This window comes from Vigna angularis, chromosome 11 (assembly GCF_016808095.1).
Source record: "Vigna angularis cultivar LongXiaoDou No.4 chromosome 11, ASM1680809v1, whole genome shotgun sequence".
NCBI classification, from domain to species: Eukaryota; Viridiplantae; Streptophyta; class Magnoliopsida; order Fabales; family Fabaceae; genus Vigna; species Vigna angularis.
In genome coordinates, this window is record NC_068980.1 from 11,985,555 (window position 1) to 12,046,733 (window position 61,179).

The 61,179-nt window shown below is 32.2% G+C and overlaps 6 protein-coding genes, 1 long non-coding RNA gene and 1 pseudogene across 15 annotated transcripts; 6 read left to right on the forward strand and 2 right to left on the reverse strand.

The window, feature by feature from the left end:
• Nucleotides 1-969: 969 nt before the first annotated feature.
• On the forward strand, nucleotides 970-1,467 carry LOC108332808 (uncharacterized). Its single transcript, XM_017568110.1, has one exon. It carries the CDS (start codon nucleotides 970-972, stop codon nucleotides 1,465-1,467), a length of 498 nt encoding a protein of 165 aa, XP_017423599.1.
• Nucleotides 1,468-13,664: 12,197 nt separating this feature from the next.
• Nucleotides 13,665-14,366, forward strand: LOC108333593 (uncharacterized). The gene has a single exon (XM_017569063.2). The coding sequence runs from the start codon at nucleotides 13,738-13,740 to the stop codon at nucleotides 14,008-14,010; it is 273 nt and encodes a 90-aa protein (XP_017424552.1). The 5' UTR covers nucleotides 13,665-13,737; the 3' UTR covers nucleotides 14,011-14,366.
• Nucleotides 14,367-17,255: 2,889 nt separating this feature from the next.
• On the forward strand, nucleotides 17,256-17,766 carry LOC108332395 (uncharacterized). The gene has a single exon (XM_017567646.2). It carries the CDS (start codon nucleotides 17,320-17,322, stop codon nucleotides 17,584-17,586), a length of 267 nt encoding a protein of 88 aa, XP_017423135.1. The 5' UTR covers nucleotides 17,256-17,319; the 3' UTR covers nucleotides 17,587-17,766.
• On the reverse strand, nucleotides 17,269-22,561 carry LOC108332394 (probable disease resistance protein At4g27220). 2 transcript variants are annotated; one of them, XM_052870316.1, is made up of 3 exons: nucleotides 22,314-22,561; nucleotides 22,077-22,197; nucleotides 17,269-21,496 (listed from the first exon to the last, which is right to left on the reverse strand). In XM_052870316.1, exon 3 carries the CDS (start codon nucleotides 21,485-21,487, stop codon nucleotides 18,506-18,508), a length of 2,982 nt encoding a protein of 993 aa, XP_052726276.1. In that variant the 5' UTR covers nucleotides 21,488-21,496; nucleotides 22,077-22,197; nucleotides 22,314-22,561; the 3' UTR covers nucleotides 17,269-18,505. The 2 variants fall into 2 exon arrangements, with proteins under 2 accessions (XP_052726276.1, XP_017423134.1); XM_017567645.2 differs by having other exon boundaries at nucleotides 22,077-22,561.
• On the forward strand, nucleotides 19,164-34,621 carry LOC128194694 (uncharacterized). 4 transcript variants are annotated; one of them, XR_008246016.1, is made up of 5 exons: nucleotides 19,164-19,288; nucleotides 24,064-25,309; nucleotides 33,548-34,101; nucleotides 34,210-34,284; nucleotides 34,400-34,621. It is a non-coding gene; the product is annotated as an uncharacterized LOC128194694 (long non-coding RNA). The 4 variants fall into 4 exon arrangements; XR_008246015.1 differs by having other exon boundaries at nucleotides 33,548-33,618; nucleotides 33,878-34,101; nucleotides 34,210-34,621; XR_008246014.1 differs by having other exon boundaries at nucleotides 24,064-25,100; nucleotides 25,180-25,309; nucleotides 34,210-34,621.
• A 3,893-nt stretch (nucleotides 34,622-38,514) lies between these two features.
• LOC108332420 (vesicle-associated protein 4-1) lies at nucleotides 38,515-48,815 on the forward strand. 5 transcript variants are annotated; one of them, XR_008246017.1, is made up of 9 exons: nucleotides 38,515-38,937; nucleotides 39,340-39,448; nucleotides 39,540-39,579; nucleotides 39,972-40,006; nucleotides 40,115-40,214; nucleotides 40,311-40,450; nucleotides 45,744-46,118; nucleotides 46,211-46,281; nucleotides 46,483-46,552. XR_008246017.1 is itself a non-coding variant. In XM_017567679.2 (7 exons), exons 1-7 carry the CDS (start codon nucleotides 45,908-45,910, stop codon nucleotides 48,506-48,508), a joined length of 741 nt encoding a protein of 246 aa, XP_017423168.1. In that variant the 5' UTR covers nucleotides 45,728-45,907; the 3' UTR covers nucleotides 48,509-48,815. The 5 variants fall into 5 exon arrangements, 1 of the variants encoding a protein (XP_017423168.1); XR_008246019.1 differs by having other exon boundaries at nucleotides 38,517-38,937; nucleotides 39,917-40,006; nucleotides 40,111-40,214; XR_008246020.1 differs by having other exon boundaries at nucleotides 38,517-38,937; nucleotides 39,917-40,006.
• Nucleotides 48,816-49,076: 261 nt separating this feature from the next.
• On the reverse strand, nucleotides 49,077-52,381 carry LOC108333715 (uncharacterized). The gene is made up of 2 exons (XM_017569190.2): nucleotides 51,756-52,381; nucleotides 49,077-49,628 (listed from the first exon to the last, which is right to left on the reverse strand). The coding sequence occupies exons 1-2, from the start codon at nucleotides 52,203-52,205 to the stop codon at nucleotides 49,269-49,271; spliced, it is 810 nt and encodes a 269-aa protein (XP_017424679.1). The 5' UTR covers nucleotides 52,206-52,381; the 3' UTR covers nucleotides 49,077-49,268.
• A 3,348-nt stretch (nucleotides 52,382-55,729) lies between these two features.
• LOC128194643 (uncharacterized) lies at nucleotides 55,730-56,483 on the forward strand (annotated as a pseudogene).
• Nucleotides 56,484-61,179: the final 4,696 nt, after the last annotated feature.

Genomic DNA, 61,179 nt, shown 5'->3' on the forward strand with positions numbered 1-61,179 from the left:
ATTAATTAGATGAGTGCTTCTGCTACAAGAGTTTGATGTGGAAATTCGTGATAAGAAAGGAAGTGAAAATTTAATTGTTGATCACTTATCTCGGTTGGTTAATAGTGAAGTTACAAGCAAGGAAGCAGAAATTTGGGAATCCTTCTCGGATGAAACACTCATGTATATTCAACAAAGGCCGTGGTATGCTGATATGGCTAATTTCAAAGCTGCAGGAGTAATCCCAGATGATCTCAATTGGCAACAAAGAAAAAAAAATTTACATGATGCCAAATAGTTTATTTGGGATGATCCTTACTTGTTCAAAATTGGGGCAGATAACCTTCTAAGGCGCTGTGTGACTAAGGAAGAGGTGGAAGGAATTTTATGGCATTTTCATGACTCACCTTATGGGGGCATTTTAGTGGAGAGAAAACAGCTGCAAAAGTGCTCCAGTCAGGATTTTATTGGCCTACTCTATCTAAAGATGCTCACAATCATGCCAGAAACTGTGATAAGTGTCAAAGGACAGGTAATATCTCCAAACGGCATGAGATGCCATTGCAAATCATATTAGAAGTAGAAGTTTTTGATTGTTGGGGCATAGATTTTGTTGGACCTTTTCCACCCTCTTTCAATAATGAGTATATCCTGGTGGCTATGGATTATGTGAGCAAATGGGTGGAGGCCCTGGCCTATCCCAAGAATGATTCCAAAACTGTCATCAAATTTTTGAAAAGGCAAATTTTCTCCCGGTTTGGAATACCCAAGGTACTTATCAGTGATGGAGGATCTCATTTTTGCAATTTTCAGTTGGCAAAGGTACTCAAGCATTATGGTGTGACAAGGTAGCTACACCATATCATCCACAAACAAATGGGCAAGCTGAGGTTTCCAAGAGGGAGATAAAAAGAATTTTAGAAAAGACAGTGGCTTTATCAAGAAAAGATTGGTCTCAAAAGTTGGATGATGCCCTTTGGGCATACTGCAATGAAAACAGCTATTGGATTATCTCCTTTTCAAATGGTTTATGGAAAGGCATGCCACCTTCCAATGGAGATGGAACATCGGGCTCTGTGGGCTTTAAAATTCTTGAATTATGATTCTTGTGACACTGCCGAAAAAAGGAGAAGGCAAATTATTGAGCTTAAAGATATGCGGTTGCACGCCTATGATTCTTCAAAGAATTACAAAGAAAAGGTGAAATTTTATCATGACAAGAAGCTGGTAAAAAAAGTCTTCAATCCAGGACAGCAGGTACTGATGTTCAATTCACGACTGAAACTTTTCCCTGGAAAGTTGAAGTCCAAGTGGTCTGGTCCATTTATGATCAAGAATGTTCTTCCACATGGAGCAATTGAGTTAACAGATCTAGCATCTAAAGATCCACAAAGAAGTTGGGTTGTCAATGGACAACGTCTCAAGCATTATTTGGGTGGTGAGGTGGAACGCCTTTCCACAGTCATGGAGTTGGTTGATCCAGATTGAATCTATTGGGTCAAGCTAGTGACGTTAAAGAAGCGCTTACTAGGAAGCAACCCAGCTTTCTAAACTTTTCCTTGCTTTTATTTTATTTTTTTATTTTGTTTATTGTTGAACTCTTTTAATATTCCCGTTTTTATTATTTTTTCTATAGTGATATACTCTGCTCTATCTTATTACAATGGTTTAGTTCTTCTGATGTTATGTTTTGATGAGAGTTACTTTTTTATGCTTATTGTTTGAATTAAGGTTGAGATGATGCATGATGTGAAAACACACAGGTGGTTGATTCTAACATGTGAAACAGCTGCTTGAGGTAAAACTTGATTGAGATACTGAGCAGGATGTTTTTCTGAATTCTGGAACTAGAGAGTTTACCTGTGTAAGTTTTGGGCTTCAGAGTTGTTGTGAATAATTGCTATTATTCTGGAAGCATAAATGATTTTGCCCAAATTTTCTGTGATTGAACTACTTGCTTGCAGGTTTCATATGATCAAGGTCATCTGTTGTTTTCCCTTATTCTTTTAGCCTTCATAAATTTTTCCAATGAAAAGAAAACCAATTGCTCTACCCTTTGAACCTTAAGCCTTAAGCATGTTTTGAAAACCCTGTTTTAAATTCTTTACCTTGAGTTGAGTTGTAAGTACTTGTGAGGTATTGAAAAAGGTTCAAACCCCACTTTTCTAAGGAGTGAGCAATTGAAAAGCGACATAAAAAGAAAAGGAAAAAAAATCAAAAGGAAAGAAAATGAAAGGAAAAAGGAAAAATAAAAAGAATAAAAAATAGAGCTCACTGCAAGGGAAAAAGGTTGGGAAAGATCTTCTTGAAAAGAGAACCTGTGAGTAATTGATAAATTCATAAATGTCTCTCTTAACTCAAGGAATTTTGCTGACCAGAAAAAACCAATTTCCTTCTTAGCTCAGCCAAGCTAAAAGCCATGAAAAGCCCTTGTGAAAAGCAAAATTAATTTGTGTGACAGTGTGATAGCAGAGTGAAAAAGGCACCAACACTATACACCTGTAAGGGAGTGAGATACTTTTGAGTACTTAAGTGAAACACTTTCCTTGGTGAGGAATAGTTCTTTGAATTTCTTATTACATCTCTGCTTGGTTGATTGATTGCTGTTAAGGATAACATATGTTGAACTGTTTGAGTATCACTTTAAGTTATTTGAGAGAAAGCATCTGTGCATCTTAACTGATATTCCTATGATGAGCTGATTTAAGTAATTACTTGTCTTAGAAAAAGATTTTGAAAAACTGCTGAACCATTGTGATTTTTTTTTAGAGCTAAGTTACATTTTGTTTTGCTTGAGGACAAGCAAAGTTCTAAGTTTGGGGTTGTGATAACGGTTTAAAATTTCGTTATCTGTTATATAATTTTGATACTAAATACATTCTTTTTGACTTAGAAACTTGCTTGGACTCATGTTTTTTCATTAAGTTGTGTGAATGAGAGAGTTGAGGTTGAATTTGATGATTTTATGACTAATTTCCTTTGTTTTGATAGAAAATGAGTTAATACAGGAAGCAGAGACGAAGTGCTAAGGATATAGAGCTTAGAAAGGCCTAGAAAAGAACCAGAAGAGGGAACCGCACGAAGCTTGGGTGACCTACAGGAGGCTTGAGCGTGGAAAAATCGACGTCTGCCGCCCGGGCGCCCAAGGCCGCCTGAGCGTCGGACCCCCGAAGGCTGGGCGAAATTTGAGGCTCAAGCGCTACGGAAATCGACGTCCACTGCCTGGGCGCCCTAAATGGGGCGCTTGAGCTTCGCGCATTACTGATCCGGCCTAGTCTTTGCTCTATTTCGACTCTTTTGGACCAGGCCCTGTTTCTACTCTGTTCCAACTCTTTTTAAAGGACCCTGACGCTCTAGGTTTGGTATCTTTCGCTGGAGCAACACAACAACACACTCTTTTACTCTCTGAAGTCGGATCTGGAGGCGGAAGCTTCCTCTTCTACTCTTAGGGTTTTACTATCTCATGTTTTTCCATTCTACATCTAGTTTCTCCATGTCTATGGGCAACTAAACTCTATTTGTTGTTGGGAAATGATGTAACCTTGTGAACTCTCATGTATTTGAATTGATTCTTAATCATATATGTTTTATTCATTAATTGTTAGGGAATTCATCTGTTTTAATACTTGCTCTATTTAACTCATTTAGTTGTATGATTTATGAATTGCATGTGCCGAGAGGTTCCTTACAATTCAGGTTCTTGTTGAATTCTCCCAAGGGTAATATTTCTCAAGGATGAGGGTATGAGTACTTGGTCGTCTTAAGCTCTTGATCTTCAGACTTAATTTTCTAGGAACGCTAAGAATTGCATGAACTAGGAATTAAGGCAGGCTTATTGCGCCAAGGGATTGGGTTCTAAGTACTTTAGTGAGTGACATTAACATTAATGTATAAAGAGGAATTCTTATATACATAAGAGGAAACTTGGTGAAATCTAACCCCAACAACATATTCATCTCAAATTAAACAACATTCGTTCATCTCTGTGTTACTCTACTATTGATCAATTTGCATTCATATTTTATTTTATGTTTTTGCATCGCAAACCAATGATCTCGTTTATTTTAAGTCTTAATTAATTAATTTATTACACGACTGTTTAGTACCGAGAGTCCTCTGGGATACGATACTTGGTCTTACCATTTTATATTACTTGTGTAATTTGGTACATTTGTCAATCCATTAACAATGCCATCATATGTTTGCACATTGTGGATACGACACTTAACTAATGTGATGCGCAAATTGATGTTACTACTATATGTTGTGCTATGTTATGGATGTAGGTGAGTCACTAACACATTTTATTTTATTTTAGTTGAATTTCTTTAATATTTTGTGGATGGGGTAATTGATCATTGTTAATGTGGAATGTGAATGAATTAAACTTGATATAAATATGCGTGGGTATACCAATTGGATTAAGTATTTGTTGTTTTCTTTTTGCAACGATTTGATGATATCTTGTTTTTCATTCCTAATTTTAGTGTAAATGTTGAAGGTGTTGGCCATGTTTGCAGGTTAACATGGTTTCATATTTATATTTTAAGTGTATGCCCCTTATATCTGGCCATTCTTTTCCAGAGGGTATACCTTGTAGTCTAGCCATTATCTACCTTCACCTTTGCCTAAAGACATTTCTCTTCCTTATGTTATATATTGCCATGGAAATAGGTAAGTCAACTTTTAGGAATATTGCTATCATGCTAGGACAAAGGATCTGGAGAGACATTTTGACCCTTGAAAATATTAAATATAAGGATCAAAAGGAATTTTGCTTTTATTCAGTATGAATAGCAGAAAGATGCTACTAGAGCTTTAGATGCGACCAACCTGAGGTTTCTAACATGTTTTTAATTCACTGATATGGTTCTTTTTTGTGTATGAAATCCTGACACCAAAGGCATGGTTCAAAGAATTTCATTGGGCAAAGACTGTTGATGGCAAATGGTGAATCCTGTATTGACTTAGATTTTCTTCTTTCTCTCTTGCTTTGTTGAAGACTGTTGAAGCAGAACGAATATTAGTTGATCATATTGCTCATCTTAAGCCATCTGAAGGTGGTTCTAAGGTTAGTCACCAAAGGTGGTTCTAAGATTAGTCGCCAAAGGTTTCACTCAAAAGGATGACATTGACTACAAAGAGATCTTCTCTCCTGTTTCTAAGAAGGACTCTTTGAGAATTGTTTTGGCTTTGGTGGTTCATTATGATTTAGAGTTTCACCAAATGAATGTAAAGACTGCTTTTCTGAATGGTGACTTAGAAGAGGAAGTTTATATGGACCAACCAGAAGGTTTCACAATAACAGGAAAAGAAAATTTGGTGTGTAAATTGAAGAAATCAATATATGGACTGAAACAAGTTTCCCGACAATGGTATCTAAAATTTAATGATACCATAACTTCATATGGTTTTGTAGAGAATACCGTTGACCGGTGTATATATATATAAAGATCAGTGGGAGTAAGTTTGTTATATTGGTTCTATATGTTGACGACATTCTTCTTGCTGCTAATAATATTGGTATGTTACATGATGTAAAGAAGTTTCTCTCTAGCAACTTTGAAATGAGAGATATGAAATGAGGCATCTTATGTGATAGGAATAGAAATATTTCGTAATAGATCACAAGGATTGTTAAGTTTGTCTCAAAAAGGCTATATTAACAAAGTGTTCGAGAGATTCAGAATGGAAAAATGCTCTCCTGAAGTAGTTCCAATTCAAAAGGGGGAAGAGTTTAGTCAAATGCAATGTCCCAAGAATAATTTGAAACGAAAGGCCATGGAGTCCATTCCTTATGCGTCAGTGGTTGGGAGTTTGATGTATGCTCAAACTTGTACTCGGCCAGATATCATTTTTGTTGTTGGAATGTTGGGCCGATATCAAAGTAATCCCGTAATGGATCACTGGAAAGCTGCAAAAGAAAGTTCTTATGTACTTACAAGGTACCAAAGAATACATGCTCACCTACAGAAGGTCAGATCATCTTGAGGTGATTGGCTACTCAGATTCTGACTATGCTGGATGTGTGGATTCAAGAAAATCCACCTTTGGGTATGTTTATCTATTAGCTGAAGGAGCAATTTCTTGGAAAAGTGCAAAACAAACAGTCATTGCTACTTCCACCATGGAGGTTGAATTTGTGGCATGCTTTGAGGCTACGGTTCATGCTTTGTGGTTGCATAACTTTGTATCGAGGCTTGGCATTATTGACAATATTGCTAGGCCGATAAGGATTTGTTGTTATAATTTCGCAGCCGTCTTCTTCTCTAAAAATGACAAGTACTCAACGGGTGTTAAACACATGGATTTGAAGTACTTGTCGGTCAAAGAAGAAGTGCAGAAACATAGAGTGTTGATTGAGCATATTGGTACTAATTTGATGATAACAGATCTGTTAACTAAAGGACTACCGCCCAAAACTTTTATGGGCCATGTTGAAAGTATGGGCATTATGGATAAGTTAATATTAACATGATGATGTTATCTATCTATATGGACATGTATAGTTATAAGCTTGTACTGTCATGACACTTGTAATTAAAGTTATGTTTCTCTTTATTCTATTGTTATCCACATTAAGCTATATACATGTATTATTGATTGTGGTAACATGTTATATCTCTTTTAGAGACATAAAAGTTATAAGATTGATTAAAGTTATGTTGAGTTGGTTTGATTATGTGATACATGGAAGGAATCTTGTCGTTCATGACTTTTGTCCGCCATGATCCAATCATTTCAATTCATATAAAGATGATGACTTGATAATTCTAATGAATGGTGCACACTTAAAGTTTAGTTTTAGATATTCAAGTCATCACATGAACCAAGTGGGAGAGTGTTAAATTATATTAATTTAATAATTGGTTCATGTAATTTAAAGAATAACTTTGATGTAAAGATTCTAATGTGATGATTATTAGAATATAAATGTATTAAAGTTATAAGAATTATTTTAGAGTTATTAAAATTAATTCCTCTCTTCTCACTTCAATAGAGGGTATTTTGGTATTTTATTAAAGTTGGTAAAATATCATAAAAGAGGAAAAATGTTTTACTTCGGTTGACACGTTAAGTTTCTGAGAAGTGAAAGAGAAAAAGTAACGTTCTCAAAAAGAAAAAGAAATTGTGACTTTCACAGAGAAAAATATCCTTGATAATTTCTATATCATCAAGAAAGCATCAAAGAGAAGCAAGAGAAGGGAGAACAATTAATAGAAAAGAACTATACAATGGATCAAGGTAAGTTCTTTTCTACTATGTATGTGAAAGTAGTGATAATCATGAAATTTCAAGATCCTGTATGTTTTCATTTAATTGAAATTATAGAAATTGCTTACAAATCTAGTCAACTTCGACATATAATCATAAACGTGCTAATTAATTACGTTCTTACCTCAAGCATTTATTTATAGATTTTGTGGTGAATTTTTTATTAAGATTGTCCTAATTACGACCAAAATGTAAATAATCATATTTTAATTTTAAATCGATTGATTTTAGAGTTGATCTATTTTTGTATGGTTTAGACTATTCGATATGATGAAGTGTCATTTGGTTTGTTAGATAACCACCTAGACTATCTTGTCATCTTATTCAAATGTTCGATCTGACCAGCTATGGGCCGGTTTGTTAAATAATCATTCTGTCTTAGCGACTTGTAATTGAAATGTTTTGATTAATTATCCGAACGTGTAATTTAGCATCGGCTTAATAGTTGACCGTCCGAAATATAGTTGACGGAATATAGTATAATAAATTTTAAAATATATATTTTTTAAAAATTGATATTTGAAAATAAGCTAAAAATAATGATAAAATGTACCATGAATTTATGCATTTATTGATTGAAAATTTCTTTATATAGATATGTACTTATGATAATTCTTTTGGGATCTAGATGGAGTTGATTAACAAATCATAAATCAGCAATTTATGGGGGTGTCATTAAATAAGCATACTTTTGTTGATACCAAACGTGCTTTCATTTTTAATTAAATGAGAGTCAAATTCAATGCCGTATCCTATCTCAGTTGTCACCTACAATACTTTATTTTAATCAATTAAAGAAAAAGGACAACAAAATTTTGTGTCTCCATCTCGTGTGTCACAAATTAACGTGGTCTTTCTTTCCCCAAAGATACACACCTTACTTTTGTCTTAACTCCATTTTTTCCAATTAAGAAATTATTATTTAGTAGAGAAAACATTTTTATTATTTTATTCAGCAAAAAACATAAGATATTAAAAAAGTTAATGTTGTTCAACCATGTACGTAAACATATTTATGCACAACAAGAAAATTTATTATGTATTTATGTTTATAACATAAATAATACTTGATGGAACAAATATTATTGAGATGAATTAAAAAATAATAATAGATAAATCTCCATATCATTACTAACACAAAAGTTTTCACACACGAAATTATGTTTATCACGTAAACAACAAATCATAAAAATGCACAATAATTTTGTAAATAATTAAGTAATATTTACTAAAAAAGAAACATAGAAAAGAATTTTTTACATCTTAATCTTACAACTTAGACTATGTCTAATACTTACATGTCATAGGTGGATTTACGTTACTTTACAGGTTTGACATAAATTTACCATTTAGGAAAAATGAATTATGGTTTATTCTTGACTCCTACGACCCTTACCATTTTGTTTGAAAAGCATGTTTTTATATTATTTGATTTTAGAAAATAATTAAAGATGTTAATTAATTTAGGAAAATTTCACTGGTCTTGTCATATTTTATTTAATGCATTTCTGGTTCAATGAATTTTTACAGTGTAAAAGACATGTACACATTTTTCTGTACATGTTGTCTTCCCATGAATTCTTATGGTATATGAATTTTCACCATTAAATTTCATCCTCACATCGTCTATATGCGAAATTTCTAACTATTACACCTACCACTAGATTTCATGAGATCCTAATTAAATATATTTTTGTACGTCCTAATTCCGTTTTAAATTACTTTAATTTTATGTGAATAATTAAATAAATAATTTTAAATGACAATAAAAAATTTATTATCTTCTTCTAATAATATCAATTGAAATATATATTCATACAAATAAAAAATTTCAAATTTATTAATTTTATTTAAAATTTTAAAATTTATAACAATGATCATCTACTATTAATAATTATATATATAGAGATTGGGTTTAGATATATACGAAATATGATTAATAATTATATAGGATGTTTTTATCATGTACCTTCAAAGCTTTCATCCTAAGCTTCTAGTTTTTATAAATTTCTTCATAATTAGTGAGGTTGTTGTGTATTAAAAGATTTTAGTAGAAGAAATTAAGTGATGTTGAATGAATGAGCGTTGAATATATATACTCCAGTTTTCACTCTTGTCCGTGTATCACATTTCATTTCTTCCTCTCCTTCCTTCAGAGGGATTGAGAGAGATCTTTTGAAAGTTTGTTCATATTCGAGGTAGCTAGAGTGTTAGTGTTGTGTTGGTGGTTGACATAGAGAGTACTTTTTAAGATTCTTGCGTCAAACAGGTACATGAATTTATATAAAATTTTCATCTTATAGTTGAATGTGAAAATCCAATCGAGTATTAAAATCCAAATTTTTCTTTATCAAATTTCGATATGCGATGAAATGCAAATTGAATGTCAATCTCCGAATAAAAGCAAATTGAATTTGAAAAAAAAAAATATACATCAGATATGAAAATTCGAAAGAAAGAAAATCGATTTGAAAATCGATTTTTCCTCTATCAAGTATCAAAATCAAAATCCGTGCATGTCGGATCTCCATATCCAATTTTTTGTCCCTGTCAGAATTTTAAAATATGTTGTATGATTCACACCACTAATCTACTCAGTATGTATAATAAATAATATTATATAAATTTAGCATAAATTATCACAAAAAAACCCTAGCCTTATGCTAAGTTTTAAATTTCGTGATCATTCCTAATTTATATATTATTATTTTGGTGTTTTAATTTTTTAAGTTTATTACATTATTTTATTGATTTAATAATTTAATTTTAAATATTTAATTTATTTTCTATTAGTTTTTCATTTTCTTAAAGTTTCTTTTATAAAATAAATTGTATGACTTTTTAAAATTTATTAAAATAAAATTAATATGTAAAATTGATATGAAAATTTTAATTGACTTTTTAGGTAGTTTTAAATAAATATTAAATATTAAAAAAAATCAAACATTAAATTCTATAAAATTATAAAAAATTTAAATAAATATTAAATAATTACAAACAATTAATTTTAACTCAAAATAAATTTAATTAATTAAATATTTATATAATTATAAAATTCTAATATTTCATTAAAAAAAGTTTAAAAAAATATCAAAATTACAGAAAAATAAAAAACTATAAAACAAATAAAATATTAAATAATTCAAAACAAAAAATTTAATCCATTTAATTAATTCATAATATATTATTACAAATAAAAACTATAAATTCTGTAAAATTTAAAAAATTTAAAATAAATATTAATATTCACAAACTAAATTATTTAATTCAAAATAAATATAATTGATTAAAATATTTATATAAATAGTTAATTAATTAAAATAAAAAAATTTAACTAAAATAAAAAGGAAAAAACTAGAAAAGAAAGAAGAGAGAAATTAAAATCCTTAGATAAACAACAATTTTTGAGGAAAGAGAAAGTTGTTAAAAGATGAAAGTTATTAAAAGAATCTGGTCAAAGTTCCAAAGATTTTTTTAAATATTTGGAGGTCCAGGATGAAACTCTCTAATTTAGATAGTACCATAAAGTAATTCTGGTCGATCCAGGACCAGCAAAGTTTGGGCTTGTAAGAAATGAACCAAAGGATTCGGATCTAATTAATTCTGAGCCTATTCTTTTTCCAACCTTTTATATATATATATATATATATAATTTGGAACTACGGTTAAAATTAGAGAAATCACATAATTATTGAAAAAGGGTGTGAGCTTGGATATAAGGACATACCCAAACTTGCATTAATACAAAAGAATATTTATGTAAGTTCATCCTTTAAACGAATTAAACAACATATAATATTTTATATAATATTTAATAAATACAATGTTTAATATTATTGAATTATTAATTTTACTTATAATGTTTATAAAACATATTAAATTAAATTTGTTGTAATTGTTATAGAAGTTAATACTTTTTCCTTATATATATATATATATATTAAAAAATATATTATTTTATCATTTTGAAAAGAAAAAATATTTTAAAATAGGAAAGTTAAATTATGCATGAATAGTTTTCTATTGAAATTCAAAAACCATTTTTCTACATAAGAAGTTAATTGAAGACATCCTTTTAACACATGCTATTTATTTAGATTTTAAAGTGAGATCAATTAACGGTGAATAGTACATGACTTTAAGATTAAAAACTTTAGACAAAATTAAATTAGTTTTAATAACATATTACAATTATTATTTAAACTTCTTTAATATAAATATATAATATATGAAGTGGCATTAATACGAAAGTTATTCACATAAATTAGTAATGGTTAGAGATCAATCGAACTAGCCTTTCAATCCGATTCTCACAACAACAACAAGTTCTTGTATTTCTTTTCTTCTTATACCAAACACTAATTTCAAATTTAGTGCTTAATTTCAGTGTCCCAAATTCATGCTTTTATGAGAGTTTTTTTTTTAAAAAAAAAATCTATTTTTTTTATTTTATGAAAAACAGTAAATAATTTTTATAAAACCTACTCTATTTAAAAAATTGAGTAACTAACTACATATCTTTTTATCACCTTCTGTTATCTTTTATTTGACAATTTTGTCCTTCAAAGTATATCCTTTTTGTTAATTGTTTATCAAATATACAGCTGTGTAAATTTTTACTATGATTTCTAAATATAGCTGTGTAAACTGTTTATCAAATATGATAAATATTTAATTTCTTCACTTAAAACAATGTAAACGTATATTTTTTTAATTTTGAAATTATTTTTTAGAATTATCTATTTTCTAAAGTTATGTTAATATACAGACGGCGCCGCATATTTATTTATGTCAGTTCGAAATATTACGTTGTTTTGAGAAAGTAGAGAATAACGGCACTTTGCAAAGGCTGTTTACGAAAACAACTAGTTCGTTTTGTTGTTTTTGTTCTGTCGGCACTTATGATCCAAATCCGTGCGATGAAGCAAGCCACCTGAATCTTCTTTATGCTCCAACTCATAAATATTTATTTATTATTTAAATTTTAATAATACAAAAAATATTTACTTTTTTATTCTCATTCATATATATATATATATATATATATATATATATATATAATATTTATATTGACCCTATACCAAATATTTCTAGATCCGTCACAAAGAGGTCAAGTGGGACGTATTTTGTGTTGAGCTTGATTAACTTTTCCAAATATGGGTCAATTTTATTATTTTAAAAAATATATAGGATTAAAAATCACAACTAATAATGGTTGGGTGAGTTTATGATAATTTTTAAAAGAATAAAAATTTATCACTATTTATTTTTTATCTACAAGACTTAAAATTAATTCTTATTTAAAAATGTCTCTTTATTAGTTAAATCAACAGAAGTTTATATACTTGCGGTATTAAAAGATAAGTTTTGTTCCTAAATTTGAAGATCCAAATATTAAATTGTTATTTTTGAAAATTTTATTTAAATTTTTAATATGTTAAATGAGTAATTGGTAAGGAAATCTCAGAAATTTAGTTTTCTAATGTTCGTTTGTCTTTTTCGTTTTCCCTGTTTTCTGATTTCCTCCATTTTTGACTCTGCCAAAGGTTTTCGGCTCAAATACAAGCGAAACGGTAACATACGGATTTTGAGCTTAAGTTTGGCTGCAATCAAAACCAGAAGAATAATTATACTATATTCTTCATCTTATTTAGAAATCAATATTATTTTCCAACTAAATTGTAATATTCCTTTTTTTTTTCTACCACGTTTTATTCCTGTAATTTTGTTTCAATGGAAGTCTTTAACATGCTCCTTTAAAGTACTAAATATTAAAAAACAAGTTAACTGACTAAAATATAAAAATAAAAATCAGAGCGTTGGACTAAAATTGGATTGTTTTAAATATAATTATTAGAATTAAATAGTAACAAGTGACACAAACACTAATAAGTCATATTGATTACGATGACAAAACACTAATCTATTTTAGGCTCATTCATTTTTGTTAGTAAAAAATAAATACAGTTAGACTAGTTCGGAACTGAAAAAACATATCAGAATTCGTCCTATTACAAGATGAGATGGTGTGTTGATTTCCTACTCTCTTTTTTTCTTTCTTTTTTAATTTTTTTAGATCTTTTATTTTTAAAATTTGTTCATGTATATACTTATAAATAAAATATTAAAAATATATTTAATCAATATAAATAATTTTAAAATTTTTAATTGATTAATTAATAATTTTAATTAGATAGCCGTAATAATAACATGAGAAACTGATTAATAAATAATAGAAAAAGGAAATGGTTGGTGTGAAGAATCCTAGGGTGAAATTCACTACAGTACAAAACTTGGTATCGAAATACATTCACTGACCGAGTTTCCAAGACTTGGTGCAAAACACTTGGAGCGCACCTTGTTTTGGTTTCACCTGTGGTTTCATAGATATATTTAAGGATCCTTCTCTTCTCATACCAGGTTCAACAAACAAAAACCAAACCAGAGCAATTTCAGGTTGTCTCATTCCAATTAAGAATCACCATGAGTGCATCAACCAAAGCATGGGTGGTGGCTTCAAGCATTGGAGCAGTGGAAGCCTTGAAAGATCAACTTGGTGTTTGCAGATGGAACTTTGCTCTCAGGTCATTGCAGCAACATGCCAAGAACAACATCAGATCCTATGGTAAACCCACGAAATTCTCCTCTGCTGCATCTTCTGCTTCGGTTCCCACTAAGATCAACAGAACCAAAGAAGACTCCATGAACAAAGTCATGGAATTCAATTGCTGGGGTCCCACTACTACCAGATTCTAGATCTGCATAGTTCAATCCCGTTATGCATCATTCTGTATCTACTTTCAACCTTCTTCTCCTCCTCTGCAGAAACTACTTACCTCATTCATCCAATCGTAGCTACTAAAATGGATACCAAGAAAAATTTAGCTGTATTTTCTACTACCCTATGGCTAGAGGATCCTGGATTCGTGTTAAAGTTTGTAACTTTTTTTGTAGTTTACCCCGAAATATTTCCCAATAGACGCCAGACTAATCTGCATCATCATCTACCTTCTTACTATCTCATAAAGGCACCTTCTACAATTATTATAATATGAACATTTTGAAGAGACAACTGAATATTTATAAATAAAAATATATTTTAAAATTCAAAATGTAATTTTATATCGAAACTTTTCTTAACTTTATTTTTCTTGTTATTTGTTTTTAAAATTTGTCCTTATTGTTTTATGACATTGCTTGTAAAGTATTTAGCTTTTTAGTGTTTGTATTAATAGGTAGATTTTTTTTTTCTTAATACCAATTTTAGTTTCTAATTTTGTTACATTTGTTCAAAGTGATTCTTCTATTTTTGAGTTGTTCAGAGTGATCATATATTTTGTGATACTATGTTTTGTAAAGATAGTTTAAATTGGGTCCTTTTTGTTAAGGGTGTTAAAAACGTTAACAGTGTAATATCCACTTTAGTCAACAGTGAATGACCTGTCCAGATATTCATTACGTGGCAAACTCAGGTCAATTGATATGTAAATGTTAAAACTTAAAGTTATTGACGTGGAAAAGTTAAAGTTAAGGTTAAAACAAATTACAATTAGAACATTCCAAAAACACAAAATCACATATTCCAAAAACTCCAAAAGTGCAAGATAGAATACAATTACAAATAATCCCAAAATGTGAAATCAGAATACAAACCCTAATTCAAAAACCCTAACCCCAAATCACATTAACAATCTGGAGAGGAGAAACAAGACATAAGAAATTTCTAAATCAGAACTCTCAATCCCAACCGAAAACCTTAAAATCCCCAAATCACAATATCACAAAGAATTTCAACCATTGTGTCACCAACCTGTAGAGAAAATAAAACAAAAACTCAATCCAAGAAAGGAAATCCAACATCGCGAGATCGAAATTCCAAAAATATAACTCTAATTTGGAATTGTAATACGAACAGAACCATAACAAAACTAGAATAAGAAGAAGGAAAAAAGAAAGGTTCCTTACAATACCAACACAGAAAGAAGAGAAGACAGAGGATGATATCTCCTTATTTAACAAGGAACCCTAGTTGCTGGATTTGTTAAAAAAAAGTCCCAAAGTTAAAAGTCAAGAATTTCTAAAAATCTAATTAAAGTAAAAGATAAAGTAACCTTTTTTTTAAACTAAGAAAAGAGAAATTAATTAGATAACGAAAGTTATTATATAATAAAATTTGGACAAGTGATTTATTCATTGTTGATTAAGTTAAACATTATGTCACCGTGAGATAAAAAAATACAAAATTAATATTAATCTGATTTTTTTTTTTAATTATTAGTGAGAGACGGATTCAAAATGAATATAATATTGTATGAATTAAGAAAATACAATTATATTTCTTTTAGAGATACGTATTTAAATTATATACATTACGATTACATTAGTAAGACATCGTAAAATTTTATAATTTCACAGACTGAAAAGATATTTTTATATATTTAAATGAAAATTATAAAATAATTTTTTTCTTAAAGAATGGTGGCAACAATTCTAGATTAAGAAAACTAAAATATATTTTTTTTCTGTAGAATATATCTTTGGAAAAATGAAAAGAAAATGAAAACAGTTATATATTATAAAAACTAAAATAATATTTTATTTATGATGTATTATGCCCTTAGATTGTTAAGTGAAGTGTTGTGTAAATTGCTATTTCATTTCGAAATATACAACTGTATAGTAGGTTACCTACAACGATCGATCAATAACCCAGTCGACTACTGATAACAGACAACATAAGCGATTGTTATCTAACGATCGTCTATTGATTGATCTGCCTCCCTTGACATCAACCGTCGTAAGCGATCGTTATCTAGCGATCGTCTATTGATTGATCTAAAGGGCGATCGATCAGTTTCGGTCCAAATGGACATCTTAATCCTGAGAGAGCGGTTAAACATATCCGGTTATAGTGCCACAAATCACGGAGTCAACTGACCCAGTATCTAGCACGACTTAACGGTTATACTCTCCAGAACCAGATCCTCAACCAACCGAAATTTAAGGTAAACGGTTTATTATTACTAGGATAAATATGCAAAGTAAAGGAGAAAAAAGGTACGTTTTTTCCCTAAAGAGAAAATTAAGAAAGAAAGTAATATCTTCTTTGAGTAAACTGAAAACAGTTAGATTGATCATTTTCTGACTTGAGCGTCGGAGTGCCTTTGCAGGTACCCAGCCCATCTTCTCCCAAAGAGCTTTCTATAGGAAGGAGACGCGACGACCGCAGTATCTGGGGAAGGAGCGGAGGTGATTCATTGAGTACATATCTCGGTCTACGGAATTTTACTGAAACATTTTTTAAACATGATGTATCATGCCCTTAGATAGTTTACTATTTTTTTACTTAAATTACAGAGTTTAAACACAAGTACAATTAAAAATATGTTTTATAACAAAAGTAAAAATAGTTCCATTGTCACCGTATTTTATTTTAAAGTTAACACGAAATCGCTGTAAAAGAATTATGCCATAAGTTCCAAGATTATCAATACTAAATTATTACATTCTTTAAATGAAAGTGCCGGGAAAGATCCAAATGAAAATAATTCATAAATGTACGAAACTCAATTACAAACTCTAAAAATGTAAAAGATTATTTAATACATTATAAATAACTTAAAATATATTGATTTACAGAAATATTTATATATATATATATATATATATATTTCTTTTTTTGACGTCTACTTTCTTCGAAAGAATCGAAGAAAAGGTAGAACCACGGATTCTTTCCCGCACGTTGTGTAATGTAACTTATGAATAAGCGTTTCATATTTTTATTGTTATTTAAGACAAACAGCGACTTACCATGAATCTTTTAGGAGACAAGACAACGTGTGGATTTTTTTAAGTGGTAGGATTCAGCTGAAAACAGGGGGCACAGCGCCCCTGGTTTTGCTTTTCTCCAATTCCTTCCACCCCGATTAAGCCTGTGGTTTGGCATTAACCACCTTCCTGAAAATCACTCAATCACCCAAATATATATAGAAACAAACAAACCACTCAATCAACACATCCAAAAAGCACATACCAATTTTTCATCAAAAAGCCATAGCAGTTATCATGAGTGCAGCAACCAGAGCTTGGATTGTTGCATCCAGCATTGGGGCAGTGGAGGCCTTGAAGGATCAACTGGGGGTGTGCAGGTGGAATTATGCCTTGAGATCACTCCAGCAGCATGCCAAGAGCAACATCGGATCATTCACTCAGACCAAGAGCTTGTCCTCTGCAACTTCTGCTGCTGTTGCCCACAAGGTCAATAGGACCGAGGAATCCATGGGGAAAGTCATGGACTTGGGTTGTTGGGGTCCCAATACTATAAGGTTCTAGAGTGGAAAGTGAATGCCACACCTGCATTGTGCTACGAGTTTCATCCTATACTGCATTGTAGCCTTTCTGATGTCATTCTGTTATATGCTCTCTTTGATTCATACAAAATTTTGTCTATGAAATGGTGTACATATATGATATCCTATGAAATGAAAATTGAGATCTAATTTTCAGCTTCTATGTGCTTTGTTTCCATTTTATATTATGTGGGTATATGGATCTGTGAATTTTTTACAGAGGGCAAATCATAGAACATCAATGTCCTAATCGTGGAAAGTTAGAGAGAGGAATCGACCTGATCTGTGTTCTGATTCGCGCTTGTGCTTAAGTAATTGGAAACAATCAGAAAAAAAGCGACAGTAGAGAGGGTCCTTTTTATCAACAATGTTTTCATGTTAATTTGGTCAAATTACTGCCTTCCGCTTAAAATAAACCATGGATGGCAATAACTAAGAAAATCTAATCAGATCAGTCAATCTAATTCACCTTGTTTGCTGTCTTTAATTCAAAAGAGGATGTTTTGGATGGAGTGAGTAAAATTTAGAAAAGTCTGTTATTCCCTAAGCTAAAGACTTATCAATGAAAGAAAAACAATTTAGTTTCACTTTATTCACAGAGATATGGCTATGATGTCAAACTATGCTATGTGATAATAACATGGAACTCAATACGAGATGGTAAACTCTTACATTAACATTGGACATGAGTCTGTATAATCATTTGACTCTACAGTTGTCTTAAAAGTCTTCTCTCTAAGGGTTTGAGAAATTAGCTAGTGTAATCAATTCATCATACACAGTCATCATATTCCCAATATTTACATTTCAATCAACAAATTTTCAATTAGATTTCATTTCAGTTACCCAACCCAGTCATTATACTTCCAATATATACATATCAATATAGAGTAAGGCCAGAGTTAGAAAGAATCGTACAAAATCTGAACTGGGGTGGCGGTCTCTGGGAACCTCGCAAGTTTTGGACATTTAAAGATTCTAAAGTTTTTGAGAGACTCGCACTCCATTTGTGCACTACTTATGCTTTTGAGTTCTGGTAGGTGCTTCAATGATAATGACACTAACTTTGAATGTGTGACTACAATAGTATCTCTGTTAGTCACATAAGATTTTTTACCACCAAAGCTTTCATAATCTATTCCATCAACTGAGATTATTTCTTCCATTGATTTGCAGTTATGAACAGTTATCTCTTCTAAGTTCGGTAGATAAGCTAGCAATCTAGGTGTGAGAAGCTTCTTGATAAGGGGACAACGATAGATGAAAAAGTACTTCAGACAAGTATAAGCTCTTCCTGGTGGAAAGGTTTGAGCTGCAACTTCACCTTCCTTACATAGACCATGCAAATTTTTTAGGCTATAGAGTTCCAATGATTCTAAGCTGTGGAGAGAGGTGCAACATGAGGAAGAGCAAGATAAAGAAAACATGTACTCTGGTCCATCACAGTCTGCAATCTCACAGCGCTTTAAAGAGGTGGCATTTTTCAATGACATAACATCACATAAGCTCCGAATGTCATGACATCTTTCAACCTTCAAGCGTTGAATGTCTAAAGGGAGCATAAGGGGTGATTCTCCTGTTCTGATTTTGCAATTTGAAATTATCACATCCTTCCTAAAGCAAACCTCGGCAAAACAACACCACGGAGAGTTACCAAGAGACTCTTCAGTGTCTAACAGAAGAAGGTAACTTCTAGGTCCATATATGTTCATTGTTTTCACATAGGAATTGAAATGGTGCATGTTGTACAAGTTAGCTGCAAAAGTTTCCAACTTTCTCAGGCATGATGTATACTCTACTTTCACTTTTATCTTTCTTGACCACCAGTGGAGAATAAGAAATTGGAGACTAGTCAATTTTGCTACTTCTTTTCCTGATGACACCAAGTCTTTTGCATAAAGATTAAGCCATTTGAGGTTTACTAACATTTCCAAACCTTGAGGCATTTCTGTGATTGCAGTAAAAGATAGGTCCAACCTTAGTAAGGCCTGAAGCTTTGCCAGTGAAGGCATGTGCTTCAATCGCTTACAAGATGTTAGTAACAAAGCAGTGAGGGTACTCAAGTCAGACACAGATTTTGGCAAAACCTCAATATCTGTGAAAGACAAATCAAGAACTTCAAGAGCTGCCATGTGAACAAAAAACGAATCAGAGATCCTTGTCAAGGATTCATTGTGCTTCAAAATCAAGGTTCTAAGTTTAGGACACCTAGGTGATATCTTTGTTGGAATTTCATGTATCCAATTACACATCAAGGAAACCTTCTCTAGGTCCTCACTCCATTCTACTTCATCAGGAATCTTAGTCAATTGTAATCCAGCCTTCACCAGGAAATTGTTGTTCACCTTTATAACATTAATAGCCATTGCCCTCACCAAATCATGCATTTTCACCAATTGACTACCCACATAATACCCTTCTACATTGTTCATTGGTTCCACATGTTGGCATCCCCTTTTCATCATGCTAATAGCTATATGACTGCTAGCATCCTGTAGCCCCATGCATTTCTTTCCACCAACAAAATTTTCCACTTTCCCCAGAAGACAAATGTTCTCAAGCTTATTCACTATGCTGTTCCCTTCATCAAACATGGCCTCCAAACTTTTCATTCCATTCACCAGCCCCTCATCAACAAAACTCTCTATCAAAACATCCCTGTCTATTTCAAAATCTTCAGGATACAATGCACAGCATAAGAAGCACTGCTGTACCATTTTATCATTCAAGTGATCATAGCTAAATCTCAACACCCGGAGCACCTCCATTTCCATTTCCTCGTGCTTTGCTTCTGTGTTTCTTAGTTCTTCCAGTGCGTGCCGCCACTCACAAATCTCTTCCACTCCCCTCATGCTCCTAGCCAATGTAATAATTGCAAGGGGTAAACCAGCACATTTCTTTGCAACAGATCTTGCAACCTGTTTTACTTCTGGAGAAAGAGTTGTCTGTTGTCCAAGGTTGTCTACAAATAAGGTCCATGCTTCTTCCATCGAAAGAGGCTCCACTTTGACACTGCTTTTACAATTCATCCTTCGACACACATCTAAGGAACGACTTGTCAAAACCAGTTTTAGCCCATCTGCTCGCACAGGAATTCCCACTCTCTCTAGAGGAAAATGGTTCCACACATCATCTAGAAAAAGAACACATCTTTTCCTTCTCACCAAGGCCCGTGATAATCTTGCTGCTCTCTTCCTTTCATCACTTTCTTTGGAAATATCTATCCCAACTATTTTTGCCACATCGCACTGCAATTTATGAATGCTAAATGACTTTGAGATAGTCACCCAAAACACACTTTCAAAGTTGGTGACTGCTGTTAAAAGCATATTATGTATGTGCATTAGCACACTTGTTTTTCCCACTCCTCCCATGCCATACACACCAATCATCAACACACCATCGTTCATCAACCAGTCCCATATCTTACGAACATTTTTCTGAAACATTGCACCTGCTAATTCTGTTGTCAACAATGCACATCCTCTTGATTCCTGTGCACTGCCCACAATTCCTTCAGGGAACCTACCACGCTCCACGAGATCTGTAACTTGTCCTGTTAATTTCCTTACTTGTACAATTAGCTTTAGATGCCTAAACATTCCACAATCTCTCAATTCCTGAACCATGCCATGCACTTCAGTTTTCTTTCTTTTAACATTTCTCAACCAATTTTCAACTTCTCGTTTCCTTTTCTTTCCATGCTCTAGCTCTTCAATTTCTAGCTCTTTGTTTATGTCATGTTCCAGGCAGCATAGCTCTTCTAGTTTCATCTCGAGCATCTGTACATTGTCATTGAAGCCGTTGAATCCGCTGAGAATATCCAAGATTAGAGAATATATTTCACTGGTTTTCACCAAGCCTTCTACGATTCTAGTGGCCATAACATGCTCCTGCCGCAAACAGAAACAGAAAAGGAAGGGGAAAAAAATCAAGCAGTTGGTAGCCATAGAAAGTTGTAAAAGGAAAATAAGAAAAAGATAATAAAAATGTTCTAATTCGAAGGCTATTCATTCAGGAAACCAACTACTGCTATGCAAAAACAATGTTTGTAAATTGTAATGGTTGAATTCTGCAGTCTGCCGAGTGCGCTTGTAGAATACCATTTATCTTCCAGATTTAAGGAAACTCGTTGAATTTATTAATTAACAAGTTCATGTTCCTTGTTTCTGCTAATTTCTCTTGAAAGGAACTATGTCTGGTATAAGATTATTCATGTAACATCATATAAGGGTATGATCTCTTGACAAAACTGAATTATGGAGAACCAAAAAAGCATGTTATCATATTTCAAGGTAAAACATTCGAATAACCATCATACCAACAAAATACAGTTGCAAAAGAAAACAAGCAACTTTTACTGGTGTGCATCCAGCAAGAAAAAAGAAACTGAATTTACTCAATTAAGGGCCAGGAATTAAAATAATTAAACAAAAAAGTGATAAACAGTGGAACTAAGAAGCTGATTTTTACCTGAATACAACAAGATTTGAATTCTTAGAAAGAATACATAGTTCAGGTAACACACAAAGAGCTTTTTGATCCAGGGATCCTTATTCTGCGAACGAATGATAACACAATGATATATGTGCATCTGAACCAACACGACCAACCAAACATGGCGTAAGAATCATGGAAAAAATATGAGCATGCAAGAATGGTAGAATTCAGTTTTTGCCAAGAAACAGAAGAAGAAAAATTATGCCACACCACTGGTGTTCCAAAGTCTTTGCCGTGACTGCATGGTATTGTCTTTGAAAAGACAGCACGTAGAAAAAACAAGTGCTGGTAATAATCACCATTAGAGTTGTTCAAAACTAAATTAATAAAATAATAAAAGAAAATTATATTCCAGGGTGATTCCTAATCTATACGACATGAATCAAATCTATACAGAGGATTAACACAGTCCGTCAAAAATTTAAAAAGTAATGAATTGGTGATTCTTTTTATATATTATTCATCTTTTTCATTTTTATTTTCACTGATATAACTGAATCAAAATCACGCGTAAACGCTAGTCACCATTGACTAGACCAAGATGTTGTTTATTCTCAGTATATTGTTTAAGTTTTGTAATTCTGGAAGATTCATTCTTTCTGCAGTGAGTCAAATGTATGAAATTTTGTTCAGAGTCTTGCCGTTAGTTTTGACCCTGGTTTGGTGAAAGTAATTTAATATGTTATTCTATCAATTTTGTCTGACATGGGAGAGAGTGCTACTAGTCTTGCCTAAAACTGTTTGCATTCTTCGTTTAATCAAACTACTAATAATGGATAACCATATCAAAGTACCTTCTATAAAATTAGACCATTGACTACATGAGCTTAGAGATGAATTTCGCATATTCAAGTCACAATTTAAATTTGCAATAGATGTTGGATTTTGAATTTTAGAAAATATAAAAAACATGTTATATAAAAGAGTTCATGATTTATTTTATATTATATATTAAATAAATGGATAAAAAGGTAAAATAAATTATATGTACATTCTAATAACAAAATAAATATAAAAAAAATTAAAAAATAAAATAAATAGATAAAAAAGTAAAATAACTTCTAGACACATGTGCAGCAAAATAAATATATATATATAAAAAATTAAAAAATAAAATAAATAGATTAAAAAAATAAAATAACTTTCATACATAACAAAAAAATAAAAATGAATAAAATAAAAATGTAAAATGTAAAAATGTAAAATAAATTAATTAATTAATTAATTTTTAAGACATTTGTCAACCAAATAAAATGAATATTAAAATAAATTTGTTAGTATTTTATTTTATTATTTTACTAAAAAACTAATTTTTAGGATATTTATCAATAAGATAAAATAAATACTAAAATATATTTGCTAATATTTTATTACTATATTATAATAGATTTGAGATAGATCAAAATTTGGTGAGATATAATTTTATAAGTTTTCTTAAAGAATTTAAAGAAAGCTCATAAAATAACAATTTCAAAAGTTACGCACAATATTAAATGTAATTCATAAAAATTCAAAGAAAAAAAAACTCTTCAGACTCTAAGCATGTGTTCGTTTCTATGGATGGTATTGTAGATAGCGAAAAGCGAAGACGAAAATGAGGGTGATGTTGTGTTCACTTTCGCCGATTTGTGACGACGGAATTGAGTGGATTTGCGGGATATGTGATTTTTGTATCACTCGCATATATGAGATGATTTGCGGTGATTGTAAAGCAAATGTCATGTTTGTCCTTAGTAGATATGATAATACCAGCAGAGGCAGCAGAGAAAAAAAAGATATTCGATTCTTACATGTGATAATCGATTCCAGGCAGAGTTAATATATAATAATGCACATAGTTAATCTAAGACATTGCTTCATACATCACGAGTATGTTACTGTGGTTGGGTAGCTTTGGTGGCTTATCTGTTCAGTAGTGCATTTTCTTCACTTTGACAGGCCAACTTTGTTGCTTTGGCAGGCTAGCAATGCAGAGATTCGATTATCTGCTTCTCTGGTTTGACACAACTACACAAAAGCCTTCACAGCCAACACAGGAAAGATTCCTGGCAATACAGTGTTTGGTTTGAATTTCAAAACAGCCTTGAAAACCGTAGACCATTTATTAAAATGAGCCTTGGTTGATGTATGTTTGGTTTGTGTGTTAAGTGCAAGTTGGTTCGTGTATTATTTGAGCTGAATATATCTCGAGTGGATTTATCCTTCATCATTCATGAGCTATTGATTGCGGTTGAGAAGTGTCCGTTGTTGTGTGCTGAGTGCATTGAAGAGCGGAGGTGCATCAGATTGATCAGGTTAGTAAATGTAGTTGTAAGGTATGTTAAATATTTTCAGGTTGGAGGCATGGATGTAGCGTTTTCATATAGACCAGGAATGGAGAGTGGTGTTGAAGATGCGTTGAAGATGGGCAAGGAAAGGTTGAAGCAGGAAGAGGCGTTGAAGATGGAGAAGCCAAGGTTGAAGACAAAGTTCTGTATTCGGTTCCAAAAGCTGTATCTGGTTCCATTTCTCAGAAGAAAAATAATGAATGTAGTGTATTCGGTTACGGGAGTGCGTATTCGGTTACGGTGTAGAGTGAGAGGAAAGTTGGGTGGTGTATTTGATTCTTCTTCGTTTATTCGGTTCCAGCTTATTGGGTGAGCGTGGTGTAGAGCTGGATTCGGTTACGAGCTGCCTTATTCGGCTCCAACAAGCTTCATCGTTCTTCGATGCTTCATTCATTCCGTCATTTGATTGTTAACATGGTTGATGTTGCGCGTTGTGGGCGTGAAGAACATTGATGGACATGTAGAGGTCCATGGAGCAGTGCATGTAGGAGGCCGATAATTCATCCGGCCATGGGAGTGGTAGGAGTTCGGTGTATGTCATGACCCCTAACGTTTTGATTGTGTTGCAGGTTTTACGAAGGATAACTAGGGGCTTGGTTTGCTGGTGAAGGTGTTGAAGACTGTCGTGGTCGTTGGTGGAGGTGTTGTCAAAGAAGACGACGGTGTGAAGGTGGTGGACATTCATGAGGTGACCATGAAGGTGTTTGTTGGTCTTGAAACCTTGTTAACAATATGTTATAATGTTGCAGGTTATGACATGCAGTGGAGTTGGAGATTGAGAGGAGTTTGATGCATTCGTGGATTTGGTGATTCATTATGTGGTGGTGATTGGATTTTGAAACCAAGTTGCAAAAAATCAATCAAAAGTGTTCAAGATAGGTGAGCGTTTTATGGTTGCTTGAAAATGAAGAAGTTTATGCTTAGTTGTTTGTGTTTTAAATTTGTATGTGTGTTAATTGGATGTTTAATAAATTAGTACGTGTCACTTGCATGTTGAACAAGTTCAAAATTTTTTGTGAAAGTATTGAAAAAGTTGTGGTCATCTAATTGGTGTGTAGAAGCTGGTTGACACTGCATTGGAGTTGTTTTGGAATATTTTTAATCAATCTTACTTCAAATCCTAACAAGTCTTGCAAAGATATGTGTTATAGTTTGTTTATTTATTTTTTTAATCAATATATGAATGCATGAATGTAGTATGTAGTAGTATTATGAAACCAGTAATAGTGTTTATAATTACTTATGATATTTTGCTATTTAAAATAGTGTTTATATTTGTTTAAGTAAATATAGATGGAAGAAGAAATAGATTTATCATATTTAGACCGTGAAGATATAGATGATGATGTGGTTGGTGTAGACTTCAATATAGTCTCAACGATACGTCAACAATTACAAATAATCACTTCACTGGCTGCACTAACAATGTTATGCATTGTTGGACGTGCGTTGAGTATCTTGAATATGTACTCCAGTGATTCGAGTAGTGTAAGCAATTTCCTACCAGACAGAGACCGTCGTAGGGAGCAATTAATGTCATACCTTGTGCATACTAATCGGTGCCGCGACATTATTAGGATGGGTCCAGAGGCATTTATTAATCTTTGTGCGAGACTAAGAACAACTTGGTTAGTTAACGACGCCATTCGGTCGACAGTGGAGGAACAAGTTGCTCAATTTCTTCATATAATTGGCCATAATGTTAAGAATCGAAGTGTCACAGTTTTCTTTCATCGATCTGGGTCGGCAGTTAGCAAATACTTTCACAATGTGTTGGATGCTATTTTAACCTTGGAATCAGAATTCTTAATTCAACCCTCAGGAAATGAGGTTCATCCATATGTGAACAACAACAATCGATTTTACCCGTACTTTAAGGTACTCATTAGAACATATTTGAAGATGTTATTTTATCAAAGGATGATAAATATGATGACTTGTTAATTCTATGTTTAGGGGCCATAGACGGTACTCATGTTCGTGTAAAGGTGTCAAGATCAGATGCTCTGAGATTTCGAGGAAGAAAAGATTGGCCAACTTAAAATGTGTTTGCGGCATGTGATTTTGATATGAAATTCACATACATTCTAGCTGGGTGGGAAGGCACTGCATCTGATTCAAGAATTTTAAAAAATTCTCTTGACCGAGATGATCTGTTGGTTATCCCCCAAGGTGAGTGTGTATGTTGTGATCTTGAAGATTTAATTCATTAGTCACTAAATACCTTTATGTGTACAACATTGAAGGAAAATACTACCTCGGTGATACTGGATTTATGTTGAAAAGCACAGTTTTGACTCCATACAGAGGCGTCAAATATCACCTTAAAGAATATACACGTAGAGGACCACAGAATCCACGCGAGTTGTTTAATCATCGACATTCATCATTGAGAAATGTTATTGAAAGAACTTTTGGTGTGCTGAAAATATGATTCCCTATCATTGCAAGTGGCACTGAACCACATTATGGATTAGAGACAATGACAGACATTATATTAGCTTGTTGTATCTTACACAACTTCCTTCGTGGTGTGGATAACGATGACTCATTACTTGATGAAGTTGATAATGAGTTGAATGAAAGGGAAGAGCATAATGTTTCATCATAAGTTAGAGAAGAGGATCATATGATTGGTTGTAGTATCAGGGATTCCATAGCAAATCAAATGTGGCGAGATTATAAAAACTCGTAGTTATTGTATTATTTTAAGTTGTATAACTATTATGTGTAAAAATGACAACAACTTTCTTTGTAATTATGGCTGTTTAATCTTAACTTGTTACCATTTTTTTTTTATCAATTAGGTTTAACATGAACAGAGGGAAAGGAGTCGCTATTGAGTCCTCTGGTCCTACTAGAGAGTTCATAAAGTGGACAGAGGACATGGACGCACATCTTCTACATACCATGATTGAGGAATCACAGATCAGTAATAGGGTTGACGGAAGCTGGACATCCCAAGCTTATAGTAACATTGTTGATAATCTTCATAGCTCTGGATAAAAAATTTCCCCAATATGGCACGCACTCAACAATCAAACCACTAATCCTAACTTTTAATCAGTTTTCCCTAACTAAACGTTGTGTTTTGATTAAAATAAAGTTTTTTAAAACTGTAAATAAATAAAATCCAGCTCAGACGCTGAAATCCTGCCACGTGAATAAAATTTGCTCAGTCACCAAGCCACGAATCACAATTTTTAATGTCGTCCAGCCTAATTAACGGCGAGACCCAAATTGATTTAATTTTACACAATAAGGGACCTAATTGAGACCATTTAGAATACGAGGACTTATTTCAGACAAACCTACACAAACAGGGATGTGCGAAAGGATTAAATCTAAAAATTACTTTATTATCGTATTAGTGATTCTATTTCGTCTGATAATGCAAACCATCCTGGACATTATTCTGTTCTTCAACGGTTCATGAAAAAATAATAGAAAATTTCTTTGTGTCACCATTTTTTCTTCTACACCCTCATAAGTAAAGTAGAAAGTCAAATTTGTCCTCATTATCTTCCCTCCTCCTCCCCATGTACATCCATACTTTCCTCTGTCTCCATCCCATCTTCTTTGCTTAAAATATAGATCAACCGAATAAGTTTAATAGTATTATATATTTAAAATGAATAACCAAGACATTCACATTTTGCAACAAAATGATGTTCAAATTGACATACAAAAATGGAAGAATGAATCTGCATTGGCAGGAACCTGCTATGGAAAAGTGGCAACTCTGAAGACCAAGTTGGGAGGAAATTCGTTACACAAAACAAAATTGTTTTCATTGTGGTCATTCTCATGTAAGTTTCAGATTCTACCATTCAAATTTGGAATGTAATTTATATTATGGATTATAAAATCTATAAGGTAATAAGATAAAAGAGAAATAGAGTGAGGAAAAATTAGAAGACAGACAATACACTAAATGTTCAAAGATAACTCTATATTATATTTCAAACTGTTATACAAGCACCTTATTTATAGGAATGAAAGAATAGGAAAAAAACATTACTATAGTTTCAATTTTTGGTTTACAACAACATATACACTAACACACCTCTCTAAACCAAAAACTAGACAAAACAAAAACACCCTTTCTTTACATGGAAAGGTTGTTGATTTATTTAACTTAATCTCCAAAGGCGTCTATTTTGACAACACCTATTTGCTTTCTAAGAGATAGAAAATGTTCCCCTTAAAGTCTTGGTTAGGACATTTACAAGTTGATCTTCTGACTTATAGTGTGCAATCTCTAATTTCCCATTGCTAACTTGTTCCCCGATGTAGTGGAACCTTTTTTCAATGTGTTTACTTCTCCCATGAGAAGTTGGATGTTTAGCTAGATCAATAGCTGAATTGTTGTCCACAAGCAGTCTTACTTTTCCAGCTAATTCAATCAAAGAATTTAAGTAGGTTGCCTGACAAGTACCTTCATAGGCAGCTATATACTCTGCCTCACAAGATGATAGAGCCACCACATGTTCCTTTATTGAGTTCCAAGAAATGGGTGAGCCTCCAAGGAAGAAGATGTACCTTGTTGTACTTCTTGTATCCCATTTTTTCCTACACCAATCTGCATCCGAATATGTAGTAATCTCCAAACCATTTTCAACCTTTCCTCCTGGTAGTAATATCCCATAGGCATGTGTCCTTTGTAGGTATCTAAGAATTCATTTAGCTGCATTCAGGTGTGACACCCTTGGACTTTGCATGTATCTACTTATTACTTCAACCAACACTTTAACTCAGGTCTGGCCTGGTGTTACAAAGGCATCTCAAACTCTCACTATCTTCTTATAATTTGTAGGAGCTACAACCTCTTCCTCATGTTCCTTTTCCAACCTCAAACCTACCTCTACTGGTGTGTTGACAACATTGCTCTTGTGCATATCAAATCTTTTCAACATGTCTAGAGCATACCTTGACTGATGCATCACAATTCCTTAGTAAACTCAATTCCCATAAAATAGCTTCGCCTTCCTAAATCACTCATTTTGAATTCATTCAACATTTTAGCTTTAAAAGCTTAAATAAATTCCTCATTGCTTCCTACGATGAAAAGGTCATCAACATACAAACATACTATCAACTTTTCTAGTTTATCAGCATACAAACAACAATGTACATACAATCCATGCTTAGAAACACATTTTTCAAACCCAATGCTGCTCATGAAGCCATCTATTCTCTTATTCCAGACCCTTGGAGCTTTTTTAAGTCCATAAAGAGCCTTTCTCAGCCTATACACCTTGTGCTTATGCTCTTTATTCTCAAATCCTTGTGGTTGAACCACATATACTTCTTCTTCTAGTTTGCCATTCAAGAACGCAAATTTTACATCTAGTTGATGCAATGACCCATGGAAATGTGTTGCCAAGGAAACTACCAACCTGATTGTCTCTATTCTGGCCACATGTTAAAATACTTCTCCATAATCTATTCCATCTTGCTTTAGGAATTACTTGGCTACCAATCTGGTTTTGTGCCTCACAATAACACCTTGTGGATTTATTTTGGACTTATAAACCCATTTTAATGCTATTGGCTTCTTATTATGAGGTAATTTTGTCAATACTCATGTCTGGATTTTCTCAATTGACTCAATCTCTTCTTACATTGCTTTTCACCATCTTTCATTTGTGACAGCTTGGTCAAACTCAATAGGTTTTGCCTCAACTGTGAGAGCAAAGTGCACGAAATTACCTTTAGCTATAACAGTAGCATCACAAAATAACTCGGTCTCTCAAATGTGCTAACAAATGAGTGGTTCTTGATGACCTTCTAACACTGACATCATTGTCACCAGAGTCTTACTACACTTCTAAAATTTCATTTTTCAGAACAATGGTTTATGTTCTCACTCCAGTTGATTCCCAACTCCGTGTTTCAATTTCATCAACAATGACATCCCTGTTGATAGTGATTTGTCCATACTTGGGGTCATAAAACTTATATCCCCCAATGGAGTGGTAACCAACCAGAATCAAAGGTACTCCTTTATCATCTAATTTTCTTCTCAACTCATCTGAAACATCCTTATAACACACATAACCAAATATCTTTAAGTGAGTCATATTTGGTTTTACATCAGACCAAGTCTGTTCAGGTGTAATACCTCTCAACCATTTTGTTGGTAATCTATTTAAGATGTATGTGGTTGTCAATACAACCTCTCCCCATAGAAAGTTTGACAAACTCTTACTCTTCAACATACATCTAATCATATTTAATATGGTTCTCTTTTTTCTCTTTGTTGTTCTATTGTGTTGTAGTGTATAGGGAGGAGTAACCTCATGTACTATACCTTCCTTTTCACAACAATTCTTGAACTTAGTGGAAGTATACTCCCCTCTTCCATCTGTCTTAAGAACTTTAATCCTCTTCTCACTTTGCTTTTCTACCATACTCTTGAACTTTTGGAAAACTTGCAGCACTTCACATTTTTTCTTCAACAAATATGTCCAAATCTTCCTAGTCCAATCATCAACAAACAACAAAAAGTACCTACTACCCTTAGGTGTTTCTGTCTGAATTGGACCACAGACATTTGAGTACATTACTCCCAACTTCTCTGATGTCTTTTGAGGCAAATATTTCTCAAAACTCCCCCTAGTTTGTTTAAACTGAATGCACTTACATATTGTTTGATATGTTAACCATGGGTAAGCCATCCACCATATCTTTTTTGCTTAGTTGACATAGATCCCTAAAATTCAGATGTCCAAATCTTAGATGCCACAATCATTCTACCTTGTTTTTTGATACAGGAAAACATTGGTGTTTGACTATACTCATCACCACCCAAAATGTCCTATTTTGAGACAAATGAGCTTGGAGAATGAGTCTCTTGTTCTTATCATTGAGACAATTGTTCTCCATTTTCATCACAAACCCTTTTTGAAGCAGTTGGCCTAGACTAAGCTGGTTGTTCTTCAGGCCTGACATATGCATAACTTCTTCAATGACCACTTCTTTGTCATCACCATCCCTTAAGAGCACCCTTCCAGACCCTTCTGCTATTAGGCTTCTGTCATCAACAAATTTTATCCTTCCTTGAATAACTTCTTGCATTTTCACAAACCACTCCTTCCTCTCAACCATGTGTTGGCCATTAACATCACTGCCTAAAAATTTGACATTTCATCTTGGGCCAAATGAGCCCTCTTCGTCGGTGTGTTCTTGGCTCCATCTCCCTTCCAACATTCTTTGGCAAAGTGGCCAAATTTTTGGCAGTTGTAGCACCTTACTTTCTTCTTGTCAAACTTCCATTCTTTCTTCCCATCAGAATTGGTGAAAGACTTTTGATTCTTACGCTTGACTAAATCAATAGAATCTTCATCTTATTGTTCATGTGATTCTTTGTGTTTCGTACTACCTTTGCTACCTTTCTTGAACCCCTTCTTGCTTTTGTATTGAGACTGAGCTTGGAATGTTTGTTCTTGGCATTGCTTCCGTTTATTGATGTGATACTCGTGTGCAATGCTGCAATTTTTATATTTCCATGGCCTTTAGATCCCATGTTTCCTTAATAGCTACAACTACATGATCAAATGTGGGTGGCAAAGTCCTCAAAATTTTATCTACAACATACTGGCCTGAAATGACATTCTTGTATGCCCGCATTGCATTTATATGCTCCTGAACTTTGTCAAAATAATTTGTCATTGTTTCATTGTCATCTATCGTCAAGAACTCAAATTGCCTCCTAAGGGTTTGTAACCTCACTTTCTTATTTTTATCACCATCCTCGTAAGTCTTCATCAAAATCTCCCAGACTTCCTTAACATTGGTTGTTTTGGAGATTTTGTTGAAAATCTTTGAGCTCACACATTGATAGATGAGAAACCTTGTCTTGCTATATAATTTATGGTGCAATTTGTAACTTCTTTTCTCTTCATCATTAGCCTTCAAATTCAACTCTCTCAACCTTTCCATATTAATTTTTTCAATATTTTGAAAGCCAAATATGATTTGCATCTTGATACGTCAGTCATCAAATATCTTGCCATCAAAAAATAGAAGTGGCTCTTATATCATTTCTCCAAACCCTGTCATTCCTTTTCTTGATCAAGTCTTGAAGCTTCTTGGACTTCCTTGTTTCACCCGAAACGATTGCGCTCCCAAATAACACTTCTTTTCTGAATTCACACTTTTCAAGAACATGATATCCATTCACAGTCTCTACATAGATCTTGTTAAATTCTTAATACCATATAGGATAATAAAAAAAAAAAGTAAAGAAAAAAAAACCAGAAGGCAAAGAATACACTCAATGTTCAAATGTAACTCTATGTTATATTTCAAACTATTATACAAACACTTTATTTATAGGAATGAAAGAAGAAAATAGTTTTCAGTTTTTGGTTTAAAACAAAATTTACACTAACAAAATCCAAAATATAATTTACATAATTCTGAATTAATTATGTATATTTTTATTATGAATTATATAATTTAAAATATAATATTATATTACAGATTATATAATTTAGAACATAATTTTTATTATGTATTTTATTTCAAAATTTATTATGAGGTTATACAATTCAAATATAATTTTGTATTATGAATTATATAATTTAATATAATTTATATTTTAGATTATTTTTTAAATTTGCGTTATGAATTTTATAGTTTAAATTATATTATGAGTTATACAATCCAAAACATTTACATATTATAACATTTTAAAAGAATATGGAGCTAGAAGAAAACGTAGGAGTACAAGAAAAAACTTCTAAAATAATGAACTTATAAAAATCAAAGACTTTTTTTCTTCCTGCACTTTTTTCCGTATTCCCCAATTAAAATAGATATTTTACCTTGCATAACATGATACCTGTTTTGAAGACTTTTTAGAACAAACATTCTAGAAAAGAAAAATTGGAATAGAATTTCTTAATAAGATTTCTAGAATGGAATTTCCGAAATTCATGAAATACATTTTGAAACAAACTTTCTTGAACACAATGTTTAGAATAAGTTTTTCAGTATGTATATAATCCCTAACAAGCCTTTTAGAATGAACTTTTTAGAATACATAAAATATGTTTTGAAAAGTAATTCTTTTCAACAATGCGTTCGGTCTCTTTTCTTCTTCCTTTACAGCTTCTCGCTCTCTTCTTCTTCCGTAATGATAGCACTGAAAGACAGCGACAACAACTATCATAGTAAAACAGGTATTTTAGGTTTTCTTTGTTAGAGTGGTTCCATTCAATAATAATTGGGGTGCAGGAAACAAAAGAAAGAAACCAAGGAGAGGGTTTGATAGATCATTTTAATTTGGTTTAAACCCTTTAGTTGTTCCTATTTACGTGGATGTTTTCCATTTTGATCACATTCTTATTAGAATCCCCAATTGAGTCCTTATAAGTCGTAATTTGAATTAATTGAGCCCTTGTTGTTAAATTGAGTTAACGAGATTAAGTTTTTGCACAGGTGAAAGGATGACTTGTTAATTTCTTTAAACGTGGCAGATTTAGAGTTGAAATGTGGCATGGATTAGGCCTTTATGAGTGGAATTATGTAAAATGTAATATTATAAAATTAGGGAATTCTAAAATGGGATTTAGGGTTCAATCAAATTGAATTTGGGATCCTCAAGGAGCTCTCAGAATTCATCCTTAAACGCCTCGACAATAAAAGTCCCGTCGTCAAACAAGGTACGCATGCAGCTTTTAATTAATCATTGTTATTACTATTCCCTGGAATATGAATATTAAATATATTGAAATTAGATTTCGATCATTGTGTTGGTTTGCATTTGACAGGCTTTGAGATTGATCAAGTATGCGGTTGGAAAGTGTGGTGTAGAGTTTAGAAAGGAAATGCAGAGACATTCAGTGGTAATTCGGCAGTTGTTACAATACAAGGGTCAATTGGATCCTCTAAAAGGGGATGCACTCAATAAGGCTGTTAGAGACACTGCTCAAGAGACTATCTTTGCTATTTTTTCTGCAGATGATAACATCAGCAAGCCACCGTCTTCGGCTTCTGCGTCCGCTGATCTTAATAGACGGATCGAAGGGTTCGGGAACACCAACTATCTAGCTCCTTCTCAGGATAAGAAATCATTTCTCAATGAGGTTGTAGATATTGTAAGTGCAACCATTAAGCAAGGACTCAGTGCCTTCACACAGGGCCATTCTTCGCTTCCCAAATAGAATCCCAAATTCAATTTGATTGAACCCTAAATCCCATTTCAAAATTCCCTAATTTTATATTATTACTTTTACATAATTCCACGCATAAAGGCCTAATTCATGCCACGTTTCAACTCTAGACATGCCACGTTTAAATAAATTAATACGTTATCCTCCCACCTGTGCAAAAACTTAACCCCGTTAACTAAATTTAACGGCAGGGGCTCAATCGATTCAAATTACCACTTATAAGGACTTAATTGGAGATTCTAATAAAAAGGAGATCAAAATGGAAAAATCTCACATAAATAAGAACAACTAAATGATTTAAACCTTTTAATTTCGGAAGGCGAATTTCGAAATAGTCTTACTTCCGGAATTATATACATAAATGCATCCATTCATTGCAATCCAACCATCACAAAATAATGATTAAAAAGTTAAAAACAAAATGAATGAACAAAAGAACAAAGCAAAAGAGAAATTTAAGATCCAAGAAAAGGTGGTCCCCAACAAATAAAAAACAAAAGAACAAATTGGATTTACTTTTTCTTAATAACGACTAAAAGCATAATTATTATATAACATGTTTATTTTCATTGAAACTTTTAATAAAAATAAATATGAATAACTCAGAAAAGATTTGGATAATAGGGGAAAATCAATATAAACGATAAACAAATATAAAAAGAGTGTAAAACTGACTGAAATTGATCTAATGATGAAAGTTGGAATAATTCTAGTGTAAACTGGCTCAATTATATTAATGTTGTTGAAATATAATACTACAAAACATTAATTCCTCTAAAATGAATAAAGGCAATAGTGTGAGCCATAGTGACAATGGTCATCTAGAAACTTTAAAGTGTATTTATATTATTAAATAAATTTTACCCCTGGTATTCAAGTAAAAAATAAATAATAACATTACCCGCGACTTAAAAATACTGTCTAATTACTATGTATTATTAATTTAACTCTTAATTAATAAAAAAATATTTTAAATATGATTTAAAAAATTGTCAACAAGCTTATGCATATCAATACAAAAACATATTTTATTAAAATTACGAAAATATATATAACCATGCAACATTGTAAAAATATAATTTTGCACTATTTGTAGATTATAGTTAAATTAAAAATTACTCCATTATCGTGTTACCCATTCTATTTCATTTGAGAAATGCAAACTATCCTTTACCTGGGCTTTTTCTCTTCGGCGCACCCCACAATTTTTAAGGCACCCATAAAATTTGAAAATAACTATTTAATCCTTTGCAAGAGTGACTCTTGGATCATCTATTTGAAAATATTTTAGAATCATGAGAATATAATTTCCATAACTAGATTTTAATAACAAATTTTCAAAGCAATATTTCTGGAATGGGATTTCTAGAACAGGATTTCTGAAATGCATAAATTGCATTTTGGAAAAGGTTTATCATATAATAAATACCTTTTGAAACAAATTTTTTAGAATGAACTTTTTGAACAAATTTTCCAGAACATATAAAATGCATTCTGGAAAGAACTTTTCGAAGCAAACTTTTTTCTCTTAAACCCATTCTATAGTATGGGGTGCGTTTAGTAATTATATGTTGCGGGAAGCAAAATACAAAAAACAATCCAAAATTGTTCATAAATTTGTGCTGGCCCAATTGATTCAAGGATTGGGAAGAACATAAATGCATGCATGCAGAAACATGCATTACAATCCAACCATCACAGAAGAATGATTAAAAAGTTAAAAACAAAATCAATGAACAAAAAAAAAAAAAACAAAATGAAAGAGAAATCTAAGATCTAAGACAAGGTGGGTCCCCAACAAATTAAGTGCATGATTTTCTCTGCTTTCTCCGTCTTCTTGTCATCAATATAGTTAGATTCTGTTGGAATATCACTCTTCCCTTTGTTCAAACCTTCCAACATTAACGTTGAAGCCTGTCGTTTAACTTGTTTCTCAGGCAATAACGTTCTCAATGCACTCTCTGATTTGCACATCCTCATGTTACCCTCTTTCTTACAACAAATATAAAATTCTAATGTCAAAATTGCTTCCTAAACTCTCTATCAAAGAAATTAACAACCTATCTTCATACAACGCAATGCAAGAATATAAGTTATATATATATATATATATATATATATATATATATATATATATATATATATATATATAACTCCTTTTTAAATAACTTTGGTCTCGAATTTAATTCGAAAAGTGAATCTTTATTGAAAAAAATCAGGGTTCAACTCTTAGATTTCTGACACTTGTGCCTTTGTAATCCAACTATTTTTGTTTTGTCCTTGTTTTTTGGGTGGGTAAAGGCTAATTCTTAACAAAATTTACTTCTATATATATATATATATATAAAATTTATTATCTATAATATAAATTTTATATATTGTTTTTTATTTTCTTTGTCAAGAAAGTATCATCATGTTAATGTGTGTTTTTATATTTAAAAAGGCAAAATAGAAATAACATAAAAGATATTGTAAATTAAATGCCATTTTAAAGAATCGTGGACTTTTGCTATAGGTCTTTTTTTCGAAACTCTCACTTTCTCTTTCAATTATAATCACTTGACTGTGTATAAGATATTATGTTGACTTCTTTCAGGATATATATGTTCATTGAGGTTAACCACCCTTGTTAATGACTGATAAAATAAAATAAGATAACTTTTTAAATATTATATAGGGTATAAAATGTGTGTTGCATCTTTATATAATTTTAAATAGAAATTTATTTTTTTTGTGTGGATGATAATATGTCCGGTTGTGTAAGGGAAACACGAATTCTAGAAAAGATGCATCAGGCTGTTGAAATTTTGGATAGAAACAAGCAAAAGTGGTTGTTGTTGAAGATATGGAACATGTTATCGCTATCCAATGACGTCGGTAAACAATATTAATTTTTTACTCATAGTTATAAATAATAAAAAATTCATGTACGATCAAAGAGAGATTTTAGTTTTAAGTTGATAAGGAATGATAGAAAATTTACATCAATTAAAAAGAAACTTCTAATTAAAATTTGATTGATGTTGCTATGAAGGAGAGTTATTAATTACCATGTGTAACTCATGATTTAGAATTTTTGAGAATTTTTTTAAATAAAAAATAATAATAAGATTAAGTGGTGGAGACTCATTTCACTCTTGTCATATTCAAGACTAACAAGAAAAAATAAAAATAGAATGTTAAGGTATTGATAAAGATGTTCCCAGATTCATATTAGAGTTTGGTCCATTCATGCTTCTAGAAAGCTTAAGAATTCAGTGGTTGAATACCAATTCATCATGAAAAAAAAAAATATGCCTCACTTTCTTTGTGATTTTCTCTACATATTATTTTGCGATTAATAGATTATATACAAAATAATTCAAGGGAAATTATTATTTGAGACAAGGATATGTATTTTGTACATGTAATATATTATGTGTCTCTACCAAATACAAAATAAATTACTTTAAAAAATACAGGAGAAAATACTGATATATATATATATATATATATATATCTGAATGACCAACCTGCATAATATAACATCCATATAATTTGTATACGACTAAGAAAGAAAAAAATATATCCTAGTATTCTATTATTCAATTATAAAATCTTCACTAGTAAAAGATATACTTTTTATAATAAATTTTTATACCTGTTAAAATTTATCAGGTATGAAAAGTGGCATAGTGACAGTTTTGTAACTACAAGAAACTTTTTTACATCGGTTATAATAAAAACAAGTATGGAAAGAGATGCGGTGACAATATCATAATAAAATATAAATAATTTTATACCAGTTGCAATCATAATAGGTATAAAAGAATTTTTTTTATACCTATTAACTCTAAAATAGGTATAAATTATTAATCTATGCCGGTTAAATATTATACCAGGTATGAATTTTTTTACATATTTCCCGCTGCCTTTTCTCTGCAATTTCTTTTTCTTTCTGGTTCTACGTTCCCTCCACCGGTCTCCTCCATTTTCCCTCCTTCGTTCTCCTCCTTTCTCCTTCATTCTTCCTCCTTCGTTCTTCTCCTTTCTCCTCCATTCTTCCTTATTCGTTCTCCTCCTTTCTCCTCATTCTTCCTCCTTCGTTCTCCTCCTTTCTTCTCCATTCTCCTTCATTACGGTTGCCATTGTTCTCGTTCGGTCGTCGAGGTGGTTGGGTGAAGCTCGACGTTTGAAGTTGTTCGGCATTTGAATTTGTTCAGCGTTTGAAGTTGTTCGGCGTTTGAATTTGTTCGGCGTTTGAAGTTGTTCGTCGTGGTTGAAGTTCTCGGCTATGGTGGGTGAAACCCTTGTCGTGGTGTGATGTCGTCTCGTGGTCTGCCGTGGGTGAGTACATTTTTATAAATTAGGGTTTATTCTCTGACCGATTAGCAGAAGCAGAGACTGTCGATGTATCTCATTTTCTTGATATGTTGAGGAGTGTTTCATCAGATGATAGTGAAAGATCTAATACGTCACACACTGATTGGAAAGTATGTTGTTGACTCTTTGTAGTTTCATTTGTTTTGTTGAAATTTTTCCTATTTATCCCATCTTCCATTCATTCAGATCCTGATTATTTTTTTTTGCATGTTTAATTGATGACTTTCTTTCACAAAAATCAGGAATTCACATTAGATGATTGGCCTAGTTGATTCTCTTTTTTGTCCAACAATATTTCATTGTATAATTAAAGATACTTGATTGTTCATTCAAGTTCTCGAGTGATAATATAACTTATTTCAATAGTTAAAACAAGATGGTGAAGAGTTTCGGGTTATGTATCGCGAAGGACCAGAAGGGACCCCTTTTCATACAATGGTTGTGGAAGGCTTTGTAGATGGACCTGTTGATGTTTGTAAGTCACACTATAGCAACCGTTTTAGTGACAAAAGCTATATTATTGATTTCGACATGCAAAATTTGATGTGTTACTTTCTTTGTTATAGGTTTATGTATCTCATGGGAGACATGCCTCTACAAAAAATGGTGAGAATTATATTTAGTACAATATGTGCCTTGAATTTTCTATACTAGTTTGAACACGAAACTCACCAATATCATCACATTTACGGTTGTTTAATTTCTGTATAAAGTTCAAAGTTATACCACTTGATAAAAACTACATTTTGGTGTGGTTTAGGATTCTGAGAAAGTTATAGTTGCAAGAAATGTATTTTGCATGCAGTTGGCTTCATACTTTTTTTATAAGGCTGTTCTGAATGTCGATGTATTCTTTGGGAGTGGATTTGAATTTGAGTAATATATCGTTAGAACAATGTATCTGGTAATTGTACTTGACACACTTTTCACAATTTCTATTTAGGTGGCCTTAGTCTACTGTTCCCACTTTCAAAATCTTATCAACTGAATGCTTGCAGAAGGCTGGGATTGGGGAGCAGTTATCACTCGTGAGGTTTGTCCTGCCATCATCAATTAAAAACAATAAAACTTCTAATTCCCCTTACCATGCCAAAAGTTTTTGTTTTTAAGTGCTGATTTTGCTTTGAATTTTGGAAGAAAGGATGAAGGTTTCATGGCCTCTGTCTACGAGGGAAGCTATAGTGCACTATTATCTGTTTGAGTACTTTCAAGATGACTTAATTGTTGTTCTTACAAACTCGGTAATCATCTGAATCCATGTTTGTTTTATCTTTTGGGGAAAGCTAATTTTACACTAGTTCAAAAATTGAAGAAATCTTTTCTTGATTTGCTTGTAGGTTTCTAAGTCGAAGAATGCCACGGAGACCCTTTATGGCTTCAACAATGAAGTAATTCCTGAAGAAAAAGATGTTGTGAGAATTGATTTGGTGGGAGGCTTTGTTTTGCAAAATGTGACATCAGAAAGCAGTTATTTTCGGTGAGTTTTAGGTGTATTAAAACATAAAACATAAAATTTAATTGAATGGAGTGACTAAATGAAATAGGAAAACAATCAGCAAACAGAGATCATAATGTCCCATATAAGTTTTGTTTGTTTAAAAAGAGTTGCAGACAAATGGTTGTAGAATATTATAATTAGAATATATGAACTATGAAGCCAGTTCTCCCGTTGATAATAGTGAAAGTATGCATGTTTTTTCTGTTCACTATTTGAAATACTATGTTTAAACAATAACCACTACTGAAGTATTTTTATATTTGTTTTACCAAACTATAATTAGAATCACGACCTTCAGTATGAAGGTATTGCAGTTCTGTTAATTGTGTCAATACTAATGACGTTCTGTAGTCCTCTGAAGCTAACTAAAGTCACTGCTTTTTTAATATATTATAGGGTTTGCTGATTTTTTAGATTAATATTAGAAAGTATTAGTTACCTTACCTGACAATTCTGTATTGATGGCTTTTGGTTTTGTTCTTCTGTCAATCAAATTGATTTTTCTTTGATATTTATTGTGTTCACTTTTTTATACAGTCTTGGCATTGCTTATGTTTTTGTGAATGATTATGTGACTTTTTTGGTTGTTCTGTCTAAAGTTATCTTACCGGCTTCCATTGATTATTAAGTTTCCAATATTCTATTATAATTTACCAGTACATTTATCACTAGCTTCTAAAAGAAATATGAAAGTAAGCTCTGGCTTCATGGATGAATTGTATTGAGTGACATTTTCTCATGTGATTACAAATGAAAAAGGTACCACAAAGAAAATGGATCTGATTCAAAACTTCAAATTTTGTAAAGCTCTTTATCCTTGAATAAACTTGAGGAATATGTAGAACTTATATATTTATAATCCATGCTATGAATCATAAATAATTGAAAACAAATATATTTTAGTATAGATTTTTTTTTACATTTTGTATATGCAGTGAGCTGGATTTCTTTTAACATTTTGTAAATGATTAGATGTATTCAATTTTACATTTTGAGTTTAGGAACCATTTTAAGTGTAACTATGTTAGGAAACATATTTAGGAACTTTGTTAGGTAAAAATATTACATTGAGGAACTATTTTGATGTATATTCATAATAGAAACAATATTGATTATTCTAGGAATAAATTTTATGTAGGTCTGGATATCAATAGTAGCACATACGGATTAAATATTTAAAAAACAACATTTTTTATGCCGATTCAACACCAATAGGTATAAAAGTGAATGTGATTTTTTATACCTGTTCTCCGAATATAAGGTGTTAAAAAAGGCAAACTTTTATACTTGTTAATAGTAGACAGGTATGAAAAGGCGAAAACTTTCTATACCCCGTATTTATACCTGCTCGAAAACCGGTTTAAAAAGCCTTTTTTAACAGGTATGAAAAGCCTTTTTTGACATAGTTCTTCCTTCATTATGCTTTATTTTCCTCTATCCTCTTAGCCCATAGTTTTGTGGTTATATGATTTTAATATCCATCCATTAGCTTTCTCTCAAGGTGTGGTTCTCCTATTTTCATCCTTTTCCTCCATGATTAGAAATGTAACATAGGAGAAATATATTATTACAAGTTTCGACACTCTAACTCCTACAATATTTTTTTAGGAGAGATATGTTGTTTTTGAACCTTTATTATAAAATATTTATAGAATTATCATTGTTCTATCATATGAAGATCTTTGATAGTATTGTCTTATGAAATACTTTATGAGGATTATTGAAGTTATCTTTACTTTGAAGTTGAAAAGCAAATTATAATGTAATAAAGTTTTAAATATATGCTTCATATATTTCACAAGTTGTTTGGAAAAAAAATTGTAAAGTATGAAAGTATAAAACATATCACATGATATTTTTTCCCAACATAAATTTATTTTATATTTCACAACCTTTACAATTTCTCCTAAATCTACATATTCATTGAATTAAAATTTATATATTTTATTGGTAAATGTTAATAGTTAATATATTCAATTTTTTTTATGAAGAATTAAAATATTGTTTCCTTATACTTTTACTACTAAACCAAAATAAATTCACATCTTTCATTTTTTTTCAACTTTGAACACAATTGTAATGTGTTCTCTTAACTTGTGTTAATTTCCACTGAAATTTTCATACATAGTATTTCACCAAAGTTCTATATTGAGTGATGACAAAAAAGATGTAAGAAATTATTGTAAAATGAGAAATTGATGTGAATGTCTTCATTAAAACTTAATAGTTTCCTAAACATATTAAGTAGTTGTGTATATTGAAAGAACTTACACTTTTTTTTCTTGTTAAAATTGTATGTTGAGTAATAAAATATATTGTTGAGTGTGTGTAGATATTGAAGTGTTGAGTTATTTTAAATTTGATTATGTGTGTGTGCTTTTTTTTTTATGTGGATGTGCTCTATTAGAAGATTATTCTTTTATTGTTTGAGACTCAATAGTGACATTAAAGCTAATGTTCAAATCAATGGAGTAAGAAGAACAATTTTACATGCAGAACATAGTCAACATTGTTTGTTGCACCTTTAAAGAGAGAGTAGTAAGAGCATACATAACTTTTGTTGGCTTAACTATCCAATTTTTGTAAGCCACTAGTTTCACTAATATAGAGAGACTATAATAAGACCATACACTACTTTTGTTGGCTTAACTATCCAAGTTTTGTAAACCAACCACTACTTGATGGGTGTGGTGATCAAGCAAGGAATGAAAAAGTACGGTGACCGATAAATAACAAATTTCAACCAAGAGATATAAGTACTATTTAATGCCATGATTGTGGAGAGATATGACATTCATGTGCTAAATGTCCAATATTCAATGAGGATTTGCAATGGACGAAGGAAAATGAGATTTTAAAATGCTCCTATTGAAGATGTAATCAATCATGGAAATGATTTTTTAATGTAAGACTTTTGATGAAAGAAAAATATGTTATTATTAGTGTGTATTCATCTTAATAATATGATCAAGGAAAAAACTTAAAAAATTACTATAAAATCAAGAAATTGATTGAAGTGTTTTGTCCCTAATTCAATAGTTTATTAGGTGTATTAGAAATCGGATATATATATATATATATATATATATATATATATATAAAATAATAATATATATATATTTATTGGAAGAGTTTGTAATTTTCTCTTTATAAAAATTAAATGTTAAATAATAATATTTTGTTTATATATACATAAAATTTAAATATGTTTTTAATTTCTAAATTTTAATTCAAAATTAAAATTTATTCATATTTAAAACTTTGATACATTCTGATTTCAAAACTTTAAAAGTGAATAAATATAGTCCTTTTAATCCAATTACATTATTTTTTTAATGTGTTAAATATGTTTTTTAACTGATATCAAAGTGAGAGCATGTCAAATGGTGTAAATAACTTAATTGTTAACATAAAACACGTTTGACACATAAAAAATAATGTAACTGGATTAAATAGACTACATTCATTTATTTCTAAAGTTGAGATCCAAAATATATCAAAGTTTTAAATAAAAAATTTCAATTTTACATTAAAATTCAAAAACTAAAAACATATGTGATTTTTAATGTATGAAATCATATTAAACTTAATTATGCATTTTAGAAATCCAACCCATACCACATTAATTTATATTATTTATGGTTAATTGTTCATTTCCTATTCTTATCCCAACCTTATTTAATTTGTCTTAAGCTATCTTTTCCATCAACTCTAAAAAGTAATTTCTTAAATATTTCACATAATTCAATAATTGATATCGGTTTACCTTAGTGTAATTTACGAAGCCATTTTGATTGGAAATAAGTTTATTCAAACTTAAAATTCAATATTCTAAATTACGCTTGAAGATAATAATAAAATTTAATTAAACTCTAAACATATTTAAACCTAGATTACTAAAAAACTTTATTGAAATAGCCTAATTTTTTATATTAAATTATTTTTCTTTTAATTCTCTTGAAGTGACTTGCTGGAACATTTGCTAGCAAATTAGCTTATTGAAATGTATTATACATCATGAAAGTTCCTTTTAATAATATTTTATTTTATCTTCACTTCACCGTCTTTGAAAAGTTTGTTAGGATACCGATTATTGGTAGTTAACTTCCTATCAATTTTATATAACGGGAAAGTAAATGAAGTACTTAATAGTAACAGTTCACAAATAAAATAACTAAATTTCACAAAAAAAAAAAAACATATTGATTATATATAGTAAAGAGATACGAAATTTAATTAAATTTGTACTACAAAAAAAAAAAAAATAGAAAGAATTTTTTTTAAATGATTGTTTTATTTATTTATATGAAGCATGGAAAAAATTCGTCAAACGAAGCCACCATCCAGAATAAATGCTTACCACCAGGGGAGAGAAACGGACTGAGGAAAGTGAAGTGGCACGAGTGATGTGTGAAAAAAATGAATAAATTTTTATGTTTTTTTAGAGAAATATTTTGAAAGAAAAAAAAATGTAGTATTATTTAGTCTTAGGTGTTTTAAATTATAATTCATATTTGATGGATATTTTTTAGTTGAATATTTGGTTTTGTTTTTGGGAGTCTTATTATGACATTGGACTAACTGAAAAGGAAAGGGGTTTGTAATTAATTAGTGGGTTGTTGGTTTGAAGGTTTGAGAGAAAAAAAGATGTAATGAAAAAGTGTAGTAAGAATGAGGCTTTAATGGAAAGAAAGGGTGAAAGATGAATGAATAAAATATCTTTGTTGAAGTATAGAAAGTAGTAGGAAAATAATAGGGGAAATGGTTGTTTGTGATAAAGCAAAGGAATGTCATAATAATTCCCATAATCAATTTTCCAACAAACAACAAACCCACACCAACAAACCTAGCCCACATTTGTTAATGCCCCTACATCAACCCACACCTAACTTAATCTCCTATCATTAATGCCTTCACCCTTCTATCCTAACCCATCCCTCTTTTCTTTTAATCATTTTACCCTTTTTAATATTCAAAATATCAATTTTTCACTATTATAACTATGCATTATGCTATTAATTAAAGTGTGTAATATTTCAAAAAGAAAAAACATCTTGGAAGGAATCTATTTAATGCTTAAAATCTATAGGGAGAGTAGTTTGTTGAGACATTGTTTGCAAGCATAATTATATCATAGTAGTAGTGTAAAATAACATTAAAAATTAAATAAATTGCTCTTAATTATGAAATATGTTTTTTTTGTTTAATAATAAGTGAGGAAGAGCGTGTGCATTAAATAAAACGCTACCTGAAGGACACGTTGCGAGTGCAGGAGCGTAGGCATAAAGTCGTCGACAGTGGAAAACAAACTCTCACACTCTTCCTTCTGCGTTTTCTTCTGCAACATTCCAATCCAATCCGTAACGACAAAACCGTGCGTTTCTCTGTTCAATCGCAATTCCTCGCCACTACCTCCGCCGCTCACCGGTCAGTTCCATGGCCATCTCCGCCCGCCAAAACCCGAGCTCCGACGCGCGGCTGTTCAAGCTCTGTCCCTTCTGGACTTCGCGGAACGGATTGTTGTCTTCCAACCATTCCGAAGCGAACGTTCAAAGGTCCTCCAAAACGGTGTCGTCCGTCGCCAGGTCGCTGCTTCCTCCGCGCCGGAGGCTCCGTCTCGATCCTTCCAGTTACCTCTACTTTCCATGTAAAGTCATTCCACTTCCGATTTTGGTTTCGGTTTCTTTGTTTATTTCTCAATTGGTTTACTGTTGTGCTGAAATTTCGTTTGTTTTGAAGATGAACCGGGGAAGCAGGTGAGGAGCGCGGTTCTGTTGAAAAACACGAGCAAGTCTCACGTTGCTTTCAAGGTGCGTACGTACGTGTGGTGTAGTTTGAATGTAAAATAAAATTGTTTTTCATTCATTGCATGCACACCGTTTGGTTGAAACGTGTTACTACATTTGACAGGCGTTTTTAACGCTTCCGTTTGTGATGTGTAATGGAAAAAAAAATGTATCTTCTCGTTGTCGTAATTGACTTTTGTGATGGATTTACTTTTGTTGGTTCAGTTTCAAACTACGGCGCCAAAAAGTTGTTACATGCGGCCTCCTGGTGGGATTCTTGCTCCCGGGGAAAGTTTGATTGCAACTGGTAATTTTTTAATGTGGAAATTGCTTTTCGATTCACGTTGTTAGTTATTTTTGGCCTTATGTTAATGTTTCTTTCCTAATTTGGTGCTCGCTCAGTGTTTAAGTTTGTGGAGCAACCTGAGAACAATGAGAAGTTGTCGGATCAGAAGCACAGGGTGAAGTTCAAAATCATGAGTCTCAAAGTGAAAGAAGGGGTGGACTACGTACCTGAGCTGGTATGTTTGGTACCTTCTGATGTTGTTGTATTGAATCTCCTATTGATGAGAGACCATAGGGGGGAGAGGAGAGAGTGTTGCTTCCTAATAAATTGTACTTTCTGATTATTCTGTTGGGTGAATTAGATGTGAAATTTACTTGGTAAGGAAAAAGTCTCCTTTAATTTTCTGACATATCTCAACAGCCTCTCCCTTCGGGTTGCCTCCTAACTTGTACTTTCTGATTATTCTGTTTGGTGAATTAGATGTGAAATTAACTACGTAAGGAAAACCTCTACTTTAATTGTCTGACATAGCTCACTACAGTGGGTTAACGTGTTTGCTAGAGACAACACGTTAACACGAATCCATTTATTGTTTTCAGTATCTGTCTGGAGGTGGAGTGTAGGTGCTGTGACCTTGCTAAGAAGGGAATTAAATTCACAGAGCAGAAAATTATTAACTAGGTTTATATTATTTACAGCATAAAAGAATTCAGGTAGATATACTTGCCCAAAACTCAAGCTATGTTCTCTCCTTAAAGCCATACGGGGAGAATGGATTGGTTGTTTGCGGTAATAATCGATACAGGACTTGAGTTACATGGTAATACCGGCATGCTTCTCAGAATTGGGCAAATTGAAAGCCACACAGGATGTTTGGGAAATTTGGAGAAGTCATAGTGCACAGGCATTTCAAGACTCCGGTTAATGGAATATCCTTTAAATAGTAGACAAAACATACGATCAAACGGAAGAGTTTAGATCAACAGATACGTGTAGATGTGTTTCATATTCTCAACTGCTTTGTCTTTGGAGTAAATCGGATGTTGTATTGGATGAATTGAACTATCATTACTTAGTTTATCATGAATGATCATATTAATTATCATTTTGGGGTGAAGGGAATCTAAAAGTGAAAAGTAGACTCACATAATAAGAGGAGGAGAAATGACGAGACTTCACATAAATTCCAGAGTCGAGTAAATATGCAGGCAAGAAAACCGAACTTGAACTTCTGAATAGGATTTTAATTTTAGAAAGTGGATCAAGTCTAATTAAACCTCATGAAACTAGCTTGGAAGGTGATGTTTGTAAATATCTTATATATTATTATTTGGTCATATTTCTAGTTATTATGAATCTTCAACATTTATCTCTTCATAGATATTTGTTTATAGGATAATTTCGTTGTAATATGAACTTATGTTTTATTGATTACAATCTGTTTCATTTATTCATGCTTTTGGCAAATGATTTCAAGGTTACTTGTTAATGATAAAATAAATAAATAACTTTGGCCTTTGGGCTTCTGTGACGCAGTTTGATGAACAAAAGGATCTAGTGGCAGTGGAACGAATATTGAGGGTTGTGTTTATAGATCCAGAACGGCAAACTCCGGTAAGTCTAACTTTTCTGCAAATTGTCCTAGCACAGGCATACTGGATTAATGTGCAAAAATAAGTCTGGCGATTTTAGGCTTTGGAAAAACTGAAAAGACAGTTGGCTGAAGCTGATGCTGCAGTTGAAGCTCGGAAGAAGCCTCCTGCGGAGGCAGGTCCTCGTGTTGTTGCTGAAGGGCTTGTGATTGATGAATGGGTAAGCAAAATGCTGAGAATGAATTATTCATTTAAGTTTTTTTTAATGTATTTTTTATTATTTACATCTTAAATTGCTTCCTAATGTTTATAGAAAGAGAGAAGGGAAAAGTATCTGGCCCGGCAACAAGTTCAAGCAGTAGATTCGGTGTAAACGCAATTTGTTCATCCAGCTAATTGTTTTCTTAAGGGAAACACGATCAAGATATCATTGGATGCGCTTCAAAAGAACTCTGTTGGGGGGAATTGTTTGGCATCCTATTGGTAGTTTGAGAACGCAATCTGGTGGAAAGATTCGTTGTATAACTGTCAAAATTCTTGTTCTTTGGAGGATCAGTCCGATTTGTACATAGTAGAGTTTGCTTGTTTGTATAATAAATGCAATTCCTCACTGCCATATGCTTGTGCAATAATCTTGAAAATAACACATCATTCATAATAAAAATCTTATTTTTTGTGCATCTGTCATGATTAAACAGAGATCATCGTCCAATAGTTTGGTGAAAATAGATCATCATTGAACGATACTATCCTTGGTCAAGGTTTACATCATATCTTTGTTCCACCATAGTTTAATTTTTCTAAACTCATGCTACGTATTGAGAGTATGTTAGCAACCTGCAATGGGTATGTGTTACAGAAAACAAAGACCCTGTAGTCCCTGCAACATGTAAAAATACTGAAGTCGATGGCATCTTTTGTGGGTTTGAAAATGCGTCTTTGGGAACTTTTATTAAGTTGTGTTGTACCATGTGGAACAAACTATATGCTATATTTCAGACACAATTAATTTCAATCTTTTTTACAAATGATATCCTAAAATAGAACACATGATGTACATAATATATAAGCCTAACAATGGAACCGGAACAAGATAGTAAGCAGAAAATTACATAAATAATTATTACAGAGTGTCATATATCATCTGGCAGTAGAAAACTCTGTGAACCAAAAATTTGGTGTGATTTGGTTTGAACAAAGACTGCCAGGCCACACCTGGTGCTGTTGAATGTATTCCACAAGGAAAAACAAACCATTCCTGATACTTTCTTCCTAGCAGGGTGGTCTGCCACAGTGCAGAGCTTTTCAAGTTTTCTAACAACATAGTCATTAGACAGAACACGCCCTTTGTTTTCCCCTCTAGGACAGTCCGTAACCAAACCACTTTCGTATAATGCTACCATGACATCTGCTCCATGATTGTCCACATTCGTCATCAATGCTCCATTTAGGCTGACTTCCAGAAAAGATGATGTAGGCCTACTGAAAGTTGCCTGCTAGCAAACAATGTTTCATTCAAAAACACAGTAAAAAAAAGTAACTTTTTTCACATTGGAAACATTGTAAATTGTTGCATTGGTCATTCCCTTGGAAGTTGGAACTTATTTAATTACCTCGTCAGCAAGTGATTTCATGTGAGAAAAAGTTAAATTTTCTTTAATAGAACTTGAAGAAAATCTTTCAAACTAATCAGTAACGTGGCTGGTTTCAAAAAAATGGATGACTTTGATTCAACTTGTTTTTGATGATGAAAAGAACAGAACAACTTCCTAAACCGATGAAACCTCTTTTTGGCATTTATTTATTAGGTGGGGCAGGGGTCTCCCACTTGTTGTGTGATTGAAAATCCTGCATGTCAACATCTGTTTTGAATTTACCACTACTTTCTTTCAGGTTTACCTTATGCCAAAGTCGTATACATGATGTAATCAATCTTTTGGCACCTAAATTCACGAGCTTAGCCAAAACAACGTCAATAAACAAGAAAAGCAGATAAAAAGCCGAAAGGAAAACGCCGCAAAAGTAGCTAGTAAAGGATTTCTCAATTATGTTCTTCCTTTTCTTTTCCCCTATTTTTCTTTAAACTTTGAGTCGCATTTTCTTCCCAAAAATTCACTACTCACACCCATAACATATTATGTCTTTCGTTTTATATTTGGTTGGTCACATTCTCCAGCTTAAATAAATTATACCAATAAATTCTATAGCACACTTTTTTATTAATTAAGTTTTATTACAAAGTATAATATTAAGTAGGCAATCATTAAATAAAAAAATCCCATTAAAATTTGTAATTTTAATAAATTTTAATCAATGACACAGAATATTTTAAAAAATATACTAAAGTATGTCAATGATATTTCAATCTATTGAAAAGAATGAGCTGGAAAGAGAGTCACTTTGCAAACATTATATCATATCCTTTTTTATAAGTAAAAGATGATAATTCAGAAGGGTTCCAACAATACTTTCCAAAACAGGCTTTCTGGTAGAATAGTAGTATGCTTTCTTCTTTGACAAAGCAATCATCCAAACAAATAGTAGATAATGGACTAAAGCATTCACAACCTAGTAAAGCAAATTGTCCTCCCACATCCTAAAACTATTATCATTATCATTATCATTATCATTATTATTATTATTATTATTATTATTATTATTATTATTATTATTATCATTATTATTATTATTATTATTATTATTATTATTATTATTATTATTATTATTATTATTATTATTATTATTATTATTATTATTATTATTATTATTACTGCTGTTGTGTTAAAAAGGGTATTTTTGAATTAGACTCTAGAATTAATCAAACTCAAAGATAACTGATTTTGGAAGACTTAACACTAAAAATTTTATTGGAATTTTATAATGAATTCTTTTGGGTAAGATTGCAATAATGTTTTAAGTGGGTTTAAGCTTATTTTTATTTAAATGATAAGGCAAATTTATATTTAGAAGTGTGCTTCCAAAATATTGGTGAGCATTACAACCATATGAAAACTAGTTCCTTATCCACATAAATTTTTTCAATGTTTATAAATTTCACTATGATTTATTTTTTTCTTCTTGAAATTAGCTAATATACTCAATTACTGACCCAAAACTAGTTGCTTAGTTGTTTTCAAAGCTTTATCCAAGGAAAAAAAGCAGCGGCAAAATCTGTAAAGTCAACTTCTAAGTTAATTTTTGAGAGGTAATATTTCGAATTTGGATTCTATGCAGAATTATTTTTGGTATTGTTTATGTTGAACCATTGATAGATATTGATTTTAATGTTTTAAAATATATTAAAAACTTTTTAAATATACCAACATCAATGTAGTTTGAAAGCTTAATAAAAAGATACTACAAAAAAGCAGAGAATCTGTACTCTAATACAGTGTCATGAAATGGTAAAATTAGAAATTTTTGTATTTTATATGTAAAATTAGAATCTGTATTCATTTAATTCTCTGTTTTTATTTTTGGTTTTGGTAGAAATGTTTAGCCGAACATAAATTTTATGAAATTGTAATTGAAAATTCGCGATGTTTGTAAATTATAAGTTGAAGGAAAAATAAATAAAAAATGGAAAAGCATAAAAGCAAGGGATGGAGATGGTAAATAACCTGGAAGGTGGGAGCAGAGAACCTAGGCGCAGAAGTGATGGCAGAGACGAGGGCGATATCGTCATTTCCAGAGAGTTGGGCCTGACCCTGGACCACAATCTGTGGGGTGTACAACGTGTCAAGCCCAAGGGCCTCAACATAGGCCTTCTGCCTAACGGTCCATTGGCTCGAGCCGAAGGGGTCCTTCCAGCCCACGTAGTCCCAGTAGTCCACGTGGAAGGCCAGCAGCACCACCGGCACTGGCAGCTGGAAGTCACCCCTCCCCAGCCGCGACAGCACCACGTCCGCCGCCGGGGACGTCGCGCATCCCTGCGACGTGAACATCTCCACCAGCACTGGTCCATCAACAGCCGTCAACGCCTCCTCCTCCTCCTCCGCTAAGCCACCGTCGACGTCACGGCATCCGGCTGCGTGCTTGTGGCGGAAGCAGGACCAGAGACGAGGCGCCATCGGTGTTGAGTGGTGGCGGTGGAGCGATGAATGATTAGAATGGGAATGAGAATTAGAATTGTGAGATAATTGAAAAAGAAAGAAAGAAAGAAAGAAAGAAAGAAAGAAATAATGAAGGACGGAGAAAGAAAGGTGGCGAAATGTTTGTTGGGACGACAGGGTGATTTTGTAAGACTTTATTTGTCATTCCATACGTTTAAAACAAATAAGACCTAATAAAAGTTTGTAAGTTAAAAATAATCAAATTAAACATTGAAGTTTTTGCATGTGAAATGAAAGTTACAAATAGAAACAGTTGTGTTAGGACAGCTAGCATCTCCAACACAGTGCATGTAACGAAAGCTTTGAAGCCATAAAACAAGGTACAAGTTTTTTGCATTTAACTCTCATATATCCTTACATTTGCATTTCAACGGAATCTAAGCATATCACACATTTTTTTATTAGTTTGATTGTTTTTTCTTTAGTTTAAAATGAAGCCAAATTGCAATATAAACACCCGTATACTTTTTTTTATTCCCATCTTGAATATAGAGTTGAGATAAACAAAATACCACTTCACTTAATCAAGTCTATAATATAGAGAAATACGTATTTGATGTGAAATACAGACTTAGTAACTTTGTAGGAATGTTTAGTGGATGTGTTTTACCATGAAAAACCTCATATTTTTAGTGCTTTTAGTATCTCTTGCAGTTATTTTTGTTGAGTTTTACTATTTTCTATGTCTTAATTTTTTTTAGAATTTATAAAAGACGTTTATTATTGTATTGTATGTGGTCGAGGACTTCTCGATCCTATCAACTACAATCTTTAACTGAGTTATCTAAAACAATGAGATAATATTGTTTACTGGATATATATAGTGTCAGATAATCTATAGTCCATATAACTGTCAGAATGACCATTAAATACTATATGAAGGATGACTCACCTAGCCAGATATCGAGGATTGTAATACTAAATGAGTTAGGTTCAATGATTATTAGCAGGTATCAAATACCGAATACCAGGTACTATGTTTCTCACACCAAAGCATGCATATATTATTTAAGGTTTAATCATTCACTAAGTCCCTATTTTCGCATGGAATCTCAATTTCGCCCCTTTCTTTCTGAAAATATCAATTGGGTCCCAATTTTATGAAAATTGCAACAAATGGATCCTTTCCGTTAAATAGTGTCAAACGGCGTTACGGTGTGTTTGACGTGGCACGCTGTTGTGGACGTGTTATCTGACGTGGTTGATTCAAGCAGGAGCAGTGGGGCACGTGGAAATTGAATATTTTATAAGTAAGAAGAAAAGAATTTTTCTTCTCCTCTTTCGCCATGGTTCGAGCTCGTAAAGCAGGGAAGCTTCATTCCCTTTTCTCTTTGTCTCACGCTGAACCAAGAACTCAAGCAATGGGAGTTGCGGCGTGCACGGGAAAGTTCTTTCCCTTACTCTTATGGGTTCAAGGCTCGAATCAAAATAGGGAACTTCCCTCTCTTCTTCTCTGATTCCAGCGATTTCTCTTTGGGAGTGGAGATCATGTTTGGTGGCTCAGGCGCGGTGTTTCCGCGACGTGTGGGTTCGCTCTCTGGCGTCTCTGTGGCGGCGAAGGTCTCTGCTTGTTGGCATTCTCGTGGTGGAGCATGGCGTTCACGTTAGGGTTTCGATTCGGGGATTTTGAGGTTTCTAATTTTGTGATTTTGGGTTGAGTCACGAGGAAGGAGACTACCGCGTTTTGGGGATTTCTGATCATGTTCAAGAATTTTCTTTTAGGTGTTTTGTTCTTGTTTTTCAATCTGCATTTTGAGAAGTTCCATTCTTGTTTCCCAGTTTACTTTTTGAGTGTCAAAATTCTGGTGTGGGAAATCTTGTGCTCTTGATCTAGTCGCGTTTCATTTTGAGATTCCATGTGCCCACTGCTCTTGCTTGAATCAACCACGTCAGATAACACGTCCACAACAGCGTGCCACGTCAAACACACCGTAACGCCGTTTGACACTATTTAACGGAAAGGATCCATTTATTGCAATTTTCATAAAATTGGGACCCAATTGATATTTTTAGAAAGAAAGGGACGAAATTGAGATTCCATGCGAAAATAAGGACTTAGTGAATGATTAAACCATTATTTAATAACAGAGCTGCTCACTAAGCCAGGATACCGCCTACCGGTACCTCATTATGTCTGCCAAAGACATTCTCGCATTGAATAACTTAGCCAAAAAAACAGGTGCACTTGCTCACAAGTAAGCTAGCTATTAGGCTAATGGGCCTATGACTCTGGCCCATTCAGATGGATCCCCATGGTCAACAAAGTATGCCTATAAATATTAATTTAATCATACTTTGACTTCACTTTTTGTATTAATCCAAATTTGACCAGAATCTCTTACTAAGTATTAACTTAAGCGTTGGAAAATCTTCTACAAGCACCCCACCATTCGGTAGAGGACAAATGAGGCTTGGAATACCGAATAATGAAGAGTTTGTTGAGTGAAAGGAGACTTTACTGGGTATATTCCATTCCACAAGAACAATTATTGTTATATATATATATATATATATATATATATGTATATGTATACATATATGTATGTATACATATATGTATGTATACATATATGTATGTATACATATATGTATACATACATATATATATATATATATATATATATATATATATATATATTTACATTATAATAAACTCAACTTTTTTTAACAATAAATGAATGAATAAAGAGATCATTTGAGTTCTTTAACTTTTTACAAACTTAAAAATATTTTGAATTACACATATCAAGCTCATTTAATTTAATACATAAAATAGAAAAAATATGTTAATTACACTACTCTTACTTACATTCCTTGTATTATATATAAAAAAATATGTTTGTAGTTGCACTTGCGTTCCTTTACCGTTGTGTATGTTTGAAGTTCATTTTTCTTGTTTTCCTGTTTTATTTATAGGTTTAATAGTCTATTTTATCTCCATTTTTGCTGAATAATGTCAATTTCGTCCCTTATTTTAAAAGTGTTTAAAATTGGTCATTACTTATTAAATTTTGCATCAACATCGTCCCTTCCATTAAATATGCATGAACGGCGTTAACTTTTTTTTCTTTTTCTTCTATTTTTTTCTGTGCAAAACAACCTTTTGTCAGTGTTCTCCAGTAAAAATAATTACTTTCTCAGTTTTGAATTTACTTTTCAAGGCAGCCTCTTTGTCTCTGTTTTACCAACAACCAACACACTTTGCAGCCTCATGGCTCTCCCTCCCTCTTCAGTTTCCACTACATTCTTCATCACCTCTTCCCTTCTAATCGTTCTCACGGATCCCTCGTTCTTCGTTTCCCCTTTCTTTACTGCGTTTAATTTAACCGTTTCTCCTTTCTTTACTGCGTTTAATTTAACGACTCACCCGCATAGACCAATTTTATTAATTGATCACTGTAGCAGAGGTTTCATCGCCTAGGGTTTTGTACACTGAGTTAATTTTTTTTCCCAATTATTTTTTCAATTATTATTCAATTTTTGGTAAACTAAATTTATTCATGGCGTCGAGTTTTGACCGGTGGGAAAAGGATCCTTTTTTTAACGCCGTCGAAGAAGTTCAAGAGTCCGCAAACATGATGGAATCTACTTATAGGATATGGTTACACGCAACAAAAGATGTGTCTAGCATGTGGAACTCTGATGAAGTGTGTAGAGATCTACATATTGCACTTGGCACTGCCAAATGGCAGTTAGAGGTATTTGAGCGGGCAGTGATGTCAAGTTATGGCAAAATTTCATTGATGAAGCGAGAAGTAGGCACATTCGATAAGTGAATCGGTAAGCAAGGCATCTCTACCTTGGTTGTGTTTAGACGAAGGAGAACAGGATGAGCTTGCTTTGTTTCTTTCGGGAAAACCAGAAAGTAACAGCAGGGACATTGAAGATTCACCAATGACTAATTGTTCGAAGGATTTTCATGTTTCTATGGATGGGGTGAACCAAAGGGGGAGATATCACGTGGGCATCGCAGGGAGATATCATGTTTCATATTTATTTTCATGTTTCATTTTGGAAAGTTTCAGTTCATGATCAAGTGGTTCTTCTGGTCTAATGCATAATAAGGCTCCCAGTTTATCAGGATTTCTTAGTTCAATGGAATCGGTCTCTAAGTTGAAGTGGTCTTTCCTGAATCATCATTACCATTTACGCACCTGGAGAAAAGAAGAACAAATAAAAAAAAAAACCAACTCCAAACCAGATGAAAGAAAAGAAATGAAAAAGGGTGAGGCATGAGGGGGCGTTTAGTGAGAGAGAAGAGTGAGGAAGAGAGAGGCATTAGAGCTTATAATTCAGTAGCATCTAATTCTCTGTAATATTTTTCCAAATTACTTTTCTTTTTCTGGTGTTTATGCTGTTTTTTATTCTTCCATTTCTTGTTTCTTTAACAGTATACTTTCAAAACCAGTTTAGGGGTGACTTTTAGCACAACTCAATTCTAGTTTTAAAATTGAATTTATAATATTTTTAAATGAATAAAATATATTCTGCAACAAAATATATTTATGTTTGAAAATTATATTTTTAGCATGAGGAGTTGTCGTTCAGAGCTTTTTTAAATTTCTACAACATTCAATATTTTATTATTATATATTAACTACCGTTATCACGTGAATGTATTTATAAAAGTTCTGGTAAAATAATATTTTACTTTAAATATTAATGACTTAAATTTAGTAAATAATTACAATTGTTAAAGACGGGACAATGTCATTATTATGTCCTTTCCACGAAAACATAGACTGACAAAAGAAGAAAAAGGTCTGCTGCGTTGCAGAGATACAGAGGAGAGAGAAAAAAGGTTAACGCCGTTTATACGTATTTAACGGAAGGGACGGCGTTGACGCAAAATTTAATAAGGAAGGACCAATTTCAAGCACTTTTAAAACGAGGGATGGAATTAACATTATTTAGCAAAACTAGGGACAAAATAGGCTATTAAACCTTGTTTATACTATGTTCTTGCATATTAGTTATTAACAAAAGTCTTTTAAAATATCACACTAGTGTTTCTTTTCTCGACTATTACTACACCATGTTTCCCTTGTGTTTCTCTCCAGACTCTACATACTATTTGCATTTTTTTTACATATATCAGTAGTGCAACAGAGGACTTTGACACTAATTTATTTGTTATTATACTCATATACTACAACTAAAACATATCCAAGAAAATTAAAAAATGAGAGTTTAAGCTTTGGTTCGTAACCGAAACCTATACTTCAACAATAGTCTTCGATTAGTAAGACGACCGAAACATAAATCGGTTAAAAATAAAAAAAATAAAAGCAATAGGTTTCAGTAACGCCACCGAGAATGAGATTGAGAACGAGAGAGACTAAAACCAACTACTTAAATGGAAACCAACAACTAAGACAACAACAATGTTGTGGTGACTCAAATGCAACAAACCAAGACCAATACAAACTTTCAATGTTGCGACGTCCCAACGCGGAAAAATGACAATGGCCACAAAAATACAACCGAGAACGAGAAAGACTAAGACCAACTGTTCAAACACAACCCAATAACTAAGACAACAACAATGTTGTGGTGTCCCAAATGCAACAAACTAAGACCAAACGAACCTACAATGTTGCGACTCCCCAACGCGAAAAAATGACAATGACCACAAAAATGACAATGGCAAAAGACGTTGACACCAAATTATTTGTCATTAAACTTTAGTTCTACAATCGAAACATATCAAGGCGAAGTAAAAATGAAAATTTAAGCTTTGGATCATAACCGAAACCTATACTTCAACAATAGTCTTTGGTTTGTAAGACAACTAAAACATAAAACGATTAAAAATAAAAGGATTAGGTTTCTGTAATGCAATCAAGAACAAGAATGAGAGAGATTAAGAACAACTGCTTAAAAGCAAACCAACAACTAAGACAACAATAATGCTGTGGTGTCTCAAATGCAACAAACCAATACCAACACAAACCTGAAATGTTGCGACGCCCCAATGTGAAAAAATGGCAATGACCACCATGATGAAGCGACAACATCAAAATGAGAATAAAAACAACGCTTTGGGAAGGAAGATAAAAACAAGAACAAAAGGAAGAAATGGACAAGAAATGAGAAGGAAGGTAAATAATAATGAAGACAAAAGCATTCCTCAATAAATATTATAATGGAAGAAAAAGCAAAATTACAGTAATAGAGAAGAAGAATGAAGCGACCCTATGAAACAAGACCTTTTACGAGTTGGAAACAAAGCACTCAAGGAAAATTTTATTTTTCATAAAAACCTCTATGATAACCTATTATCACTAATGATAATTGAGTATCCAATTAAAAATAATTTTTTGAGAAGTATCTTTGTGATAATCGATTACCACCTTCTGTTAATCGATTATCATAGTGAGAAAATATTTTTTTAAATAGTTTTTGGAATGATTGATTACTACTTATGATAATCAATTACCAGTAGTAGTTGCGAATAGACTCTTCAATTTTGACCCAATTGTGAAAATAAGACTTTATATATATCTTAACTAAACCTAATTTCAAATGAACTTTTTCACTCAGAGATTTAGAGTTGTGACTGCTAGAGAAACTCTTTTTATTTGTGAAAAGGGGCTTGAAAAACTTAGTGTGGGTAGAGCAAGAACTTTCACTATAAGTGCATCTTAAGTGATTGAGTGCTACTGTTGTTGCAAGGAAAGTGGTTCATCCTGTATGTGTCAAAGGAAGTGTTGTTCATCCTTTGTGGCAAAGAATGTCTTATTCATCTCTTGTGTAACTTTCTCTTTTCCTACACTCTTTATCTTTATTATTTTTACTTATAAAGAATCAATTTTTATTTATTATAAAATGATTTTATAAAAAAGAAAATTTTTAAAAGACACTGTTTTTACTAAGCAAACTAATTCACCCCCTCTTGGTTTTTGTCCGCAAGTGAACATTTCAAAAACACGATGACATTTTTAAAATTATTGGCACAATTATAGGCTTCAGTTCTAAAATAAACGAAGTCTATACTTATAAGGTAAAGGTATAAGCTTCAGTTATCTTAGAACCAAAGTTTAAAGCCTATACTTAAAAAATGTCACAATGTTTTGAAAGAATTTTTTTTTCTTGAAACTTAAGCATATTAGGCAAAGCTAAATATTTTATTTGAACTAATGTCTTAGTAACTAACAAAATTCTTTCTAAAATATCACCCTAATATTTCTTTTCTCGGTTGTTCCTACAACATGTTTCCGTTGCGTTTCTCTCCACACTGTATGTATTATTTGCATTTATTGTTACCTCTTTTGAATTTATGGGCAGAAAAACACATTCAGAATTTCACCGCCTATTCTCCATGCGTTCTCTCTTAACAATCTACTTCACATAAAAATTCAAGTTTCATGTTTAGTAAAAAGGAATTTCAGTATCTTATCCTTCCCTTTTGGATCCTTCCATACCATTAACATATGAATTTTATGTACTAGATTGGACTTATGCATAATTTTGAATATGAAAGTTTTTAATTTTGTAATTTTGTATGTTATGCATGTCCAAGCATTTACTTTGGTTAAATAGAAAATCTCATTTGTATTTACATTGTCTAACCTAAAAATGATGTTTTTACGCTCCCATATTTTCCAAACCATGCCTACCTAAACACATCTCCAAATCATGTTTTCTCTGTTTTTTTGTTGTAATCCAAACTGATGAGAAATATTGTATAGGTAGGTAGTCTTTATTGTTATAATTACAACTAACTTAATACATATATCACACAATTTCCTTATCACTCTACACTCGAAGAATATATTACATTATCTTGTGACTCATTCAACTCATAAAACAAAGTAATGCGAAATGATTACGGAGAAAAAGGACGAAAATCCTTACCCTAAGTAAAAATTGTGTGTAGCGGAAACGATTCTTAATCATGGTGAAACAATATATTACATTTTTCTGAATCTGTATGTAATATTCGTATGTAATACTCACATTACATATAGATTATTAGTAGATAAAAATTCGTGTGTAAAATTTGTGTATAATTCATTTTCCTAAATCCGTATGTAATTCATTTTCCTGAATTTGTATGTAATATCCGTATGTAATACTCACATTACATATAGATTAAAATTCGTATGTAAATATGAGTAAATAATTTCAGTTTTTCTTGTAGTGATGACTTATTGTTTCTTCACTACATAATACATATTATACTTCCTATATTTATCGTTTTATGATACAAATTATCCTTTATGCATCATTGTTTCAAGCAAAGGGTTATGTTGATGGAAGTACATTTAGTTTCCATAGCATGTCACATGTCTTAGCTTCTTTCCCTAAGGTCCTTATACTCAAGCTTTATAGTTATACATGGATGATTCATCTTTCCTCCACAACCATTTGTCTTTTCTATGCTTATATACTGCACTATTGGCAAGTTATTGTTTAGATACAAATATTTGACTTCTCTTTCATTTAAGTCAATCTCTTTTCCATGTCAATTTCTACTTTCACATATTGTCATTCCAAGTACTTATGTGAGTGAGTGTGTTTTTATTTAATGAGTTTTTATAAAGTCTATAATATTTGTCAATGAGAATTGGGCCATCTGACTACTTTACATTATATTATAGGAATATAAAATTGCAATTGTTTAGTATGATGAATGTTAGAATGGTTGTTTCCAAATTTAATATTTTTGAGAAATATGATAAGATAAAATATTTTTCAGATTTATCCTCTGAAGAAATATGCAACTATCAATATTTTATAGAATTAGTGTTTCTTATAGAGATTATTATTGGATGGGTTTGTGCGGGTTTAGGCCACAAATTTTAGACCACATTAAATCATCGTTTTGCAAACAAAAATCTATATTCATCTAATTGCATTATTGTATTTATCAAGTATCAGATTTGAGATTTCAATATGAAAGGGATGGGTTTATGCAATTTTAGGCAAA

What these genes read in the sequence shown, in the direction of transcription:
- LOC108332394 (XM_052870316.1), bottom strand. Translation starts at nt 21,487, where the DNA reads ATGGCCACTAGAATCGTAGAAGGCTTGGTGAAAACCAGTGAAATATAT.
- LOC108332808 (XM_017568110.1), top strand. Translation starts at nt 970, where the DNA reads ATGAAAACAGCTATTGGATTATCTCCTTTTCAAATGGTTTATGGAAAG.
- LOC108333593 (XM_017569063.2), top strand. Translation starts at nt 13,738, where the DNA reads ATGAGTGCATCAACCAAAGCATGGGTGGTGGCTTCAAGCATTGGAGCA.
- LOC108332420 (XM_017567679.2), top strand. Translation starts at nt 45,908, where the DNA reads ATGGCCATCTCCGCCCGCCAAAACCCGAGCTCCGACGCGCGGCTGTTC. An exon ending in TGGACTACGTACCTGAGCTG is followed by an intron (nt 46,779 to 48,079) that starts GTATGTTTGGTA and finishes TCTGTGACGCAG; the next exon opens with TTTGATGAACAAAAGGATCT. An exon ending in ATCCAGAACGGCAAACTCCG is followed by an intron (nt 48,158 to 48,235) that starts GTAAGTCTAACT and finishes TGGCGATTTTAG; the next exon opens with GCTTTGGAAAAACTGAAAAG.
- LOC108333715 (XM_017569190.2), bottom strand. Translation starts at nt 52,205, where the DNA reads ATGGCGCCTCGTCTCTGGTCCTGCTTCCGCCACAAGCACGCAGCCGGA. An exon ending in TCTCTGCTCCCACCTTCCAG is followed by an intron (nt 49,629 to 51,755) that starts GTTATTTACCAT and finishes GTTTGCTAGCAG; the next exon opens with GCAACTTTCAGTAGGCCTAC.
- LOC108332395 (XM_017567646.2), top strand. Translation starts at nt 17,320, where the DNA reads ATGAGTGCAGCAACCAGAGCTTGGATTGTTGCATCCAGCATTGGGGCA.